The sequence below is a fragment of the Miscanthus floridulus genome, chromosome 8 (assembly GCF_019320115.1).
Source record: "Miscanthus floridulus cultivar M001 chromosome 8, ASM1932011v1, whole genome shotgun sequence".
Classification (NCBI taxonomy): domain Eukaryota; kingdom Viridiplantae; phylum Streptophyta; class Magnoliopsida; order Poales; family Poaceae; genus Miscanthus; species Miscanthus floridulus.
The window spans coordinates 3804719-3862849 of record NC_089587.1 but is presented as its reverse complement, the minus strand read 5'-3'; the positions used below and the strand labels follow the sequence as shown (position 1 = coordinate 3862849).

At 46.1% G+C, this 58131-nt stretch overlaps 5 protein-coding genes and 1 pseudogene across 10 annotated transcripts; 5 read left to right on the top strand and 1 right to left on the bottom strand.

Annotated features, from left to right (window-relative positions):
- The first annotated feature begins 1468 nt into the window (after positions 1 to 1468).
- LOC136470913 (glycerol-3-phosphate 2-O-acyltransferase 6-like) lies at positions 1469 to 4065 on the top strand. Its single transcript, XM_066468642.1, has 2 exons — positions 1469 to 2244; positions 2935 to 4065. Exons 1-2 carry the CDS (start codon positions 1603 to 1605, stop codon positions 3886 to 3888), a joined length of 1596 nt encoding a protein of 531 aa, XP_066324739.1. The 5' UTR covers positions 1469 to 1602; the 3' UTR covers positions 3889 to 4065.
- A 3817-nt stretch (positions 4066 to 7882) lies between these two features.
- On the bottom strand, positions 7883 to 10929 carry LOC136470912 (uncharacterized; annotated as a pseudogene).
- A 2135-nt stretch (positions 10930 to 13064) lies between these two features.
- Positions 13065 to 14015, top strand: LOC136468437 (uncharacterized). Its single transcript, XM_066467016.1, has one exon. It carries the CDS (start codon positions 13065 to 13067, stop codon positions 14013 to 14015), a length of 951 nt encoding a protein of 316 aa, XP_066323113.1.
- A 28880-nt stretch (positions 14016 to 42895) lies between these two features.
- Positions 42896 to 46572, top strand: LOC136470911 (uncharacterized). Of its 3 annotated transcripts, XR_010761881.1 has the most exons (4): positions 42896 to 43104; positions 43934 to 44776; positions 44958 to 45044; positions 46261 to 46572. XR_010761881.1 is itself a non-coding variant. In XM_066468641.1 (3 exons), the coding sequence occupies exon 2, from the start codon at positions 43947 to 43949 to the stop codon at positions 44742 to 44744; it is 798 nt and encodes a 265-aa protein (XP_066324738.1). In that variant the 5' UTR covers positions 42896 to 43104; positions 43939 to 43946; the 3' UTR covers positions 44745 to 44776; positions 46261 to 46570. The 3 variants fall into 3 exon arrangements, 2 of the variants coding, with proteins under 2 accessions (XP_066324738.1, XP_066324737.1); XM_066468641.1 differs by lacking the exon at positions 44958 to 45044 and having other exon boundaries at positions 43939 to 44776; positions 46261 to 46570; XM_066468640.1 differs by lacking the exon at positions 44958 to 45044 and having other exon boundaries at positions 46261 to 46568.
- A 408-nt stretch (positions 46573 to 46980) lies between these two features.
- On the top strand, positions 46981 to 52267 carry LOC136468435 (probable cysteine protease RD19D). The gene is made up of 4 exons (XM_066467015.1): positions 46981 to 46984; positions 47469 to 48199; positions 48303 to 48767; positions 52211 to 52267. Exons 1-4 carry the CDS (start codon positions 46981 to 46983, stop codon positions 52265 to 52267), a joined length of 1257 nt encoding a protein of 418 aa, XP_066323112.1.
- A 211-nt stretch (positions 52268 to 52478) lies between these two features.
- On the top strand, positions 52479 to 57452 carry LOC136475534 (uncharacterized). Of its 4 annotated transcripts, none has more exons than XR_010763206.1 (12): positions 52479 to 52712; positions 52822 to 52893; positions 52953 to 53009; positions 53762 to 53863; positions 54025 to 54111; positions 54211 to 54786; positions 54878 to 55342; positions 55876 to 55937; positions 56035 to 56125; positions 56474 to 56553; positions 56660 to 57160; positions 57414 to 57452. XR_010763206.1 is itself a non-coding variant. In XM_066473020.1 (12 exons), exons 1-12 carry the CDS (start codon positions 52620 to 52622, stop codon positions 57448 to 57450), a joined length of 2013 nt encoding a protein of 670 aa, XP_066329117.1. In that variant the 5' UTR covers positions 52479 to 52619; the 3' UTR covers positions 57451 to 57452. The 4 variants fall into 4 exon arrangements, 3 of the variants coding, with proteins under 3 accessions (XP_066329117.1, XP_066329118.1, XP_066329119.1); XM_066473020.1 differs by having other exon boundaries at positions 56660 to 56950; XM_066473021.1 differs by having other exon boundaries at positions 56660 to 56950; positions 57273 to 57452.
- Positions 57453 to 58131: the final 679 nt, after the last annotated feature.

Below are 58131 nucleotides of genomic sequence, written 5' to 3'. Positions count from 1 at the left end.
CCAAGGACGCAGTGGAGGGGCCCTTTGAGAGAGCGGAGTCGCCGAGGCCGAGATTGGCGGGGGCTCCTTCCCGTGCGAGCCCACGGAGGAGCGTAGCCGGCGAATGGAGTCCGGCGCAGGCGGAGGCGGACGGCGGAGCGGCAGGGACACGAAAGTGACGGAGTTAGGGTTTGGCTGGCTGCAAGAGCGGGGTCCACAGCGGCAAGGCAGGGCCCCCCGCCGTGGCAGGGTGGGCCGTACTGAGCCGGATCCTCCGTGCGGGATACGCCGCCGGGCAGGCGCAGGCCAGTGGTGGCGGCGGGCGCGGCCGTCAGCGCGATTGGGATGGAGAGGGAGAACGGGAGGGAGCGGCAAAGAGAGAGGAAGAAAGGGGGAGAAGCCAGGAAGGGGAATCGGAAGCCGCTGTATATATTCGGTGGGCTGGCTCCGAAGTAGAAGCCGGACAATAGCAAAGGGAAGCACGGAAAAGAGAAGAAGCAGGCCAGAATCCGCTCCCGTCAAAATCCGTTTCAAGCAACGGTGGCCATCTGATGGAAGATCCGACGGACGAGGGAATTGCGGGCGACGTGGCCACCGTGAGAGGTGGCCAAAGCAAACTGGCATAATGATTAAATTCCTCATTCAACTCTGTACATGTAACAGATTGTTCTTTTGCTATCTACTAGTATCTACTAATAAATGAAAAGGCAGAGCACTTGCCCAATTTGCTAAAAAAAATAAATAATCCTTTATACGCGGGGTACATGAGATGAGATGATATCCACTGTATCGACTTATTATTACGGTGGAAAAGAGGGAAAGGCCGAAAGCTGAAAGCAGGCAGGGGTTAGAGGATTGTTGGTCATCGGCCGCCTGCTGCTCTTGGGAAAGGCTCTGACGTCTAGAGATGATCCATCGCCATCGATCCAAGTCGGATGGTTGCTGGTTCGTGAAGAAGTACTGCCGGTTGATTTCGTGCGAGAGAAAAATACTATTTCGGATGAAAATTTACGAGCAAGCCCAGCCAAGCGAACAGGCAAGTCGGCGGGCAGCTTACCTGTGCACATCACCCACTGGCCACTTCATTCCATTGAGGGTAATCTACAGTAATCCCCAGTAATGAAGCGCTAACCTAACCAACCCGGATTGACCCTGCACACTGCCAAGTCTGACGACACAGATACGACGCCTAATTTGTTGTTCTCCGTCCATCTGTTTCTCTTCTTCTTCTTCTTCTTCATGTTCACGTTCTGTATGTCACTGTCTCTTGTTCACGTTCGAGGCCACCCCAATCCGGGCACCAACGCCTGATTCATGTGCGCGAGCTCGACTCGGAATCCGATCCCCCAGCCCCACCCAACTCCACGCCTGCTCGGATTCCTCCTCCCTTCTCTGCTCCGACTCCGATCACCGCCTCTGCTGCCTGCCCCGTCCTACATATAAATCCCTCCGTCCACCGCAGCGTTGGGCCGCGCAACAAACGCAGCCACCGCCGCCGCCGCTGCCGCGACACCAACCATATAGTCGCCTGCCAAGTCCCAACCTTTTCCGGCCCACACCACACCACACGCCATCGTCTTCCTCCTCAACCTCGCCACGGGGCGCCACGAACCGGACCGCGCCATGGCCCCCGCGCGCCCCGTCACGAGCGCGAGGTTCCCTCCGGTGTCGTCCTACGACGCGTCGGCGCGGGTCCGCCGTACCGCCGCCGCGGACCTGGACGGCACGCTGCTAGCATCCTCCTCCGCGTTCCCCTACTACTTCCTCGTAGCACTCGAGGCCGGCTCCTGCGTCCGCGCGCTGGCGCTCCTCCTCGTCGCGCCGCTCCTGCTGGCGCTCTACACGCTGGTCTCCGAGGCGGCGGCCATCGCGCTGCTGGCGTTCGTCACGTTCGCGGGGCTCCGCGTGCGCGACGTCGAGGCCGTCGCCCGGGGCGTCCTGCCGCGGCACTACGCTGCCGGCGTGCGCGCCGACACCTGGGCCGTGTTCCGCGGCTGCGGCGAGGGGCGGAGGGTCGTCGTCACCGCGTCCCCCGCCGTCATGGTGGGGGACTTCGTCCGCGAGTTCCTCGGCGCCGAGGTCGCCGGGACCGAGCTCGAGGCCTTCTGCGCGTTGGGGAGCACCAGGTTCACGGGGAGGATCAAGGCCGTGCTCGTCGGGGAGAGGAAGGCGGAGGTCGTGCGGAGGCTCTTCGCCGGTGCGGAGATGCCCGACGTCGGGCTCGGGGACCGCGAGAGCGACCACGACTTCATGGCCATCTGCAAGGCACGGGAGTAATGAATTGCCTTCAACTATCCAGGCTTTTTGGTTGCTTATTATTACAAAAATTTGAGAAGCTTTTCGATGCAATCAGGTGGATTAAAATTAAATTTTGTTGCTTGATGATTAAATTATGACTTTGGGCTTAGTAAGCAAGCAAGCACTAGGATTTGTTCTTCTTTGCCTTATCAAGCCAAACAAATGCCATACTTGTTCTTGTAGCACCATCTGTCACATCTTTGGCACCCTGTTTGTTTGTGTGGCTGCAAACCTTTCTACTAATAAAGTTTCTACAGCAGTCTAGGAAAAAAAAGATATGAAGAAGATGATTTTGAGATATAGGCCCCGTTCGTTGGTCTGAAACTTGGCTAAAATTGGCTGAAAAACACTGTTCTGGCTGAATTGTTGTGAGAGAGAAACACTGTTCCGGCTGAAAAAAAGAAGTCAAACAAGCCGAATATAGGATAAGACGAACAGGGCCATAGTACACCTCCGGTCAAAAAAGATACAATTCTAATTTGAGAATAAGCTAACCTTATTTGACTAAATGTATAGTAGTAAATGATATTAATTTATGGCACATGATTAGTCTGGTAATTTTAGACCTTATTTGACTGCTTCCTAAAAAAACAAACAAAAAAAGATACTAATTGACTGATTGCTGTAAATAATCCGCCCTGTACATATGGTGTGCAGGAAGCTTACATGGTGCCTCCGGACAAGCGCGCGCCGCGTGCGGCCGCCGACACTCTGCTGTCCCGCGCCGTCTTCCACGACGGCCGCCTCGTCCAGCGCCCGGACCCGGCGCAGGCGCTGTTCGCGCTGGCCTACCTCCCGGTGGGCTTCCTGCTGGCGCTGTTCCGCGTCTTCTTCGACCTCTTGATGCCGCTACGCCTGGTCCGCCACACGTACCGCCTGACGGGGATCCGGCTCCGCGTACGCGGGACGCCGCCGCCACCCCCGGCGTCGGGCGCGCCGGGGTCGCTGCTGGTGTGCAACCACCGCACGGCACTGGACCCGATCATCCTGTCCGTGGCGCTGGGTCGGCCCGTGGCGTGCGTTACGTACAGCGCGAGCCGCCTCTCGACGGCGATCTCGCCGATCCGGGCCGTGGCGCTGTCGCGGGACAGGGCCACCGATGCGGCGCGCATGGCGGCGCTGCTGGCGGAGGGCGACGTCGTGGTGTGCCCCGAGGGGACCACGTGCCGGGAGCCCTGCCTGCTGCGGTTCTCGGCGCTGTTCGCGGAGCTCACGGACCGGATCGTGCCCGTGGCGATGGAGGCGCGGCTGGGGACCTACTACGGATCGACGGCGAGGGGGTGGAAGTGGCTGGACCGGTACTTCTTCTACATGAACCCGCGGCCCGGGTACGACGTCACGTTCCTGCCGCCGCTGCGGCCGGAGGAGACGTGCGGCGCCGGCGGGAGGAGCGCCGTGGACGTGGCAAACCACGTACAGAGGGTCATCGCCAAGGAGCTCGGGTTCCAGTGCACCACGCTCACCAGGAAGGACAAGTACATGAAGCTCGCCGGCAACGATGGCACGGTCGCCGTCAGGGCTAAAAAGGACGCCGCCGATGATAATGCTGCCACGGCCACCCACCAAGAAGTTTGTATGAAGAGATTGTATATTTATAATGGCACAAGCTAGCTGGACTGAATCGGAGCAGCATTATATGGTACGTATACTACTGACGTAAAAGGAAAAAAAAACATTCATGCACAAAAGGTATAGTTAGGCTTATAGTACCATGTATATTGGAGTATTCTGTATTTGTGTTGTTTTAATGTTTTATAGAAAGAATGAATGAGTGAATGAAGTCCAATTTTAAAGGCACAATTTACGGTAATGCTACATGATTTACGTCCGACGCGAGCACAAATCGTCGGACGCTTCCGCAAGTCCACCGCCTCGTTGCATGCACTTTTACCCCGCCGCTCGCTCTGCCCGCAAGTTTATTAAAAAAATCACCCATCCTTATCCTTTCCGCTTCCTCCTCCCTTGTCGTAGCACCTTGTGGTTGCCCCGTCCTGGACGCAGACGCGCACTCCCCTCACTGCTGTCGAGCACCCCATCCGTCACCGCTCGTCCGCGCCCCGTCACGTGCGCCTCTCGCCCCCTCCCGCCACGCGCGTCGCTCGCCCGGCCAATCCAAGCCCGGTGCTAGTGGCGGTGGTGGTGGTGGTGCTCGTGTGCGGCGCTGGTGCTGGATGCTAGTGGTGCTCGTGCACCGCCACTCACCGCCGGCTCCCACCCCGATGGGTGGAATTGACCGGCACAGGCGCTCCCCTCCCCTATGTTTGCAAATATGTTTCAAGTGTTTTAGATGTTTTCAGATGTATGCTGCAGTTGTTCAATATGGGTATTGCAAAAGTAGATCGAGGATGTTGCACGTATTGCATATGTTGCAAGTGTTTTAGAGACATGTTGCAAGAGTTTGTTCAAAATGTTTTATCCTGTTCCAGATGTATGTTGCAAGCATTTTGATCTGAATGTTGCATATGTTTCACACATATGTTGTAATATGTTCCAAAGGTTTCATATGTTCCCGTCTTCCGTTGCAGCAAGTGTTTTTATGTTGCAAGTTGCAAGTGTTCTATCTGGATGTTGCATATGTTTTCAAACATATGTTGGAAGTGTATGTTCCAGATATTTCATATGTTTCAAAAGTATGTTGCATTCAAATGTTTCATGTTGTTCGGAGAGTCAGGGGGCGCGGGGGAGTGATGGTGGCACGGCACGGGCGCCGGGGAATGGGGAATGGGGCGCGGCGAGTCGGTGGCCGGTGGATGTGGCACGCTGCGTGCTAGGGGCCGGCGGTCGAGGGCACTACGGGGCAGGGCGACCGGATGGGGCGGGTCTAATCGAGATGGACAGGGCGGATTACGAGCGAGTCGTACGGACGCGACGACGGCGTGATGCGCATGCAGGCATGGCGGATTAGCGAATGAGGGGAGGGGGGGAAGCTATGAAGGCGCGCACGAGAAGCGGCCATCCGACGGAATCCTATCCTGACGTACGTCCGGCGGCAGCACGTGCCCTCAATTTAACATTGCATGGTTTCCCAAGTTGTATTTTTTTGATAATTCATTTGTTTTATACTACTACTTATTTGATTATAAATGCATGATTTTTTTAAACGAAATAAATGCATGATTATTAGTGGATAATGTATTTGGTTATTTGCTTACAAATCTAACCACACTAAATTGCTTACAACAGTTTAATTTTTTTGACCAAATTATTGGTTAATTAAAGATTGTATAAAATTTGACCAAATTTTTCTCGAACGAATTCGTGTATGATTAGGATACGATCGATGTGTTTGTCCTGCCGCCTGTCATACGATTCCAATTCCGATAATATAACAAAAACTTTATATATATGTACTGTTGGCAAGCCGCCGGCAGCAGCAATTCATCGACGAGAGACAATCACGATCTTGGACAGGCATGCGTGCATGGGCAAACCCAAACCCAAAACCCAGGCTTTTTGGCTGCTCCGTTCATGTCTCTTCTTCTCCGGGTACAAGCGCAACAAGGAAGAAGCCGAAGCCATGAACGACGTGAAGCTAGGACTAGGAGGCGGCGATCATCCCGACGTCGACGGCGAAGGTGGTGTCTCGGCGGCGGTCTCGAGCTCCCCCCACCAGCAGCTGCCGGAGGACATCATCTTCGACGTGCTAGCCAGGCTGCCGGTGAAGACCCTATGCCGGTTGCGGTGCGTGTCCAAGTCGTGGCGCGCCCTCATCTCGTCCCCGGCCTTCACCTCCGCGCAGGCATCCCGCGCCGCCGCTCCCCTCGTCGTCGGCGTGTTCGGGACGCCGCGCCCGCTCGACACGAGTTCCGCCCCGCCCGTGCGCCGCGGTTTCTTCCCGAGCCGTCGCTCGAGCTGCGGGTGTTGGACCCGGCCGACGGCGGCAGCGTCGTCAGGGTGGTCAAGGACGTAAAGAGCACGAAGCTGATGTGCGGCGCGCGCCTCGGCCGCCTCGTCTTGGTGGACCAAGGGTCATCGATCCGGCGACTGGCCGGGTGATGGTGCTTGATGGAGGGTCGTCGACTACTGCAACTACAGCGTTATATAACGATGGAAATTGGAAGAACAGCAGTGGCCCGCCGGTCAACAAGGATGTGGGATGGGAGATGGCTCGAGCAGCCCTCAAGTGCTCCCTATGCCTAATTCAAACTGATGTCCACAATAACAACCTGGGCAGGTGCAAAAAAACATATGGTTTCTTGCCGATTCCGAGAGGAGCATATGGGTCAAGGAATACGCAATACAGATGACCGAGGGTTGGTGTCTTTTTAAACCATTGGAGATATTGGTTGACGGATCGACGAATATTGATGCTAAACGCCTTCAAGAAAAAAGAGGGAAACCTGCGTGATGTTCAATGCGTCCTGCAACTCTACCATCTTAGCATAGGTTCTCTCACAGACCTAATGGAAATGGGCAACGACTTTAGGGGGCCACTGACGCTTTATACCGGGAGCTTTTCTCCTAATATATTATTATATATGAATATTTCGCCAATTAAAAGACTATGGCATTCAATTCCTATTTGGGGAGTTTGCATGCGTTATCTGTTAAATCAATGTAGCTAGCTAGCTTATACATTTTATTTCAGTGATGATTCAAATGTTCATCATTCATTTTTAAATCAACTGTGTATCACGTATGCAAATTTATTAGTTTGTTTATTTGTTTTTCCTTGGGTCGAGATAAATAACATACTATTATATTTATATTACATATATGTATACCATGCAGTCACTGAAAAGCGTCTTTAGAATTCACCGAAATGATTCTTTATTTTCTGCGATGCAGGAAACTTATGCTCCCAAAACTATTTGCTAGAGTATATAAATTTTGCGGTCCAATAAACTACTATTCATACAAGTTTCTATACAAGTTCCTTTATTTTCTGCAAATTTATTTGTCTGTTTGTTTCCTAGAGTCGAGATAAATACTAACTTATAACATACTATACTATTACATTTATGTTACAATTGTATACCATATAGCCGCCACTGGAAAGGGTCTTTAGAGTTCATTAAAATGCTCGTCAATGAAGCGGATCTATGTCCGACCACAGCAGGCCCATTGTCGGATTGTTTTGCTTCGGCAATATCCAGCAACGTGATCGCGTAGACGGAATAAGATGGTAGCACACGAGACACAGAGATTTATAATCCCTACTCCAGTGGTGCGGCTGCTCTTGTATTTGTATGCTCAATTACAAGGGTTGTTGCTCCTAGCTACATGTAGATGGAATAGGTGGAAGATGGATCCCGTGCCCGAGGTCCTTACCCTCCTTTATATAGGCAGGAGAGGTAGGGTTACAGAGATGATGGTCGGACTAACAAATTGTGTTCCTAGTTTGTTACAACAGATTGATCCTAGCTATCGTCTAGATACGTCCGTCTTGGTTTGCCTTGATCTCCACGTTGGTTGATCGCATCAGCCCTTGCGGGCCTCCTCCTTGACGGTTGTTGGGCCGATAGCTTGGTGATGGTCATATATACGGGCGGTGCAAGCAGTGGCGGAGCCAGAAATTATATATAGCGGGAGCCGGACAATCAAATATATATAATATAGCATAAATTTCAAAATATCTATATAGAGTTCAATCATATATTGGAAAAACACCAAAATCTCTATTAAATAATGAATTATGCATTGACAATTTTGCGATGAAAAATATAACGATAAGCATAAATGGTTAAAGGAACTAACATGTTTCATTTAAATTTTGCTGAACGCGTCTGAATCACATTGAAGTCATCAATAAGTTCATCGGTTGTGAACTCCATTGCAATCGCCTTTTCAATGTAAATTATTAAGCAATCTCTTAGGAACCCATCTTCCATCTTATTCCTAAGCCTGGTTTTAACAAGTTTCATTGCCGAAAAAGCACGCTCTGTCGTTGCTGTGGAAACTGGTAGAGTTAGCACAAGCTGAATCAACCTACCAAGGAAAAACATTATCAGCAAATCAGCATTACTATGATTATTTAAAGACAAAATAATCAACTAAATATTGTATAATGCACACCTGTCGATCAAATAGTAGTCATCTGATTTCCCTGTTTCAGCTAATCGACGACAAAGCTCGGCAATGGTTGTCAAATTCTGAATCTAGGATTTGTAGGTACATCAAGTTCATAATGTTGTAACTGTTGTCTTAATGTAACTCTTTCTTGCTCTGAAAAATCAGCAGGGTAGAACTTTGAAGCTAGAGAGCACACATCATCAATTTTTAGTGAGCTGAATGAATCTCTGGGATCCAAAGAAGTACATAAAGTGAGAAGCTCTGTAGCTTGTTCACTGAATCTAGAATTCAACTCTTGTACTTGTTGATCAACTGCAACCATGAAAATATCATAGTGGTGGTGATGCTCGACTGTGATCTAATTATCTACACGAGATCGAATGTAATCTGCATAAGAGTTGGTCATATTTGGAACTCTGATTCCCTGTTTGCTGCAAAATTGTGTCACATCACTAATAAGGCTATTCCAACCATGGTCTCTTAGGTTTTGAATCAACCTTTTGGTAGTGGCAACATCATCCATAGCATTCACAATGTCCTGAGATTTTTGTTGTAACTTCTTGCAAAGTAGGTTTGTGATTCCCATTAATTCTTTCATAACATGCATAATAAACACAAACTCAAATGTCATCATCAATTTAACAGCACCAGCAGCCTTTCCACAACTTGCTTGTGTGGTTCCTGGACCTTTAGCAGTGGCGATATCTTTCAGTACTAGGAATGTAGGCTTGTAAAGCTTTATAAGGCTACAAATCGAATCATAATGAGAGCTCCACCTAGTTTCACCAGGACGTTGTAAAGTTCCAATTTGATTAGCACCTCTTCCAGTTTCAAGCTTACTAAGCTCTATGAGCTGCTCTAATTCAGCAACTTGATGAGCACGCAGATCATCATTCCTCTTACTAGAAGACACAACATTGTTGACAATGAGAGCTAGATGATCAAAAAAATTATGAACCTCAGTTACCTCTTTTGATGCAGCAACAAGAGCTAGCTGTAACTGATGAGCAAAGCAATGAACATAATACGCATATGGGCACTCATCTAAGAACTTTGCCTGTAGTCCATTCCACTCTCCACGCATATTGCTAGCACCGTCATATCCTTGTCCACGAATATTTTGAACATCTAAATTAAGTGCTGATAGAACAGAGCATATTTCTTGTTTAAGTGTGGCAGAGTATGTGTCATGAACATGAACAATGTCAATAAAACGCTCTCTAATGAAACCACCTTTATCAACAAACCGAATGACAAGTGCCATTTGTTCTCTTCTTGACTCATCTCTTGATTCATCAACAATTATGCAAAATTTAGCATCACCAATCTCACTGCGAATTGCTTTTTGAACATTACAAGCTATAACATTTAATATTTCTTTCTGAATTTGAGGTGAGGTATATTTTGCATTCTGTGGAGCATTACTTAATACAACAGCCTTAACCTCCTCATCATATGAAGGTAGTAGCTTTACCATTTCAAGAAAATTACCTTGGTTCTTTGAATTGTCAGATTCATCATGTCCACGAAAGGGGCAAGCCAGGAATGCTAACCATCGGACAACATCAATAGATGTTCTAAGCCGCAGTCTATTTGCCTTGATTTCTTTGCTTGTTTGTTTCTTGATCACCGGTTCAATATGACATAATCGGTTCTTCAAATTGTCATAGCATTTAACAGAATACTGATGAGCTGACCCACTCTCTCCCATGTGAGTTCTGAAGCAACAATTATTCCCGCCAACCTTCTTCCAGTTATTAAAACCTTTCGCTGTAAACACATCTGATCCTGATTTCCCTACTGGCTTTTTAGAAAATAAAAAGCAAGGGAGGCAAAAGGCTGCATCTTTTATCGGTGAGTACTCTAACCAAGGAAATGATTTGAACCATTGTGACTGAAACCTCCTTGGGTGCTTCTCTGAACCTGAAGGAGGGTATACATCCTTAATAAATTGGTATGGACCATGTTTCATGTATGCTCTGATAACTTGTTCTTGTTTGTCTGGAGGATAAGTCCGAATTTGGTCACACAAACCCGGATCTCGCTCTACATTCAACACACTATTGTCTGGATCATTTACTTGTTGAACCTTAGATGCCGGCTGCACAATTTCCTCTTCTTCTTCATCGTTTTCTTGTTCTGCAGCAAGCCAATTAGCTATTTCATCTTCCAGAGACTCAGGGTCATCTTGCTCTTGATCTATCGAAACATTAGCAGCAGCAGTGTCTGCCTTATAAAAAGAGTCAATTGTTGTCCTTTTAAGTTTCATGATGATTACCCTTCAATATAAAAAATAATAGTTTAATTAGCCAATTAGGCATTAGCTCTAAACTGATGGACATAGAAAATTAGAATAGAACAAGAACATACCTGGCTACCTGCTACCGTGCTGCGTGCTGCCTGGCCTGGATGTTCACGTGCTGCAGACTGAATCGAAGACGGAGAGCCTGGAGCCCTTGGACGGCTGGACCTGGAAGCCGGATGGAGGTGCGGACTGCATGTGCCTTTACGGCCGGGCGGCGGCCGGCGGGGCTGAGTGTGGCGGCGGCGGCGGCACTGCGGTCTGCGGCAGGATCGTGAGTTGCGAATCGCGATCGGCGCGGATTGCCCTAGGCGGCTCAGCCGTCGCTCCTGGGACGATCAGACTACGGACGGGACGGTTTGGCTCTCTGCTCAGTATACGTACGTACATGATACGTAGATGGGCTTGGACGCTTGGGCCATAGAAATATTAGTTTTTTTCACCATACATTGGGTGGGGCCATGGGCTCCGCTGGCCTCCCCTTGCCTCCGCCACTGGGTGCAGATAGCCCTGGCCCATATCTCAAAGAGTAGCTTTCGTAGGACTTAATGATAAGCTAGCACATAGCTTCTAGCCTTCTGGACGTCGCAGTCTCCCCTGTAAATTTTGCATACTGTGAGTACATACATCTTCGGGTGCCGAAGTTTCAAACAGTGCAGCTAGATATTCCCAAGTATTGAGGAGCTAGTATATTGCCGTTCGAGTACCAAGAGCATTTCTCGGGTAGCGAGAATCTTCTTCAAGCATCGAGTGAGGCGGTGGTACACCGTACATCAAGGAACATTGTTCCCTGGAGGTTGTAAGTGCCTGGCTCGGGTGGTGCACCCCATATCGGGAAACGTAGTTTCCTGGGCGTGGCCCTCGGGACATTGTTAACGTCACGTTCGGGTGGTGTACCCGATAACCGAAAGCGTAGCCTCCAGGACATCGTAGATGCCAAGCTAGGATAAAAATACCATTGTACTCGAGAAGTTTGTTCCCGACGTATTCCGACGTGTAAATAGTGGTTGTGCATCATTAAGTCTAGCCGTAAAACAATAATGAGGATGGGGTAGATGCACCTCCATCGCCCGCGCGTCACTAACAGTTGATTTTTAGGGTGGCCTATTGTAGATCGTTTGTTAACGAGCACTAAGAGCATCACATTTTTCTTCAAGATCTATCAAGTAACGTGATTCAAATTTTCATGAACCTCATTAGTGGAAGAGTGAGGACGTTGTCTCGGAGCCCTGAGGCCAATATAACAGTGTCCCGGGCCAGGCACCACTATGGGCGACTAACGAACGCGTGAGCGGCTATGGGCAGTTGCACTTATCACTCTTTGAGCTGGTAACGGGTAGAACGAGTGAACGTCCGCTATCACTGAAAGGAAGCGGCAGGACAAAACCTGACCAACGGGGGCACGTCATAAACTCTTTTTTCCAGATTCCAAGAGCTCGTACTTTTGTTACAGCCATGGGCCAATCAGTTTTTTGGTTTCCCACAAAAGGGCACACATCCACTGAAATAAGGTACTTCGAGCTCGTCCGGGTATTGAGGGATTTACGTGACACCGAGTGTTAGAGGTTTTAGGATCGTACTGGCGAACCCCCTAGATACCCCCTGACTCTAGTAGGGGCAGGGTCGATACTGAACGAGTCACTACCGCTTACACCTACGGTAAGGGTGAGCCGGGCCGAGTACCCGATCTGAGTGTCAAATCACTCGCCTGAGTCGGCTCGGGTGACGATGCATAGGATTTCGGACCATTTGGTCCCACAGCCTCCACGGTTACGCGGATGGGTTCCTTCTCTTCGAAGTTGAGGCGTCAGTTTCGGTGGCTCGTCTCCCCACGCGTTTATCTCGGAAGCTGTGCCTCTCAGAGATCGTGGGTGCATAGCCAGGCCTTAACTCCTGCTTTTCACCCATGGAGACTGCTGGATTCCATAGACCGTGCACATCCCCTGCCTATAAAACATAGGAATAGAGGAGGGGAGTTAGTACATCTGCGTAGTAGCTTTTGCACGCTCACCTTCCTTTGCTCGTTGCATCTCCTGTTGTCGTTAGATCTTGCCTTCCATCCATGGCCGGAGAGAAGCGTCAGCGGGAGGAGCCTAAGGAGGGATCTACCGAGAGGGGCGTGCCTCCCTCCGCTCGGGCCTTCTGCTTGGGCTTGATTGTGTCAGCAGACTGGCTTCACCAACGGCTAGAGTCCGAGTCTTCAGCGTCGCCAACGTCCAGCGCTAATCGCGCCCACGTCGCGCACTCGCCGCGCACCAGCGTGTTCGCCTGCGCGCCCGGTCTTCACGACGCCCACGCTCCCGCATAGTGCGTGCTGCCGCTCGCCTGTATAGCAGTGGTCGAAGGCCACCATTGTAACCTATATATGTACACCACTGTTGATCAATACAATTATCCAGTTGGTCATTTCCTTTCTACATGGTATCAGCTTCTTCGATCCTACAGAAAACCTTCCGCTCCTCTCCTTGCACCAATGTCGCCCTCTTCCCACCACTCCGAATCTTCCTCCTCCGACGATGAGCTCGTCCCGGCGGCTGCCTCTACCATCCAAGGCCTCTCCATTCGTCATCATGTCCCGGTCGTCCTCGATCTGGAAGAGGGCAACTATGGACAGTGGCGCTGCTTCTTCAAATCCACGCTCAGCAAGTTCGGCTTGACCAGCCATGTCCGTTCTCTAACCCCGTCTGCCGATCGCGATGGCGAGTGGCGCATGGTGGATTCCTGCGTCGCCAACTGGATCCTCACCACGGTGTCCAAAGGCGTCTTCGACATCATTCGTCGCGACCACGCCGACGCCTTCTCCCTATGGAACGCCATCGCCAACCTCTTCCAAGACAATGAGCTCCAGCGCACGGTGTATCTCGAGGCCGAGCTACGTTCTCTGCAGCAAGGTGACTCGTCGATCAATGACTACTACACCAAGCTGAAACGGCTCGCCGATCAACTCGACGACATCGGCCACCCCGTCTCTGAGCCTAGTCAAGTCCTCAATCTTCTTCGAGGGCTTAATCTGAAGTATCGCTACGTCAAGTCGGTGATTACATCTAAATTCCCACCACATACCTTCCAGAGCGCTCGATCGTTCCTTCTGCTTGAGGAAGTTAGCGCTCAACATGACGCCACCGTCGAAGCCACTCAGGCCTTGGTCGCGGCGCATGGTGACCACTCCGGCAGTGGCACATCCTCGGCGTCCACTGGCACTAAAGACGGCTCCTCTTCCTCTGGCGCGCCTCGTCGTGACAACCGCTCCAACAACGGCGGCAACTACTCCCGCAACAACAACCGCGATCGCCGCCGCAGACGCGGGAACGGCAACAACGCCGGCGGCGATGGCGGCGGATCCCGATCCAACAACTACAGCGTCTCCAACACTCAGTCTGGGCAATGGGCAGCTGGCTACAACCCTTGGCAGGGCATGGTGTAGGCCTGGCCAATGCCCTTTCGAGCCCCCGGCGCTGGTGTTTTGGGCCCCCGTCCACCGTTCTAGCACAACCAGGCGATGATGGCGCATCACCAGCACACATCTGCACCTGTTGGCGTCTTCGACAACAGTGCGCTATATGCCGCACTGCAATCCTCTGGTGTTCCCCATCACCCGACGAGCAACTCCGACTGGTATTTTGACACTGGCGCGACGTCACACATGTCATCCTCCCCTGGTAATTTTCCCAACACTTCAATCTTCCTCTTCTTCCATCACAGTGGGCAATGGTGCTCGGCTGCCTATCACCCACCGAGCACAGACATTCATTCCCACTGCCACTTCCCCTCTCCGATTGAATGACGTTCTTGTTTCTCCATCTCTTATTAAAAATTTGATTTTAGTTCGTCGCCTTACTCGTGATAATAACGTTTCAGTCGAATTTGACCCTTCTAGTTTTTCCATCAAGGCTCTTCCTTCTAGGGTGGAGATGCTCCGATATGAGAGCCATGGCGACCTCTATCCTCTCCGATCTTCACCACATCAAGCATTCAGTGCTTCATCGGAGACACTCTTGTGGCATCAGCGACTGGGGCACCCGGGGCACCCAGCCACTTCTCAGATTTTACAGTCTTTTTCCTTCCAATGTAATAAAGCTAATGCACACTCATGTTCTTCATGCCGTTTAGGCAAGCATACATTATTACCATTTACTGCATCTGCATCGCAAACATACTTTCCCTTTCAACTTGTTCACTCGGATGTTTGGACGTCTCCTGTTTTCAGTCATTCTGGTTATAAGTATTATGTCGTTTTTCTTGATGACTATACTCACTACCTTTGGACTATCCCTCTACGTAATAAATCTAATGTTTTTCATACCATCCGAGCTTTCATCGCTTACGTGCATACTCAATTCAACCTCCCCATACTTGCTTTCCAAACCGACAATGGCCGGGAGTATGACTCTACTGCCATGCGTCTCCTCCTCTCCTCTCTTGGCACTCAGCTCCGTCTATCTTGCCCATATACCTCCCAGCAGAACGGGAAAGCCGAGAGGATTCTTCGCACTGTTAACGATTGTTTGCGTACCATGCTAATCCACAGTGCAGCTCCATTAGCGTTCTGGGCTAAAGCTCTTGCGATGGCCACGTACCTGATCAACCGACAGCCGTGCCACGCCACTGCCTCCACAACGCCATATGCTATGCTGTTTGGAGTGGCGCCCAACTACGACGAGCTTCGTGTCTTTGGCTGCCGGTGCTTCCCCAACCTGATCGCTACCTCCCCGCACAAACTCGACGCCGTGCGTGTTCATTGGTTACCCTACAGATCACCGCGGTTACTGATGCTACAACATCGCCACCGGCCACGTCATCACGTTGCGGCATGTTGTGTTCGATGAGAGCATCTTCCCCTTCCGCAATGACACAACTAACACCATCGACCTGTCGCCTGACGCGCGCCCACCGTCGCCCGACATCGACGACGACTCGACGCGCCCAACGCCACCAGCACCGTCTGCCCCGCACCTAGTGCATGAGCTACAACATCACCCCACTCGTGCACGATCAGCACGACTAGGGCGTGCACCTGCCGTAACAGCTGATGCAGGACCATCCACGCCACCAGGCTCTACCGGCTCCGTAGCTACGTCACATACTTCCTCACCAACGATGACATCGTCCAGCGCTGCGTCGCCCGTCGCCGCATCGCCAAGGCATCCAATGATCACTCGAGCACAGGCTGGGATCTCCAAACCTAACCCGAAGTATGCATTGGCAACCACGGAGACCATCTCACCGATACCGCGGAGTGTGCGCACTGCTGTCAAGGACCCTTGCTGGTACGCTGCGATGAAACATGAGTTTGATGCATTGCAGGCCAACAGAACCTGGACCCTCGTGCCTCGTCCTCCGGGAGCACGCGTCATCTCCGGCAAGTGGGTGTTCAAGCACAAATTGAACCCCGACGGCACCCTTGAGCGCTACAAGGCTCGATGGGTCGTACGTGGGTTCAATCAACGTCCCGGCATCGACTTCGGGGAGACCTTCTCGCCCGTGATCAAACCTGCAACCATACGCACCGTGCTCACCATCGTTGCCACCAACAATTGGCCGGCTCATCAGCTCGATGTCTCCAACACCTTCCTCCACGTCAACCTTCAGGAACGCGTCTACAGCCAACAACCGACTGGCTTCGTCAACCCTGCACGGCCCGACAATGTCTGCTTGCTGTCTCGTTCACTCTACGGCCTACGGCAAGCTCCGCGTGCATGGTTCAACCGCTTCGTCGAGCACGTCACCTCCCTGGGCTTTGTACAGTCGAGGGCCGACACGTCCCTCTTCGTGTACAACCGGAACAGCGCCACTGCATATCTGCTACTCTATGTCGACGACATGATCCTATCCGCTTCATCGACATCCCTGCTTCGACAGATCATCAAGCGGCTCCACGACGCCTTCGCTGTCAAGGACATGGGTCCGGTACATCACTTCCTCGGCATCGGCGTTCGACGGACATGCACCGGCTTCTTCCTCTCCCAAACCCAGTACGTAGAGGATCTCCTTGAGCGCGCTGGGATGGCAACCTGCAAGCCAGTCTCCACTCTGGCGGACACGAAGGGCAAGGCATCTACACAAGACGGCAAGCTCCTCGACGACGTCACCTCCTACCGGAGCCTTGCTGGGGCACTGCAATACCTGACAATCACACGTCCGGATATTGCGTATGCCGTACAACAGGTGTGTCTACACATGCATGCGCCGCGCGATGTGCACCTAACCATGCTACATGCCATATCTTCACCGACGATCAGCGCCTATTCAGACGCTGACTGGGTCGGATGCCCGGACACCAGACGCTCTACGTCGGGCTTCTGCGTCTTCCTCGGATCCTCTCTCATCTCGTGGTCGTCCAAGCGTCAAACCATGGTTTCGAGATCGAGCGCCGAGGCGGAGTATCGAGCCATCGCCAATGCCGTTTCGGAGTGCTCTTGGCTCCGACAACTCCTCGGCGAGCTGTTGTACACCGTTCCCTCGGCAACGGTGGCTTTCTGTGACAACATATCATCGGTATACATGTCTCGAAATCCCGTACATCACCGGCGTACCAAACACATCGAGCTCGACATACATTTTGTACAAGAGAAGGTGGCCATTGGCGAGCTTCGCGTCACTCATGTCCCCAGCGCACGGTAGCTGGCGGACATCTTCACAAAGGGACTGCCTTCGGTGCTCTTCTTTGACTTTAGGAACGGTCTCTCCATCACGAATGGCGATGTCCAGACTGAGGGGGGTGTCAGCGGACTGGCTTCACCAATGGCTAGAGTCCGAGTCTTCAGCGTCACCAACGTCCAGCGCTAATCGCGCCCACGTCACGCACTCGACGCGCACCAGCGTGTTCGCCTGCGCGCCCGGTCTTCACGGCGCCCACGCTCCCGCGTAGTACGCGCTATCGCTCGCCTGTATAGCAGTGGCCGAAGGCCACCATTGTAACCTATATATGTACACCACTGTTGATCAATATAATTATCCAGTTGGTCATTTCCTTTCTACAGATTGGGTTTGGGTAAGGATAGATCTGTTGTTGACTTCGTTGGAAGGGACCTGATGCATTTCTTGAGACAGTGGTTTCTCATCGGCGCGCTCGATGCCATGGCTGGCAGCCATCCGGGAGGCCTTGTCGCCATCATGTCCCCCGGCAACACAGGCTACGCTGCCACTAGGCTTGCCTTCCTCCTTCGACAATGAGGAGGGTGAAGAAGGTGAGCACGATATCCGTACCGTGAGGGAGGAGCTGGTCGTGGCCAGACAATCCCTCTAGGACGGGTGTCGGGAGGTGGAACGGCTGAAGGAGTGCTTTGCAGCGGCCGAGACCGCGCTCGGTGCCGCGAACAAAGAGGCAGCCGACACCAGGTCTGCCATCGTGGCGACCCACGCTGAGCTTGCCGGTGAGTTGAACTTCTTTGTTTCCTTTGTGGAATTTTTCTCGCCTTGACTTTGAATCTCCGTGTTTTTCAGCGACGCAGGAGCAGTTAAGCACTGTCCAGGCTGAAGCGGCAGATCTTCGCCGGGCCAACGAGGAAATAACGTTTCCTGTGATATGCATACCAAATGAATGAGATACAAGAAATACATTTTTAATTGTTTTTTATTAGTTTGATTTCTAGGTTCTTCTTTCTACCAGTAAGGCGAGATAGGTCGTTCACTTGCTGGGCAGTTTCATGCGCACATGACAACAGCAATATAATGCCGACGTAGTTTGGCAGCATCATGGGGAGGTTCAGGCGTTCAGCCCCAATAGCCAAAATGGAGCAGTTTGAGGAGAGCGGAGCAAGATTTGGGATGTGGGAATCGTCAGCGCCACGAGGAGAGCGAAGCGGAGAGGCTTACCGGAGGTGAGGGAGCGGATCTGTGCGGGTCAGGGATGGCTTCCCTCTCGGCGAGGACGACGGCCGCGGTGGCAGCGAGGACAGCAGCTGCGATGGGAACGGCGGCCGTGGCAGGGAGGATGGCAGCCACGACGACGACGGCGCTCCCGACGACACAATGGTGGTGGAGATTGGGAGAGAGAGTCCGTGAGTATTTTCTTGTAGAAACTCGATCCTAGCGGTGGCTGCTGGGGTTGACCGATGGATGTGCTCAAGATAGGGTTTTGGTTGTTATGTATGACAGGTGGGCTAGAAAAATTACTTTGTGCTTGAGTGGGCTGGGCCGAGGGCATCAAAATAAAACCAAGCTATAGCGACCGATCGTTGGACCCTGATATGTATTTTTACCAACCGATACTATGAGGCTACAACAAAATATATGTACCAACCAATAATCGGTTGGTATAGAGAAAAATAGCAACCGATGACTGTTACAAATTTATACCGATCGATAGTTAGACGTTAATATTATATTTTAACGACCGTTGTCCGACGCTAATTGTTGGTTGCAGTATAGTATTTCTTTAGGGGTGAGTACCTTTATGTAAATACTATATAACAAATTTATTATATTCTCATGCTTACAATCGATGTGCATACTGTCGACATAGAATTTTGTCCCGTGCCGAGGGCATACAAGCAAGCCGGAAGGGTCCGCTCGATGGAGCTGGAGATCCGCCTAGCTTTAACGTAGGGGTGGTCGATCCTACGCACTTCTCTCAAGACGTGCCAGTCAATTTGACCATGTAATTGATAAGGAGAGAAAATTTATCAGTAATTAAGGGCAAAACATGCCGGTGTTGCCAGACAGTGCCGAATGTGCGGCTTTGAGAGCCGATATGAAAGGAGATCGACTAAATAGTCGATTCCAGCATATTCATAAGAATAAATCGGTTAAAGCTCATGGGGTTGTGTAAGAAGAATCGGTTATCGTTCAGGATGAATATTATTCTTTAAATAAATATTGGTCAATGGCAATAAGATATTAACTATAATTAGTTCATGCTAAGCCAATGACTGCAAGTAACCGAACTCCTTTATAAAAGAAACAGTTCATCATCATTCAACCATTTAATAGAGATAAGTCTAATGAACATATTAGATCTCATCTATCGCTATAACCAGTGGGGCATGAGACAGAATCATGCAGTCCATAGAAACAACAATAGGCTCAACGACCCTAACTTATTACTAATATCAGTATGGCATGAGGCAGAATCATGTAGGTTGTCATACAATAATAAGATCATGGGGCTAACATATCTTTCAACCTATCGCTACTTCAATGATCTCGTGATGCGAACCATTCGTGAAAGCGCTCGATATCGGCTAAAACAGCCAATTCAGGCATAGCGCACAGTTAAGGTCATGTCCTCTCAGGAACAGATCTACCAAATAACGATTCCCACTCCATGGTGCTAATAGTGGGGTATGAGGCAGAATCACACAGGCCATGATAACAGGCCATGGAACAGTTTTCGCTAGCCAATATATCTACTCAAGATCAAACATGTCTTAACCGCACGCTATGCACGATCAAGATTGATGTAAAACAGCCGATAAAACATAACTCATCATTTAAAGTGCATATTAGATCAGTTTAGATTAACAAACGATGAGTTAAAAAAGATATAAGGCCGATCTAGATCAATCTCAATCGGGCGAAGTGATATTGCTGTAATTAAATAAATAATAGAAGCAATAAGCAATATCAGTAACTTAATGAATCTATCCGAAGAACACCATCCTTAGATAGAGTCGATAACTTAACCTTAATTTAGTTCGAGCAGTGGAGGTCGATCGGATCGATACAGCCGTACTTGAACTAGACAATAGTCGATAACTAACTTATATCAGAGTCGTAGTGGAGGTCGACCGGATCGATGCAGCCGTACGAACAGAGGTATAAGCCATGACGGTACTTACAGACAAGCAGTGAAGGTTGACCGGATCGATGCAGCCGTACTTAATGAAGAACTCGTCGAGATCTACTCTACTCCTACTCATAAGGGGTGACCGGAGCCAAAAGAGGAAGTAACTTATATTTGATTAATTGTGTGTCTTTTACAATAGCTGGGCTTTGATATTTATACCCTGAACCTGTGCATGACTCCTATCTAAGCACGACTCATCGCAATCTTTGACTCTAGAGAAAACTTTCCTAATTTAAAATAACTTGGACTCTAATCTTTCTGTTTTTGTAGAGTCCAACATGCTTTGTCCTGGCATCGATTGTAGCCTTTGTCATTATCTGTTGGCGCTTCCTGAAGAAAGATGATTTTAGTGTTGCATCCAAATCAGCTGGTTTCAATCTACACACAATTGATTTCTTGATGACATGATCTTGGGAGCTTTCGAGTCCGTGTGACTCTTCTTCCAAATTTTAGTGTAAACACATGCCCTCCAATTTTAGGATAAAAGTAATTTTATTCTAAAATTATCACATCTGTATTCCCGATAGGTCCGCAGTCACGGGTAGAGAATCTTGATCTAGGGTCTACTGTTTGTCGCCGTCTATGTCAAGTCACGAGCCCATGCTTCAAAACTTTTACAAGAGCACCATTGCTTCTTGGGCACTTGGATTTATCCTTCCAGACCGGCTATAAAATGTTTATCCAATTCTGGCGAGAGCAACTCAACAATTTAGCCATATTTCTCCTCTATCTGTCTCCGCGAGTGCTCCCGACTCCGCTGGACCCTCCATGGTCTATCCTTTTGCTATGAAGATGTTGAGCGATTAGAAGAATTCTTATGCATAGGGTGATTGTGTCTCCCATCTTAGCACCTTGTCGAGCAAGAGAATCAGCTACTGTGGTTAGAAGAATCCTTGTGATATCGCTTGGGTCTTCTCTCTATGCTTGTAGAGCTGTTCTAGTGTTTGCAAGGGCTAAAATACGTGGACATTTTTCCCTTATTTGCTCAATCAAATGCCTATCGAAAAAGCCACAAACTTCTTTCTAGCGGCTTCCCAGTCACCGAGAAATCAGCTGGACATCTGTTAGACAGGCGGTTTTTTTCCTTCTCTGTCGCAATTTTATTAACGGACCGATGTGTCTCGGTTATGATGACTTTCGGTCCTGTGGGGATTCGAACTCCCTTCAATTCAAAGAAGTTTAGTATTATATAGTAGCAACTCCTTTCATAAATCTCATAGCACATATTTACACATAAATTGCTACTGAAATTAAATTCTTCGAAACATAGGCAAATATGGTCTAGTTTTGTTCGCCTCGTTACGCAAAACACACCGGTGCATACGAAATTAAAAACGGATACAACATCAAAAATTATAACCGTTCAAAAAAAATATTGTGCTTTTTTTGTGTCAGCTGACGTTATGGCAGTTGGGGGGCTGGGGTCGTGCGCTCGACGTGTGGGGGGCTGGGGTCGCGCGCTCGCCGTTTTGCGCGGCCTGTCGTGCTTTAACCCGGTTCGAGTCTGAGTGCCCACCTGCACGGCTGATAAGCCGGTTGAAGCTGTTTTCTTATGAGAGAAAATTATTGTTCCATGGCTGATAAGTTCAAACGAATAGGATGGGACCCCACTATTGTCTACATATTTCTTACTTTCTCTGTTTCAAATTATAAGTCGCTTTGATTTTTTTTGGTACATCTATTTTGCTATACATCTAGATATAATATTATATGTAAATACATAGCAAAATAAATGAATAAAAAATCAAAACAACTTATAATTTGAAACGGACTGTGTATTATTCTTCCGTAGGACAACCCGCAACACTACTCTTCTTGTTCCCCATCTTCACCGTGTTTGAGGTTTCGACATCGTCCTCGTCCGCATTGCAATTAGCACTACTTGTGTATGTATGGGCCAGCATGGTAGCTCCACAATTTGTGCATTTGTCTAAAGATCTATACTCGTCACCGTTGTACAGTATATTGTTCAGACACGTGTACTTTTTGCACTGCCAACATTAGTTTCCTACCCGATCGGCTTACCTTAAAAACGGCACTATTCAACTTGTTTTTCAGTCGGAACAGTGTTTTTTCTCATAACAATTCAGCTAGAACAGTGTTTTTCAGCCAAGTTTCAGCAAGCCGAAGGTAGGGGAGACACAAGATTAAAAAGTTGTTGATGGACCATATATCGAGCCTTTACCATCAGCAACTCAATAGTGTTATTGGTCTTGGTCATTTACAGAGGCAGGCTTTTCCAGGCGCCAGCGCAACCTTTGTTTCTATATTTATAGAGGCGGATCTCTTAAATTGCCACCTCTGTAAACAACCATTAAGAGAGCAAAAATGTTTAAGAGGCCTGCTCCTATAAATGTAGCAATTTACATTTTGGCTACCAGGCTTCAAGCTGTCATCCAAAACCTGATCCAAAAAAATCAATACGGCTTTATTAAAAAGAGGACAATACAAGATTGACTCGCTTGGGCTCCGGAGTACTTTCATATCAGCCTCCAAAAAGGAGCTAATTATTCTTAAACTTGACTTTGAGAAGACATTTGACAAGATAGAGCATAGTGTTATTATCCAAATCTTAACAAGTTTGGGTTTTGGTCAGAGATGCATCTCATGGATAAGTGACATTTTAAACTCAGGAACATCATCACTGCTTTTGAATGGAGTTGCAGGAAAATCCATTCACAGTACAAGAGGGGGGGTGTTGGGTAAGACTATCTCTAACAACCGCACCCAGAATACAAGACCTATTTGACGTTTAGGTAATAGCACTGCATGCAAAGGGTTTAATACACATTTTTTGTCTTCTTTAACAACATGACCTAAAAGAGAACCCTTTCTACAGTTGTTTCTTTTTCTCGAGCACCACGTGGCAAAATTCCTCCTTTTCTCTCGCCACCTTATGCAGCGCCAACTATTTGGGTTGAGGAGAGAGGATGCTCATATTTAGGTTGTGCCTCTCCTGCCACCCAAAATGGGTCTCCCATATAGATGCTATGTTGAAGACTTTTTTAACCAATACAGTACCATCGAAGACCCATTTTGAGTTTGGGTGCCTCAATAGGTATTCTGTTGGAGATAGTCTAAGACAAGGGGGTCCCCTTTCTCGCCCACTGCACTTTGTTCTAGTAGCAGACTTACTCGAAACTATTGTTAATAGTGCAAGAGATAGAGGCATCCCCAAACTACCTATAAATCTTCAACAGACTTCCTAATCATACAATATATGTAGATGACAATTTTGTTATCTAGGAAGCTAATTGTGGCAGAACCACCCAACTTATATGGCGTATATGCACCTGTCATTGTCCTAAAGACCTCTGACTACTGCACATGAGAGCTAGATAATCCCGGTAGTCTATCGGGTGTCCTCGGGGAACCCCAAATCATCCATATTTTACAACTCATACAGGATCAACATAGAGTTACCACAATATTACAACAGTTGGTACAAAAATAACTTACATCGGAGTGCGAAGGACTTATAACATTAGTTTACAAAACATGTGCAAGTGGAAACTTAACTTGAATTCAAAAGGTGAGTAGGACTACGGAAGCAACTTAGGGAAACATCTGTGGTAGAAGAGGCAGCCAGATCATGTCGAGCCCACCGACATAACCTCGATTAGCAGCACAAGTCAGATCCTGCAACAGGGGTTAACAAACCCTAAGTACTTAAGGGTACTCAACAAGTCTTACCCGACTAAAGAAAAGACTCCAAGGTTATGAAGGCTTAAAGGAAAGTTTGAAGCAAGAATAACTTTTGCAAAAAAGCTTACTACAAGTGGATCCTTACTTTCAATGTTTTAGCTGCGTATTAAGTTCATTAGTAGTATCTAGTTTGCACCTGTTCTATATTAATCACTTCATTAAGCATCTCATCTCATCTTATACCAACTCGTATCCAATAGTATCATTGTTTCATAGATTATTCTATGATGATTGAGTCTCCACAACCGAGTAGCACGACGATTCGAATCGATTAGGCCTAGCTAGGATTTCCTTACCACACGACATACGCAGGTCCCAAACCTACGTATATCAACCCTCACTCGGATCCTCCAGAACGTGAACCGGTCTACGCTACCCGAGAATACAGTACTCCACCTCCCTATGCCGTCCTGGATGGATTCATAGGATAGGTACATGCTACTCTCGCCATCTCCCACTCCCAGTGCGTAGTTATCTTTTCACATAATGGACTAGCCAAGGTATCAGGCTTACCAGAGTATGTGGCCAGTACTGCAAAGTCTCGAACACATAACAAGCCTATAATGAATGGTCCTTAATTGACACAGGCGGGGCACTACGTCCAGACTCAAACTTGACACAAGCAAAGACTCCACCCGATCTCAATTTAACATTATCATTATCAGGGTATTCACATGAGCCTTCAATAGAGCTGAGAAGAACATGGTAAAACCTATTTCTCGTGAACGATGAGACCATCATTCGACTTTTACCGAAGTCTAAGCATTACTAAGTATAAGAGATATCGACCTATCCATACTAGTAGGGAATAACTAAGGATACCTGATTATCAAGGTAATCATGCAGCAATGGTATTCGATCAACTCCTACTTAATGCACATCTTACAAGACTTAAAGTGTAATAAAGATTTATAAATACTAGAGAAGGGTTTATGCTCCGGGGCTTGCCTGCGTTGCAGAGGAGGTTAGTTTCCACAGACGAACCACTGAAGTTAGACTTGGCACCAACACCACTAGTGGACGAATCTCCTTTGAAACTTGATCGACACGCATCTTGTCACTCTCGTATGCACTACACGTAATAGATGATGCTTTGTTCAACATGATGAACTACATGCCATGATGCATGATGAGAGGCATAACAAGTGCATAACAGAACTTTAAACGAGGTTAAGAAAGTTGAGTACAACTTGCCTTCACCAAAGAATCTAGGGTTATAATTATAAAATCATTTTCATTATTAACTAACAAATAAATTAGTTGTTTATCATAAAAGAATTACACTAGCATGCACAAGCAAGTGATTAACATGAAAAGCATTCACATGGCTTAATCACTTACTCAGGATATTGCTTACAAGTACTCAAGACTTGCATACATGCATCTATTGGTTAGATATTTAATTAAGCCATTTTAATTATTTAAACAAGTTGATTACAAGCATATCAAAAAAGGGATTTAATTGCTAAGGAACAATAGGGGTTTGGGTGTTCCAAGGTCCACAATCAAAGTGTAAAACACACCAAAGTCAGTTAAGCATTTTCCTAATTTATTTTAGTATTTATTAATTAAAGGAAAATGCATTTAAACATATTTAAATTAATTAACCAATTTAGGATTATCAAAAATAGTACCAAAATTTTTGTGAAGGTAGATATTAGAATGTAAAGCATACACAAAAAGTTTCATAATTAAAGGATAAGCAGTTTAGCCTATAAAAATCATGGAAGGTCCATTTTATAATTAAAAGAGGTAATTTTTAAGCATAACAAAATTACTTATCATGACCAACTAATATTTTTATATGGTAGATAATATCATAAGAAGGCAACAGAGAAAATTTCATAATTTTAGCATGTCCCAAGAATTAGTTATGAAACAAACAAGAATCAATATATAGTAGCATTTTCTGAAAAAAGATTAACAGGAAAAGGAAAAACACATTTGCATCAGGGACCCTGCATTTTTAACTAATCAACCAAGCCTCGATCTGAAAAATCTTCTCTCTGGCTATTAAGCATATGGAACCAAGAAAGAGTTTCTATTTCCTTCCCGTCTCTTCTTCACGAGCAGAGCACGCAGGGACAGAGCAGAGCAACCGGCGATGGCCAGAATCCGGCCGGGGCACGGCCGGTGGCGGTGAGGGCGAGCTGACCGCATTGTCGGAGTGACTGGCGTCGCCTGCATGGAGACCGGCCATGGCTGACAGCGACCCGTGGCTGCCTGGCCACGTACGACGGCCGGTGGCCGCACTCGCACGGGCGTCCGCTACGGTGGATCATCTCTAGCTAGGCTCCTCCGGGCGAGCGCGCGCAAGAGGCATGGGATGGCGAGGTGATGCCCGACTGGATTGGAGGCAAACGGGAGCTGGGACGACAGGCACTGCTGTGCCGGCGGCCATGTGAAAGGTCCTTGTTTGGTTTTGGTAATTGAGTGACAACCTAGGTGGACTAATTGTGTTTATATGAGATACACAGATAATTAGTCCATAGGTACATGTGTGTGAGCAACATATGCCATGAAGGTGAAAATGGCTTGGAAATGTTGCAAAGCTCACACATGTGATGATGAAGGAGTTTAAATGCACATGAGACATGACATTGAGTCATGTGATCAAGGTGGAGAAGATCAAGACAAGACTTGGCTTGATGGACCGGTTGCAAGCGTGAAGGGCAAGTCGAAGGCTTTGGAGTGATGGACCGCATGGCGGTGAAGCTTGAGCAAGACTTGGCGCTAATGGACGATGGCAACGGTGAAGAGCAAGTAAAGTCAAGATCGATGAACCAATATGATCACATGATGATATGAAGTGGATCATATCATTGCTGATCATGTTGGTGCATGTGTTGCATCAACATTAGAGGAGATGGAATGGAATGCGCAAGGCAAAGGTATAACCTAGGGCATTTCATTTCACCGGTCATAGGTGTGTAGAGAAGTTTATGACCAGGTTTAGGATAGATGGTCATACTATCAAGAGGAGCAAACTTGTTTGCATATCGGTCATCGAGTGCCACTCGAGTGATCTAACTTTGCATCGTCGCTAGGATCAAATGGCGTGGCAAGTTGAGTGGCTAACGTCCTTTGGGAAATGATTGTGAAAAGCTAACACACATACACATAGTGGTGTTTGCAGGGTTGAGATGGGTTTGGGTCCCTCTCACCCTTGCTCCAATATGCCAACCACAAGAATTTGCATCCGGCGCAATAGAAAATAGGCATTCCATTTTCCCGAAAGCGCTGAATGCCGCCGGGATTCAGCGCTTTCGAGAAAATGGAATGCCTATTTTCTATTGCGCTGGATGCAAATTCTTGTGGTTGGCATATTGGAGCAAGGGTGAAGAAGTTAGAAGTGAAAACGAGTTGATCGCGAAGACGCTGGCGTCGGTCAACTGACCGGACGTTGGGTCTGAAAGCACCAGACCCTGGCAGCGTACGTCTGGTCAAACTGATGGGTCTACACAGTACCGAGGGTATTACACCGAACGCTGGTCTGTGTCCGGTCAAGGTGGACCGGACGCGTCCGGTCGAAGAAATACGCCTCGGGAAGCTTACTGGAAACGACCGGACGCTGAGGCTTCTGCGTCCGGTCAGTTTTGCCGGAGTGTCCGGTCAGAAGATGACCATTGAGATTGGAAGAATGCCGTTGAACGCAGGTGACACGTGGCTATCATCAGGCGACCGGACGCTGAGGTCCAGTGTCCGGTCAACACGACCGGAGCGTCCGGTCGACCCAACTTTTGTCCAGTGATGGGGTAACGGCTAGTTTAGCCCTTGGGGCTATAAATAGAAGTGGCCTTCAGCCATGGCTGGTGCTGAGCACCTTGGGGGACTTTGTGTCCATGCTTGAGAGTGCTTAGGAGCCCTCCATCTCACACATACTTGATAGTGATCATCTGATTGTGTGAGTGAGCGATTCTAGTACGATTGCATCGTGAGGTTGCATCGAGTGGCACTAGGTGATCGAGTTGCAAGCTGGTGGTGCTTGTTACTCTTGGAGGTTGCCACCTCCTAGACGGCTTGGTGGTGGTCTTCGTGGAAGCCCGCAAGAAGCTTGTGCGGTGCTCCAAAAAAGTGCTTGTGAGGGGCATTGTGCTCGCCTCGTGGGAGCCACGAAGAGCAACTCTAGTAAAGCATGTCATTGAGCTACCCTCACTCAAGGGGTAGGTTCTTGCGGCGCCCGACGTGCGGGCTTAGCGGATGATGCTAATTAGCCGTCAAACCACCAAGTGAGCGGTCGACACAACAAGGACTAGCGTGTTGGCAAACATGTGAACCTCGAGAGAAAAATCATCGTATCAACCTTGTTTTTCCCGTTGGTTTGCATCCCCATTACATAAGCTTGCAATTACTTTTATACATATTAAGCTTGTGTAGTTGCTCTTGTAATTAGTTAGCTTGTGTAGCTTACTAGTTACCCTCTTGCTTGTGTAGCATAGAAGTAGCTCCCTTGCGAGGCTAATTTGGTTTGCGTAACATTGTTAGTCACATTGCTTAGTTTGTGTAGGTAAGTAATTGCGCTCTCTAATTTAGCATTGGTTGCCTTGTTATTGAGCATTGCTAGTGAGCTTAGTTGGCTTTGTGCTTTTGCTTACTAGCATGTGTAGGAGCTCCCTTGTTGCTTAAAGTACTAGTGGCATAGGTTTGTGTGACCTTGCTTCTAGAATTAGTTAGGAGAGCTCTAGCTAGCCTGGCACCTTTGTTGATTAATTAGTATCTTTGCAAGGTGCTAGTGAACATATATAGAGGGGTGTAGTCTTGGCTAGACCGATAGTTTTAATTCCGCACTTGTTTCGGTTAGCCAACGTGATTAAGTTTTCAAAAAGGACTATTCACCCCCCCTCTAGTCGCCATCTCGACCCTTTCACCATGGTTGCCGCGGCCACGCGCAGCAGCAGCACAGAGCGAGGGGAAGCTAGGGCGAGGAAAGGAGAGGCATGGCATGGCAGGGTGGAGGTGGCTGTGGGCTCGAGGAAAAGGCCAGAAGCGAGACATAGGCAGTTGTAAAGGGAGAGAAAGAGAGACCGAGCGAAGGGAGGTTGCTCGGCTCAGCGTCTATAATAGAACCGACCAATTATATGAAATTAAGTAAGAAAATCACCCGCCAGAGCAGACGATTTAGCAAACTTAAGCCCGTATAATCCGGTAGTCCGTGAAATCACGAAGGATTTCAAACCAACTCACATACCAGCCAAGATCGTAATAAGTTTAGCGGTCACCATCATATATTACATAAAAGTTTACATCATAGGTACATTAGAGTTTAAATATAGTTATTACAAAACAAGTTCAAATAGAAGTAGCGGAAGCCATTTGTTCGAAACCACACACTCACACGGAGTTCAAATACAGTGCCAACTAATGATCATCTCCAACAAAAGCATTAGACGAGACATAAGGAATGACCCTACCCATGGTCCTAAGCATCACCCATCGCATGATAAAGGCAGTTGATACAGTAGCCGTAATGCATATGCCCATCTGCAACAAGTGGGAATAAAACCCTGAGTACGAGAAGGTACTCAGCTAGACTTACCCGACATAACCGAAAATAAAGTGACACCAAGGATTATAAAGGGCTTTATAGTAGGGTAGCTGACTCATTTGCAAAAAGAGGCATTTTTAGTATTTCAAGAACCTTTCCAAAAGCATTGTTGTCAAGTTAATTATTATTAACCTGTCGACTACATTTGCACCTATACTAGAGCAAGCATGTGATTAAGCAAATAATGATAACCACTGATCATTAACAACTTCCATAATGTCATATTCATTATAACTATCCAAGTGTTCCATCAATATTACTATGATGAAGTAACTCAAGTCAAGTGTTCACTATTCAGTGAACGATGGCGATTCGAATCGATTATTAACCAGCTGGTAATTTATTTCTTACACAAACCTCACTCACCCGCTAAAGTGAGGTATCGGTCACCGAGTCAACTATCTAGGAAAAATCTCGAGTTTGCTAGGAACCACATGTACCCGGGGGCCGACCGACTGCCTTTCGGTCTTATCATCGTGCCCCCGTGTCCTACCACACCTGCTCCGGTACAGTGCGCTGCGGGCAATCTACTCGGCCCGAATAATCTCCCAGCTTTATGGTCGAAAGGTACTTTATTCGGCCAGCTAAATGTAAGGCATGCGTTCAACATGACCTGAGGCCCAACAACGGTCGGTCCTTAATCGACACAAACGGAAAGCACTACAGTCCAGAACTCTGTAAGTCTCCGTCTGGTCTCAACTTCAAATTAACACTTAGTTATACCATGACTACATAGTTATCCAAGCAGATCCAGGTAACCACCTATAGCTCACAGGTGACAGGAAATCACCCGACTTCTACCGGTCTAAGCCAGCTAAGCATTGACTCGACTGCGGATACTAGGGTAACAAGGATATAGTATAACAAGGGTAAATAAGGTATAATACAGCAACGGTTGCAAACAACTCCTGAACGTAATGCATCAATTAAAGTAAAGCATTAATTAATAATCGCAAACTGGGGAGAAAATGCTCCGGGACTTGCCTCTCTCGAAGGAGCTCGGGCGATGATCGGGGCACTCCGGAAGTTCCTCAACGTCCTCCTCGTCTGCTTCGGTCACTTCTTGCGGCTGCACCTCGAGCTGCTCCTCGGGCTCCTCATGTATGATGACCGGACTCTTGGTTTGCGATCCTGTATGATGCAGGTGCGTAAGCACTTATGCAAAAGGTGCATCGAATGAAATGAACACAATGAATATGCTTGCATGCAAGGTAGTCAACATCATCCAAGAACATGTACTACAAGCACATGTTATCTACTGCATTCTCTTCTACTACTAATATGCTACGTCAACACATCTCATTAAATGCTTCAAAGATACACCAAAGCTTTACTAATTTCTTAATCATGCATAAAGCATCATTTGATTAAACCCTAATTAATAACAGGTTTGAATAGCAACATCTATTTTTATAGCATAGAAAAATCTTAGAAAATTACCATAGCACAGTACTACCCTAAGTAGTCTACCATCCAATTTTTATGGCATTTGAATAAGTGAAATAGCCTACACAAAAATGACAAGCTTGGACCTAATTATGAGCATGAAAATACTTTGTATTATGAAAAGTGTCAAACAACAAATTTAGTATTTTTCCTAGGTTCTAAATAGTAAATAATCACTGTACAAAAATTATCACATGCATGTTTTATACAAATTTTGCTCTCTAGCAAAAATAACAAAAATCAGCCATTAAAGGTACTTGAACTACACCTCATAATTTTCTACAGGACATGCATGGCATATATTTTTCCTAGAAAGTACATTACACAAGAAGAGTAACAAACTTGGAATCATATTTTTCTGATACATATAGGATTTACTAAACATTTTACAAGATATTAGCAATATCAAGAATTAAATAAAGCTCTACATTAAAGTATCTCAAAAATGACATGCAATATTTTTATCATGTAGATCTGGTGACAAGGAACACAACAAAATTTGTTTCAACAAATTTGGAGCCATTTTGAGCAAGTTATAAATTCCCAAAGCATTTAAATAGAAATCTAAAAATTATTTCTTAAATACTTTCAAAAATCAGCCGATGAAAATGCTGGGTGCACCCGGTGCTGTGCACCCAGACCCGAGTCAGGGCACTGACGAGTGGGCCCCCATGGTCAACGGCCCCCACCTATCGATCAGACCGAGACAGGGGCGGAGCTGACCGGTCGGCTCTCACCGACGGTGAGCTAGCCGGCGGTGCAGTCACCACCAGCAGCTCACCCGCGACGAGGCGACGCGGTGCACCAAGAGAAGGCACGGGAGGAGCTCGAAATGGAGCTCGACGGCGCGCATGGTGGAGCAGAGGCGTGGCTCGTCGGCGGTACGCCGACTCCGGCCACGGCAGGGCACGGGGAGGCGCGCAAGAGTTTCGCGACGGTAAGGCGATGCTCATGCGCTCGAAAGGAAGGAGAGAGGTGGAGTGGAGAGGGGCTATCCACGCGGAGCCAAGCTCCAGCGAGGAAGAGCTTACTTCGGTGAGGAATTACCGGCCGGAGAAGACTTACCACAGCGAACTGACGCGAGCACCGGTTGCGAGAGGTGGAGGCGGTGCTGCTGGCGATATGGAGCGGCCTAGGGCGAGCTGGGGCGGCCGGGCGAGCTAGTTTCGGCGAGGCGCGCAGTGACGGAGGCGAGCGTGTGCACGTGAGTTGCTGCTGCTGCTGCGCTGCTGCTAGCGGAGTGAAGAGGGAAGTGGGGGAGTGAGGAGGAGCATAGCGCGGTCGGGCAGATGAAGGCGCGATAGGAGGGGCGCGGGGCAGGCCGGCGGTGCCGCGCAGCGTGCTCACCGGCGCATGGCGGCCACGCGGTGTGCGTGCCCTGGCGCGGTAGGGTGAGTGCGCGGCGACGGGCGCGGCGCGTGGGAGCAGGGGCGCGGTGCTGAGCAGGCCGGGCTGCCTTGCGCAGCTGGGCCGAAGGCGAGGCGCAAGGCCCATTTAAGGAAAAATGTTCTTTTTCCAATTATTTTCAATTCCTTTTTCATTCAAATGAATTTTTGAACCATTTCAAAGTAGTTTCAAAAGTTGGTGTTAAAATAAAAGTTGTTCCATTTTTCAAGATCTATAACTTTGCTTTTATGACCAAAGTCCAATTCCAAATAGATTTTGAATTACAAAATAAAATCAATTTTAATTCAAAACCCTAATTTTGAAGAATTATTTTTAAAGGCAAAATTTGGTAAAAATTTAAATATGAACTTTGCTCCAATTTGTATCCTAAATATTTATGAGCTATCTTAGTGATCAAAACAAGGATCTATGGCATCCAAACATGAGCATGGCATTTCACATTGTTTTAAACATAATGAATTTCAATCAACTTAAGCACCACATGAAATGATACTTCATTTCTTTCAAAATGAAATGCATGAATGATGCTTATGCAATGAGGTGATGATGATCATGCTCATGGGATGAAATGGTAATGCATGCTTAACACCGAGGTGTTACAGCGTCCATGTCTAGCAAATGAGCGGCGGCTAGGACACGCGTCGAGTGGAGGGCGCGGAGGACGCTTCTGGGCTTCTCCAACTCCCACTCGAGCGATGACGTAGATGGAGATGTGGCCACGTGTGGAGAAATGTCGTGAAGGCGCCATGGACAGCGCACAAAGGTGAAGCAGGCAGACAGCTCTTCCTGGTGTTACTGTTCATAACTGACAGCTCAACTTTTCCCCCCTTTTTTCTCTTGATTTCGTGCAAAAACTTGATCATCTCCAAAAATCAAAGTTGTTCATCTTAATGAGATCTCCAACTTTTCTTTAATGACCAACATGAAAGCATCTAGGCCCCTAGTTGGGTTTCGGTGATTAATGACAATACGTGATTACTGTGACTAACGTGTGTTTTGCAGAAACAATTGAGTTAGGTTACAGTAATGGAGATCGATTGGGCAATCATGGTTGTCATGCCCCTATGATGGAAATCGTTTCAGTTTTCAAAGGATGGACGACAAGGTTAAGGATAGACTAGTTCTAAGTGTCGATTGGAGTTGGAGAGACACTTAGAGTAGTATAGGACTTGGTTTTTCCTTTGGCCGTACTATTAAGGGGGGTATGAATGGGTAGCTTGACCTAGGTGAGTCTAGTGAGTTAGGTGTGGTGCACACTTGTTAAAACTAGCACTAGGTAGCTCCACAATAGCCCTTTGATCCATTAGAGCAAACTTCATTCACAAATGATTGAGAGTTGAAAGTGAATGGAGGGTCAAATACTGACCGGACGCTGGCTCTGGTGTGACCGGACGCTAGCTCAGAGTCCGGTCAGTTCATTTGACCAAGGTGAAATCATCTAGAAATGACCGGACGCTGTGAGGTCATGGCATCGGACGCTGAAGGCCAGCGTCCGATCGACTCCAGTAAGGTCCCAGAGAGGGAGAATCCTGATCGGACACGTCCGGTCAATGCTGACCGGATGCTGATCAGGTTCCAGTTACTAACCGGACGCTGCTCAGCAAGTGACCAGACTCTAGGGGTCTAATGTCCGATCGACATCAGTAAGGTTCCAGTGAGGGGAAAACATGACCGGACGCGTCTGGTCAGTGTTGATCGGATGCTGCCAGCTTCCGGTCAACTCATAACCACTAGAGCTCAGGGTATACTGACCGGTGCGTTCGGTCAACATGACCGGAGTGTCCGATCACCCCGCAGAGGCACATAACGGTTCATTTTTCAGTCGGTGTTATAAATAGAACCTCCGCTCGTGTGTGGGGGTACTTTTGCTCATTTCAACAGCTGAGAAACACGTTTGTGAGTGCCACTAAGAGCAAGGTCCTAGTGAGGTGATTGAGATTTGAGAATCTCAAAGAGAGACATCATTAGTGAAGATCAAGAGTAGCAAAGTGTGTATCCACCTTCTCATTAGGCTTGTCGTGGTCAAGTGAGAGTTCGTGCTTGTTACTCTTGGTGATCACCATCACCTAGACGGCTTAGTGGTGATTGGGAGTTCGGTGATCACCCGGTGAGCTTGTGGGTGACCCAACTCAAGTTGTGAGCGGTTGTGGGTGATTCACCACGATGGAGTGTCGAAGAATCAACCCATAGAGAGCACTTGATCCTTGCGTGGATCAAGGGGGAGCTACACCCTTGCGCGGGTGCTCCAACGAGGACTAGTGGGGAGTGGTGACTCTCTGATACCTCGGCAAAACATCACCGCGTTCCTTCATCTCTATTTACTTTGAGCATTTACTTTGAGCAATTCAATTCATGTCTTTACATTCTTAAAATTGCCATGCTAGAGTAGGATTGGAACTTAGGTTGCAAGTCTTTTGTACGGTAGAACAATTAGGAACACTTTCTAGGCATAATGGGTTAATTAGGCTAACCATATGATTTAATTATTGCAAAAAAATTAGAATTAGCCCAATTCATCCCTCTCTTGGGCATCTTGATCCTTTCACGTCAATAGATCGAGAGAGAGAGAGATCAAGAGAATAGAACACAAGCTCATTCAAACTAAAAACTGGAATTCAGTTTGGGTTTTGTAAAACTAATTTTTCATTAGTAAGTTTAACTAATTAATTGGTGTTTAAACAGTGATCAAATAAATCAACCAATTGCTCATTATCAAAGCTCAAATATTACACCAAACAATGAAACAAAAGTTGTACAAATTTTATTCATGAAAAATTATTTAATAATTCACCAAAGTTGGAACTTTAACACTATTTTTCAGGGACTTAAACCACAAATGGTTAAGTTTGGAAAACTTGTTTAGAATTCAAACTTTGAGCTCAAATTTAAACATTTTTTATTTGGAAATTCAAAAAAATCTTTGTTCTATATTTAAGAGCATACTATCAACTACAAAATTTATATTAACAAAATTTTAATTGTTTAAGCAAATTCATATATATATAAATTGTCAAAGAACTTTAATTGATATTAATAACAACCTTTCATGCAACACATTTAAGCAACATATGAATTTGCCCATTTAATTATGAAAAATGATTTAAAGTAACACATATTGTTACTCCAAATTCACCCATTTAAAACAATTTAAAGAACATATCTATACAATTATGCAAAATAATAAAAAAGTAAACTCCTAAAATTTAGTTTAATTACCAAACTCCATTATTATTTAAATAATTTCTAAATCTGCATCTACATATATTATTATACAAGAAATATTATTGCATGAGATAATTAATAAACTAGTTTATATCAAGGAAAATATATCCATTAGGTAAATGCAAGAAGTTAATATTAATGAGAGAAACAAATACGTAATAATACTAGATATAGCTTACCAGGGCATGGAGGAGGTTTGGAGAAGCACGTGGAGGTGGCTTGCCGGCGTGTCAAGGAGATGTGGGGGAGGACGGTGGGGTAGGGGGTGGGTTGGGGGGGAGGAACGGTGGGAGTAGCGAATGGGGTGGGGGAGAGGAATGGTGGGGGTAGGCCTAGGTGGTCGATCGGGGAGATTTGGAGCACCGGGCGACGACAATGGTGACTGACGACGAGCGTGAAGGCCAACAGGGATGGCAAGTCCTTATCCACTAGCAAACGGGGGCTAATTCGTCCAAAGGGTGCTAAAGTTTTCGAAACAGAGCATAGGACTGTCCAGCCGAGTAAAACATCAATAGGCTGGACAAGGAGAGCAGCGGTATTTTTAGTGTAACTTGGTAGGACGGTTCGGCCATCGAAACTTTGAACGTGACGGACAGAAGTCCTCGGTCGCCCCTGCTATGTATTTTCAAGGGTGGTTCCTTACGTCAGCCGCCCTAAAAATGATCTTCAGTGGCGGTTGCTTATGTCAACCATCTTCGAAGATCATCTTCAGCGGTGGCTTACTTAAGAAAACCGCCACTGAAGATGCTTGCCCTTTATAATGCAACGCCAAAAAAATTCTAAGTCACCGGGCGGGCCAGAATTCAATAATGTAGCAAAGCGCTGCCAAAATTTTTCACGTGCACCTTTTCGCGTACTCCGTCCAACACCACCGCCGTCGGAGTTCCCTAGCCGTCCGGCGCTCCCCCGACTCTCCCCCATTCAGTGCTCCCCTAGCGCTACCCCCAGTGCTCCCCCAGCAGAGGTCCCTGGCACCGAAGGTCCCCAGCGCTTCCCCAGCACTGTCGGCTCCTGCCTCATCGGCGAACCTATCGTTGGAGGCCCCTAGCGGCCCCTCGGTGGTCCCCCAGTGGTTCCTCGGTGCTCCCCAGGCGCTCCTCCCGCTTCTTCTATGCGTGTGCACTCCCTCGGCCCGTCGTTTGCCCGGCGCTGCCCATCTTCTACTCCAGCCACCTGTTCATCTACCAAAAGTTGATTCTTTTTAATCTTCTCTGTATTAGACAAGAAGTGCTACATAACATTTGATGTTTAGATACTAGTGTTATATGCATGAGTAGCAGATATATATATGAAGCAAAGGAATGTACTAAGTTTTTAAATTTTACTATTTTTATTGCATGTGTATTAGCCATGTGTTGATTTTGCTATATGTAATCATATCATATGAGAATGATAATCTTGTTTCTAAATATTTATAATAATAATACGCCCTTCCGTCATGACTTAGATAAATTCATCCACATTGGTTAGCGATGGATAAAGAAACGACAACAAACGAAGCAGATAAGTTGGAGTGGTTGTCGGACGATGACGGCAACGACACGTCGTCGACCTCATTAGAAGAAGCTTGAGATCCTAGTCCTAGGCCTGATCGTAGGGCTTTGAGGGCCGAACTTGAGGACCCAGAATACGATCTGACTGAGGATGTAAGCCTATACTTGCTATCAGTTGACCACATTTATTTTTCACATAAGTGTGTGAGCATTTTCCTTATTTTTTTTATATCTATAGGTGCATGTGTCTACCCGTATGCCTAGGCAAACATAGAGCAATCACAGACACAAACAGAGATTATAGTTACATCATCCGCTCCTCAGAGAGAGAAATGGAAGCGTGGGCAAAGAATGCGGAACAAGTTCCCTAAAGGATAGACTATTGTTGTAGAAGTGGTTAGCCCTATCGGCGAGCCCATACAACTTGATGGCATACACTCTAGGACATTTTGGAAGCGCAATAGGAGCGGTGGTCCAGGACATTTTGGATTGGTCAATACAGCAATGGAACGATGTGCCCAATAGAGACAAGACCAAGATATGGAAGAAGGTGATGGGGGCATTTAGTTTCCCTCCTGATTTGGAAGAGCTTGTCAAGAAGTTGGCAATAAAATAGGTGGCAAAAAGTTTTTGAGGTTGGAGGTCCCAACTAAATACTAGTTTTCGACTAAACGGTCGTACGCCGTTCAAGGAGTTTGGGAAGATCAAACCTGATCAATGGCAAAGGTTTTGTGAATAGAAGTCCACACCTGAGGCCTTAGCCTTGAGTGTCTTGAATAGTGAGCTCACAAAGAAGAACATTCACCCTCACCGTCTTGGCTCGACTGGATATGGCCCGAAGGTTGAAAAGTGGAGAGCAGAGGCTAAGGCTGCTAGGCAAGTTGGTGTGCCATATAAATATGAGAACTTTGATGAACATGCAGAGCACTGGGTTAGAGCTAGGGAAGTTAAGGACAAAGAAAGTGGGCAACTAGTAATCCCTGATGCATGTACTGAAGCAGCCGCAGAGGCCATAAAGGCACTTGCTCAGAAGAAAATGCAAGGCGAATTTAAACCCAGACAGGAGGTGGATAAGCTTAGTGTCGCCCTAGGCAACAAAGAACACCCTGGCCATGTGTGGGGCGTCTCCTCCAAGCTGGGACTTAAGCATGGTTTTCCACAGGAGGCGAGTAGCTATAGAACAAGACAACACTACAAGGACGACCTTTTTGACACCCTTTGCAAGAAGGCCGACACATATATTGATGAAAAGATTAATTAGTTGAAAGCTTCACAAGGTTTGTCTACTGTGGAGCCAACATCTTCTCTAGTGCCAGTGCCAAGTAGTGTTGCATCAATCACACTTGACACTTTTCCTGTGGACACCATTGATAGGCCTACACCGTGTGCTTTGCACATTCCATACAACAGGAAGGGGAAGACGGTAAAGGTTGCCAGCGGAACTGCTTATCCAAGACGCACTATGCATAGCAATGTACTTTCGGATGATTATGCCAAGGTTGAAGTGCTCTCGATTTCTCTGAATCATCTTAATTATGAAGTTGTGATCCCTTCTCCTGATGGTGAGATGGTCTTGGGCAACCTTGTAGGCTATTTTATTGCTTGGCAATGATGAAACATTGTGTTGTTAACCACCCTATCGGGTGCACCTTCTGCTTCGCGTCAGCTGCAATTGCCTCAGGTAGAGGAACAAGCAGAAATAGGCCCCACGGGCGAAGCTTGTGCGCAGTTGTCACCGACATATGAGCAGCAGATGATGGATCTGTTCATGGATGTTTTAGTAGTCCAGGCAAACCCCAATCTTAGCTTCTCCTATGAAGAATTCATGGAAGATATCATCGTAGGAAGGAGAGTACCTGAGTTTAAGGAAACATGCAATGAAGAGACACATCAGGACCAGACTCAACAAGGAACACAACAAGTGTTAGGGGGCAGCGCTCCACCATCTCTGCCACTGCCACCCCCAACCCTATCGGAACCACTTCCACAGGGAGGAACTGCTATGGTAGCACCGCCACCACCCTTGCCATTGCCACCACCATCGCCAGCCCAACCGGCACTGCTTCTGTAGGTACAAACTGCCGTGCCAGCACCACCACCGCCACCGCCATCTAGCTCCTAACCTCCTTCATAGTCACAAACGGTTGCACCCCCACCACCACCGCATCCACAAACAGTGACGCCACCACCGTAGCTACAAATGTTTCCTAAGATGGTGAGAGAATTTGAGAAGGGTAGCAACACGTTCGATGCTAGCATAGCTGCAATGTGGAGGTCTCTTGGCAAAAAGAACCCCTAGGATGCTTCTGCAATCAAGGGCAAGGCAGTGCCTTCGTCAGCTAGAAATGCCAAGGCCAGCATGGCTAAGGAAGGATCTAGAACAATCTTTGGTGGCCAACACCGTTTGAGCCAAACCCTAGCGAGCATTGAATTTGTTAAAGACATGATGGAACAAAACAATCCCGAGTGCCCCTATGAATATGTGCCAAGCAAGGAATTCCTACCTAATTTTGCCCTAGAATGCATCAAGAGGTTATTACATACGAGGGTCTTTCAGATGTGGTATTTGGAAGCAGTAGAACTTGGCTTAGAGTCAGTGCCGGTGAATTACCCTGCTAACAATATATTCGCTACCGGTGTAGAATTTTCAAAACTGAACATATCTTTTGAGGACATTCAATTTTTATATCGACAGAAGAGACTCGATGTAAGTCAGATTACCCTGTGGTGTATGTAAGTAGTGTTTTCTTAAATCCATCCTCAATTTTGGTTTTATGTGCTTGTGCTATCCTTTTCACCACACATTTGCCTTACTTTCATGTAGGAAAGAGTGGATGGATTCGACCAAGTTGAACTTGAGGAACGCATACCTTGACCCAAATCTCATTTGTGAGGCTCGTCATGCTGGACCTCTATTGTGGCAAAATGATCATCCTACATTTAAGGGTGTCAAGGGCAAGACGAGAGAGGCAATTAGGAAGGCTTCATACAGGGAAGCAAGGAATGAAGCTGCATTATATATCAGGAAGGCGTTCATAGCTCATCAGAGATTCCAATATATAGAAGCCTCGTACAATTTCAGGTAAGATCGACTACTATCTTTTTTTCATGCTATTAGTATTTGGTAGATGGTTTACATTAACACTATTATCTTTTTTGTACTGATGCAACGATCACTTCATCTTAGCAAGCATCAATTTGAGAGTTGACAGGATTTCCATCTTTGACTCTATGAGAAAAGATAGAAAAATGTACCAAAATTTCATCAACGTATTACAAACGTAAGTAATTGTAGTTCATTACTTGTGACACTATTTTTCATCTGATTATCGTTATAGTGAAAGTGATTATTTTGTTCCTTAAATAGCATGTATAGATGGTACATTAAAGAAGGTGGGGAGCATGACCCAGCGAAGAAGGAGAAGATGGATGTTTGTGTAAATCAATGGGTACGACTATTTTCTAACTCAAATAGCTTCTCATATTCCTTATATAGAACAATGTGTTTCACTAGATTATTTTTTTGCATGTCACCGACCTACAGTGCTCGAGGCAGCCTACCGGAAGCGTGCTTTGTGGCTACTATGTATATCAATGGATAAGAGCCAACGAGACTTACCACAATAACCCTGAAGACGTAAGCTGCTCTATCGAACCATATCATATGCATATGTTCATTAGCATGAATCTAGCTAATTTGTTCCCTTTTTTTTGTGTAACATGAAGTAACGAGGCCAAACGAAGTAATTAGCCAAAGCGATGTTCAACTTGTTCAAGAAGATTTCTGCAAGTTCATGGTGAGGGAGGTTCTTAATCTGAAGGGCTTATTCTATGATCATGACTCGGAGTATGCAACACATCCCAAGTTTGAGTCCCTTCGCTTAAAATGCATGTATACCTTCTTTTCATTCTTTGGGCAGGAGCACAAATAATGTTGACTTGTAATTTGTAATGTACAAATATTTTATTGATCATGTGTGTATAACTAGTGCACTACTATGTATTTATGAAGTTAATTTGAATCATTTGCAATCGGGTATAAAATTTGGTGGGAAAACACGATTTCAAATTTGACGAGAAATTTCAAATTCAAAAATTTAAAATTGATTTTCAGAGGCGGTTGATAACACCATCCCTGAAAATATATTTTTAGAGGCGGTTACATTGGTACAACCGTCCTTGAAAAAACATTTTTAGGGACGATTGCATTGCAGCATCCGCCCCTGGTAATGTATTTTTAGGGGCGGTTCATGTATTAGAACCGTCGTTGAAAAAAAATTTTAGAGACGGTTTGCCTACTGCAACCGTCCCTGAAAATGCATTTTCAGAGACGATTCTCTTAATTGAACCGCCCCTGAAAATACCATTTTCAAAGGCGAAGATCTTAACAGAACTGCCCCTAGAAATGCATTTTCAGGGGCGGTTGAAACCCGTCGTTAGAGACGCCCCATCTTCACTGACGGTGGCATTGCAACGGTTGGGCTGACCGCCCTTGAAAGCCTGTTTTACCTGTCTCTAAAGATGTTTTATGTAGTAAGGTCCTTTTTGCAAAACTATCAGGCTACGCCTGGTTAGGCCGTGCTAGGCCGAGCTGGGCCATTTTAAGCTCGAGGCTCTTTTCCTTTTTTCTGTATTTTGTTAATTTTCATAAATGTTCTCAATCTTATAAAATACATAAGTAAATGTAGAAAATGATAAAAATGTGAAACTAGTTTTGTTATCTTTGTCATGATGTGTTCTACCTAGGAAAATTATGAAATGATGAAAATCAATAATTTTTTTGCAAGTTTTAAAATTACCTATTTTAATTAATAAATGTATCTTCCATGATTTTTATAGGCTAAAATAATAATCCTTTAATCATGAAACTTTTTGTGTAAATGTCATGTGCTAATATCTACATCCACAAAAAAAGGTTTGGTGCTATTTTGATAATTTTTAATTATTCACTTCATTTCCATGCTTTAATTAATTAATTAGTACCAAAATGCTTAGGATAAATCATGAAATAGCTTGGGTATGTTTTGGAATTGATTATAGACCTTGGGACACTGTCACCTCTGTTGTTCCTTGGCAATTTAATTGCTAATTGGTTGCGCTCATAATCAACTCGGTGATAATAATAATTAAAAGTGCTTTACATTGGTCCTGAAGAAACCTTTTTTTTTTGTAGTTTGCACTACAGATTGTGTGGTGATTCACGTTGTGGTATGCAAGGATTTGTCTTGGTCTGCATCCTTCGTTTAATATTTAGCTCAGTTTCAAATTTTAGGAGACCAGATAAGATTTTATAAAAGACATAAAACTGGTTTCACATTTTCTTGAGTTAGAACAAATTTTCTTTTTTTTTGAAACTTAGAACAAATTTTCTAATAACAAATCAGATTTTAATATTTCTAACTACATATTTATTTTAGAAAAATATTTGAATAACTTTTTGAAAAATTATTTTTATATTTTGTCAAGTCTACTAGTGATCTACCTCCCTCGTTCCTAACGTGGAACCATGTAAAATAGTTAAATTAGAAGGTTTCGAAAGTTGAAATTCCGATTTTCTAATCGAGGAGAGTCACGCAAACAATTTGAAAGAGGTCTGATGCACTTTTTTTAAAAGTATTTTTTAGTACTTCGCGTTTAAAGGCCCAGATAAACGAAAAGGCCAGCACAGGCCCGTTTAACCATGGACCGCACGCCTGGTGCCCTCCCGTCTCCCGACTCGCTTCTGACCTTCGCGGCATCCGTGGCGGCGGCTCGCCTGCGCAGGCGCAGGTGCGCTCACGTCCGTCCTCCTGCGCGGGCTGCCGGGCTGCTCCTCCGGGCGCCCGGGCTGCTGGCGGCCGGCACCCCTTCGGCCTGCGCAGTGCCTGCTCTTCCTCCTCCTCGCCTGCTCTGCAAGACTGCATCTCTAGTGAGTAAAATGTCTACTGAGGATCAGTAGTTAGTAGACGATAGACACTAGAGGCGAAAGTTTCCGTATGCTTAAAACTGGTGATTGACAGATTGTGAAATGTGATTTTTGTGATTCAGCATATCTACGTATGATTGGGGCCTTAATACTGGTTTCACGGAACTTGAACTCCATCTTGGTACTATATTGATGATACCTTATACCGTATTGCATAAGGGATTTATGGATTCAGATCCTGGGTTCGTCACTGGGAGGATGGAATGTATTTGTTGATTCGTTACATGCTTTTTCGTTCTCTTGTGTGGCACATGCGTTGGTGATCTTTACCCATGCCACCATGCTCGATTGTGATCCTTACCTGCAACCCAAGCCCCAAGGTGACTGTTGCATTTTTGTTTCCTTAGCTTCTTTTTGCGTCTGAAGCTGTTACTAGAGTTTGATTGGTCAGGGATGTTTGGATCTAGAGGTGCTGGTGACAATGCAGTGTCAGTTGATTTCTTGTGCCCTTCCCTGAACACATTGTAATTTATCAACTATATCATGCCTGTCAGAGATGCCGCTTGATATTTCCTATGAGTTTACTCACATTTTTGTTCTCCATTGGACATAACCAGTACTTGTTTTTTTAATTACACATGTTCAATTGATGTGGTTCAAGCTTCAAACACATCTGATTTTGTATTTCGCATTCACTTATGCTGCTTCATTGTTTTATTGGACCATGCCTGCTCATTTTGATAAACTGCCTTCATGAAAACTCTATCTTTGTATGTCCACAAAAGAAAAGAAAGGAAAAGTCAGGTTAATCGCATATTTCTCATTGGTGCAGCAAAGGTAGTTGAATGGCTTCAAGTGCACGGGGCATCATGTTTCGGCGTCTCAAAGCACTAACTATAAGCCCTGCACTGGCATCTGGTGTGACCAGTCAGCATCACCAGCTTCAACAGCGTGCGCCAGTGAGTGGCACAGCCAAAGGAAAGGCTAAGCTCAAAGCAGGTCAGCCTTTGAAGCGTTCCACCATCGGAGCGAAGAAAGGGGCACCTTCGACTGGTGGAGGTGGCGGTGGCCGTGGTCGTCGTGAGGCCATTGAGCGCATTACTAATATTTCAGAGTCTTGTCTCAATGCCTCTACTCCGCTGCGGCACTTGTCCCCCAAGGAGCGTCTTCGCGATGCTAAACGTGAGGAACTGGGACTTGTCTCCAAGGAGAGGCAACGCGAGCTTGATGTAGCCAAGGCCAAAGCTAAAGCCAAATCCAAAGGTACTGGTGGAGGTGAAGGAGACCGTGTGCTTATGGGTCCACCAGGCCTTGACTATATCAGTCTTGGGCTAGTTGATGAGGAGGCAATCCCCAAGTATGAGCTCACAGTCGAGGATGGTCGGCGACTTGCCAAAGAGTACAGTCGTGTGCTAATGCGGCGGCACCGTGCAAGGCAAACAGCAGAGACAACGCTTCTGACCCTCAAAAAGGAGGCCATTGCTGCTCTCCCTGAGAAGCTGCGAGCTGCTGCTATGGTACCTGACATGACACCATTCCCTGCAAACCGGTACATGGCGACACTCACACCACCAATTGAAGGATATATTGAAAAGGTGCGGGAAGCGGCCAAGAAGCACTCTGTGAAGGAGAAACTTCGCTGAGAATTCAAGGGAGGAAACTGTCTCCACATAAGGTGAGGACAGTTTAGTCAAATTTCTTCATTGATTTGCATTCTATTTGGGTTAGAGTTTTCATTCATAAAAAGGAACCTGCAATGATCAGATGTTTTCTAATAAATTATCACATTTTTGTGTCAAATGCTTCACAAGGCAAACAGAATTTCTTACTGAATATGTTTGTGTTACTAAGAGCAGAAAAAAATTGTTGGCTCCCTGTGATCCTCAGTGGTGATGGTATTGTAGCAAGATAATGTGGAAATGTCTTGTTCAGGCTTTCCCCACGTAAGTCATGCTTGCAGTTGCTTATGTAGCTTTTGAAGGAATTTATGTATTAAGTGCTTTGTGTGCAAATTTAGAATCTCATTTTTGCATGCAAATTTAGAATCTCATTTTTGCATGCAAATTTAGAATCTGATTTCTTACTGCTAGTGATGTGTTGTGGAAGAGAAGATAGACTAAACATGACCTCTACTCAAGTAATTGAGTTCCATGTTACTGGTCACTAAGTGTATGTTTAGTATTATCAAGAATTCAGAATACATGTTTAGAGTTTTGGACAGTGCCTTCGTGTGAAAAAAGAATATGGGTCGGTACTCTTATTTGTTGTGAGACAGCTGAGCTAGGGAATTTCAGTTACTGCAATCTGTTCCAAAATGTAAGTTGTTTTTGTTGTCTTAAGTTAAACTTCTCTAACGTTGACCAAGCTTATAAGAAAATGCAACAACATGTGCAACATCAAATTAGTTTCATTAAATCCACCATGAATATGTATTAATACTGATAGTGTGTTTATATTATGGATGTTAATACATTTTTCTATCAACTTGGTCAAAGTTAGAGAAGTTTGATTTATGACAAAACTAAAACAACCTAAATTTTGGAAAGGAGGGTGTACAGTTTAGTGCTGAAGATACTCAAATGATCTCAGCTAGTAAGGTTGAACAAGATATTGTTTGAGAAAAAAAAAGGTTGAACAAGATGTCCGACACATAACTAATTCCAAGGAAAACTGTGTTTCTATTTTGTACTAGACTCTCTTGCATTCAGTAAATCTCCTGCACTTAACATCATTACCTTCACATCTGCTATCCCCAACTTTGTTAAGGCCTTGTTTAGTTGGCGAAATTTTTTGGGAAATGGTACTGTAGCACTTTCGTTGTTATTTGGCAATTAGTGTCCAATCATAGTCTAATTAGGCTTAAAAGATTCGTCTCGTGAATTTCGTCTAAACTGTGTAATTAGTTTTATTTTTTATTTATATTTAATGCTTCATGCATGCGTCCAAAGATTTGATGTGACGGGGAATCTTGAAAAATTTTGCAAAATTTTGGGAACTAAACACCACCAAAGTGTAAATTGCCTTGTTTAGTTTGCATATTTTGTCAGTATTGAATAGTGGTCCAGTTTCTGGTAATTCATTTCTGTACTTTTCACCAACCAATTCTCGTTATGTAATTCTCCTAGTTGTCTAGTGACTTGCTTCTATTTTGCTTTGTAGGTGAATGAATATTCCACCTAATGTACAAGAACAGCTTTGGCACAAACTACAATTACCAAATTTGGTGATCTAGTCAGATATCCCAATTTGCAGAGCAGCCATGATCTAGTGAAATCATTTTTGCCATTTTTTATGCAACTCTACAGGATTGGCGTTGTCACCAGACTGTTATTTCACTTTTTTTCTCTCTCCTGATTTAGGATGTTTGTTGTTGACAGCGACTTATGTAATAATAAAGGGTTAGCAGTGAGACCGTGAAACCGATGAATCTCTGAGATTTGACTTCTCACACATGCCCCCGTAGTACTTTATGCTATAATTATCATTCAGACCTCGTTTCCATGTTCTTGCCTGCTAGATTGCTGACAAACCTGGGGTTATGATGCAGCATTTGTGCGTTTGTGCCTTCAGTTTTAAACCGCACTGCATCTTTCCTCGAGGGAATGACATTCTGTACCTCAAGTTTACACGCCGTCATCTTTGAAATAATCACCAGCTGAACCGTTTGTACATTGGCTAAGAGCAACTTTACATCCCAAATCAAGGCTCTTACTTTTGATTTAGGTCTCCTACTTCTGAGTGCTTTTTTTCTATGCTCAACTCAACATTAGCACCCAAATTAGGGCCCATACTTTCTGTTTTTCCTTGTATTTGCTCTCTTTGGTCAAATGGTTATCCAACTTAGACTTCAAACATAACAATTCAAATTCATAAGATGTCATGGGCAATGGATTTGAGCTCAGGAACACTAGTTGTCAATAGCAAATTGAAAATAGTGGCCCTGTTTTCGTTGAAATTTGGCTTATGCTGATTTGCTGTGAGAGTTCGATTGCTGAAATAGTGCAGCAGAACATATGCTGATGCTTATGCTGATTTAGTTTGAAAAGAAAATACTGTTTGTTCGCTAAAATCAAATGCCTCGTTCAAAATCATTGCACGTTCGCACAAAAAAAAAGAGGGTGTCTTCGGCGGCTACCAGTCTACCACACCTGCGCGCTGGACCTGCCAACGTCGGCGTGGCCGCACGTCCGTCCTACTGGATTTCCCCACCACTGCCGTTGGATATCACACCCAACCGCATGAGAAAATTATAATTATAGGACATCAAATAATACGCTTTGTAATTATAGGACTTCAATCGTTGACTTCGTTAAAATAACCCTTGGTTTCTTGTTGTAGATGACATTTAGGGTCTGTTTGGAACGCAGGAATTTCACAGGAATCACACGGGAATTTCACAGGAATCAGTTCAATTTCACAGGAAAAACGCAGGAATAAGAAAAAAATCCCGCATTCCAAACAGACCCTTAGCGTATTTCTTCACATTGTTAATCAAAATACATGTATTTTGGCTTCCCAGCTTGCCGTCGTCCTCATCCTGCTCCTACCACTCTCTAGCGCGTCCGCCGACGATGGCGGATTCATCCGGCAGGTGACGGATGGTCGTTCCCGCGCCGGCACGGGGCCAGGGCTGCTCCCGGAGGCGCAGTTCGCGGTGTTCGTGAGGCGGCACAGGCGGCGGTACTCCAAGCCCAAGGAGTACGCGCGTCGGCTGCGCGTGTTCGCAGCCAACCTGGCCCGCGCGGCGGCGCACCAGGCGCTGGACCCGATCGCGCGCCACGGGGTCACGCCCTTCTCTGACCTCACGCAGGAGGAGTTCGAGGCGCGCCTCACGGGCGTGCGCGCCGGCGGGGACGTCCAGCGGCTCGTGATGAGTGGCGCGCCGGCCGCCCCGCCGGCCTCGCAGGAGGAGGTGGCGCGGCTGCCCGCCAGCTTCGACTGGCGCGACAAGGGCGTCGTCACCGGCCTCAAGATGCAGGGCGCGTGTGGGTCGTGCTGGGCGTTCACCACGACGGGCGCGGTGGAAGGCACCAACTTCCTCGCCACAGGGAAGCTCCTCGACCTCAGCGAGCAGCAGCTGGTCGACTGCGACCACACCGTACGTGCATCACTGCGCTCTCTCCATGTCTTCCCACTTGGAATGAATTCGTCAGTTCGATGAAGGATTATTAGAGCATGCTGGTTTGGTTTGTATGTTCCAGTGCAGTGCGGTGGCGCAGAACGAGTGCAACAACGGCTGTACCAGCGGGCTGATGACCAACGCGTATGCGTACCTGATGAAGTCCGGCGGGCTGATGGAGCAGCGCGCGTACCCGTACACGGGCGCGCCGGGCCCCTGCCGCTTCGACCCGGCCCAGGCCGCCGTCCGCGTGGCCAACTTCACTGCCGTGCCGGTCGGCGACGAGGCCCAGATCCGCACGGCGCTGGTCCGGCGCGGGCCCCTCACGGTGGGGCTCAACGTGGCATTCATGCAGACGTACGTGGGCGGGGTGTCGTGCCCGCTCCTCTACCCGCGCGCGTGGGTCAACCACGGCGTGCTCCTCGTCGGCTACGGCGCGTGCGGCTTCGCGACGCTACGGCTCGGCTACCGCACCTACTGCATCATCAAGAACTCATGGGGGAAGCAATGGGGGGAGCAAGGGTACTACCGCCTCTGCCGCGGCAGCAACGTCTGTATAGATGGCCAACGGGCCGTGCCGGCCCAGCGCGGCGTCGTGCCTCACCGGGCCACCGGGCCTGCCGTGCCGTGCCTATGGCGTGCTCGTGCCTGGCCGTCGGTCTTCGAGTATCCTGGATGTATAGCTGAAACAAGACTCGGAAGAGACAGTAGATACAGGGACAGATATGATATATCGAGCCATAATAGATAGGATTAGATAGGTTAGCTTGTGGTCATGCCACCAGAGGAGTATGTCAAAGGATTCCTCATAACATGTGACAGGGTCACTGTCCAAGTAAGCTTTGAGCTCACTGACAGCAGATAGAGTAGATGAAGATGAGGGGGAACCGACAGGGGATTCACCAGGACCTCCAAAGATCCTTCCCCATGCCTGTTTTGTCTTACTAGTATGAGCTGAAGGCACTGAAACCCTCTGAGACCTCACTGCACCAATTTTCTGTTCATACTTGGCAAATAATCTATACAATTCATCTTTCACATCACCATAGTATACACTATAAATGCATCTAGTTGCCTTACCAAGCAATTCAAGCACATTAAAGAACCCTTTCATCTTAGCTCTAGGATCAAGAATGAATGCATATGAATAAATCAGTGGAATTTTCTCTCAATATTTAAGGAATTTAAGCTTCATAGGAGTAGCAATCATTCTAAAATTAGCATCTCTTTTAGCATTTTGCAAATGTTCAGCCATGTCAAGCATATGGTGCAAAACAAGTGGAGCTGTAGGATAATAAACACCAGACAGGATAACAGTGGAATTATAGAGGAGTTCCAGGAATATCATTATTTGTTCAGCAACATACCAATGCTGTGCAGTCAACAAAGTAGAACCATAATTAGAGGTAATGAACACATGAAAGACTTCCTTGTATGGCAGCAAGTGTTTGAGCATCAAATAAGTAGAATTCCATCTAACATCCATATCCAAGCCAAACTTCCTAGGTCTAAGACCCTGAGCAGTGCAGTAGTTCTTAAACAATGCAATTCTTTGATTAGAGAAATTTAAAAAACTTATTGCAGTTCTGAAATCTTCAGTATAAGGTTGAAACCTCTTCATGCCAGATTTAACAATCAGATTAATGATATGGCATGCACATCGTTGATGCACAAGCAAATACTGCACCTTGTTAGGATCATCTCTAGTAGGTGCAGGATAAGAACCCAAATAACCAAAGAACATAGGTTGCAAAATCTTATAAGCCCTAGAATTAGCAGAAGCATTATCTAGAGACACAGAAAAACCTTGTCAACCAAACCAAACTCCTCAACCACACTAGAAATCCTATCAGTAATGTTTTCACCAGAATGTGAAACATCAATCAGCCTAAGACCAACAACTTTTTTCTGTAACTCTCAATCTGCACTAACATAATGAGCAACAACAGAAATATAATCCGCCTTATCATTACCAGACCAAATATCAGATGTCAAAGAAACAGAAGATGCAGCAGGCAACACAGATTTCATAAGCATAGCACTTTGTTCATCAAAAAGTTTACACATATCTCTAGTGGTGGTCTGCCTAGAAACCTTCTCGAACAGAGGATTATGAGCACGCTTAATGTAATCCTCCCAAATCTGTGTCTCACCTATCCCTAAAGGAAGGTCTAGCCTAGCAATCAAACGGCACAACTCAGTGCGAGCAAGCATAGGATCATACACCCAATTTTTCAAACCATCAGAATTCAGAGCAAGCTTAGACTGGACCATACTAGCATGATTACTTTTTCTCATACAGGAATACATGTGCCGTCTCAAATGGCTAATGCCAGCAGACGATCTAGCAGTGTATCACGCCCGACAATGTTTACAGATGGCAGCAACTCGAATTTTATTCTCCTTAATCTCATGGAAGTAATCCCAAACAATAGAAACTTTCTTACCAGAGGTGGTTGAGGTACCATGAGTGTCAGTGGAGACCTCAACTCCACCATCACCGTCGTCGCCATCGAGATCGATGGGCTGTTTGCCGTCACCGAGGTCGATGCCGAACAGACCGTCTGCATCATCACGTAGGTCGTCGTCGTCCTCGACTTCCAGCTCGTCGTCCGGGTGCGGCGCCTGGTCCTCGCCGTCGCCGAGGGGATGCTGATCCTCCCCCTGCATTGCGAGGCCGAAACCGCAATCGCCCGCGGACGAGCCGGATAGCCGTCCACGACCTCGACCTCCAGCAGCTCCAGCACCGTCCCTCAACGGGCGCTTTGGTGGCCTGGCCATGTCTACTCCAGAGGAGGAAGACGCGGCGTCAGGCACCAACCTGCACGCAAAGAAGAAGAAGAGTGAGAGATGACACTTGAGAGACAAAGATCAGAGAGAGACGGAGCAGAGGAGCAGATCTAGGGTTAGGGAAAGTGACGAACCTACTTTCCCGGAGCCCGGTGCCAAAGATGAAGAAGCCAGCAAGCCAGCCAGAGGATGAGACAGACACACGCAAAGAAGAAGAAGAGTGAGAGATGACACTTGAGAGTTGAGAGACAGAGATCAGAGAGAGAGACAGAGCAGAGAAGAGCAGATCTAGGGTTAGGGAAAGTGACGAACCTGCTTTCCCGGAGCCTGGTGCCGGAGATGAAGAAGCCAGCAACCCAGCCAGAGGATGAGACAGACACCGATTAGAATCGACGGCGAGGTGGGGGAGGAGGGAGTGACATAAACACGAACTCATATGGTTCACCGATTCCGAGCGAGAGCGAGAGAAAACAGGAGAGGAAAAGGAGGGAGGAGATGGGGTTAGCGAACTCAGTGCGAGGTGGAGGAGCGCCGCATAAGGTCACCGGTGCCAGAGAGGACGGACGACGATGGTCGATGGAGAGCAGCGGGGGCGGTGGATCTCGAATGCGAGAGCGAGACCGAGGCAGCGAGCGAGAGCAGACGGCGCGGCGGGGGAGGAATGGGGATTAGGGACTTAGGGTTAGGGTTACGGATGTCGGATGGAGAGGGAAAAGGAGGGAGGAGACGGGGTTAGCGAACTCAGTGCGAGGTGGAGCCGTGGAGGAGCGCCGACGGCCGGCGAGGTCACCGGTGCCAGAGAGGACGGACGACGATGGTCGATGGAGAGCAGCGGCGGCGGTGGATCGCGAATGCGAGAGCGAGAGCGAGGCAGCGAGCGAGAGCAGACGGCGCGGCGGGGGAGGAATGGGGAATCAGGATTAGGGTTACGGATGGAGCGGGCAGCAGCTACGGCTTATATATGCGGATGCGGCGGCCAGCGGCGTGGGCTGGCTTCGTGGGCTGCGGGCTGCCTTGCTGGGCCAAATGAAGCCGTTGGCCACCGGGCCGCCTCTTTGCAACGTGCCGTGCCCGTGCCGTGCCACGGGCCGGGGTGGCGGCCCAGGCCCGCTGGCCACCGAGCCGTGCCGTGCCCGTGCCGGGCCAAAACGCCGGGCCACGAGCCGGGCCGGTGGGCCGCGGGCTGCATGGCCAACTATAAACGTCTGCAGCGTCGACAGCATGGTCTCCGCCGTCGCCGTGGCGCCGGCGCCGTGAACCAACCCAATCCACCGCGGCCGGCCGCCATGGGTGTACTCGTGACACGAAGGTTGCGGACGTGGCATAGTATTGTCTGCAGGTGGTAGTGCGTGGCTCATACACCGTATACATGTATTTTTTTATTAACAAAGTGACAAATTACGTCAAATATATTATCTAAAATAAGAAGTCAACATTTCAATAGTCATTTCGACGAAGTCAGCTATTGGAATCTTATAATTAGGAAGCGCATTGCAATTTTCTCAACCGCAACTGGATTTCCCATGTCCGCAAAGTTGCGATCAATTCCAAAAACTCGATTGGTAATACTCTCAAATCCACCGCGAGAAGCAAGCGCAGCAGCCAGCAGATGCCGCCGCCGCCGCCGGTGCCGCCGGAGAAGCAGAAGCGGAAGCTCGCCCGCCTCTGCGATCTCGTCTCCTCCTCCCTGCTTGTCCACCTCGTAAGCGAGCAACTCCACCCCACCCCGCACGTCCCGCATTGGTTTCCTCCTGTAACCCCGCGCCGCTCTGAGCCTACATCTAACCCCACTCGCTCCTCTCGCACCGCAGGAACCCGCGCCGTCGCCGCCGCGGCAGCTGACGCGGGAAGACGAGCGGCAGCTCCTCCTCGCGCTCTCCATGGTAACTTCAGTCATCTTCCTCCAGTTTATAATCGTGGTTGTTTGACTGGGACTTTGTAGGTGAACAAGACGATACGACGATGGGACCAGGAGGAGGCAGCTTGTGAATTGGTTCAGGTATTGCTTCGAGTTTCAGTAGGGTTTTTTTTTTCACTGTTAATCCACCTATGAAGTATTGGTAAATTCTCTCTGGCTAGTCCTACCACAATCTTATCTGTCGCAGGTAGGACTGTAACTGTGTTTAGTGTAGCACGTCCTATGGAGCAGCTGGGGACTGATATTAATTCACTCTGTGGTTGGTTTTGGGTTGTCACAGAATTTGTTTTTGCCCCATTTCTGTGAGAGCATTTATTTAGCCCATGGCTGACCTTGGAGCAATTAACAGTCAATCTCCAAAATTTGTGTTTGATGCTTCTGTAAACCTTCGAATCTCAGACCACAATCGATGTAATCAATAAATTTTATGTTTGATTACTTACATAACCCTTCCAATCTCAATCCACATTGGATGATAGCTTCCATTTCTAAAGCAGCAGTATTCAGTGACATCTAATTTGTCAATACTTGGTAGCTGACTAAAACCAGAAAAAAAAAAAACCTAATGGTTGATATCAATATACTGGCATAGGATATCTAATAACTTTTTGCTCTACTCAAGTGTGATTTTTATGAGCCGCTGTAATGTTAGTGAGATATCATTTTTTCGTGGTGGAAGTATCTCTGTTGGCTTATCTATGTGTAAACTTGTGAATAATTCTGGAGAAGTGAATCTGTCAACTATGCTTTAAGTCTTCACATCCATTTGCTGTGTTATGTGTACAACTGTCACAGGAGATAATAACACATTCATATTTTCCCTTTTCATTTAGGAAACTCTTTCTGATTCCAGAGAAGTTCATAGTTGCTGCTTACTACTTAAAGAGCATCCATATGGTGGATTTGGTTGCATGGCGAATATGGTCTCTGTATTGGTAAAAACCTTTTTGTTTGGCAAACTATGTCAATGTTTCACTCTATTCACTTCAATTTTATGTTTAGCTAGTATTGTCTTATTTATGTTGCCTGTGCATTTCTGGCGGACCAGTATGACTAGTAGGTTACCAAAACTTACATCTTTTGTCATCCTTTTCAGGTTGGTTTCCTTTATTTCTGCAGTGATTATGTCAAACACTCAGCTGGCAATATCCTAATTTCCATATCTAGTACCCTAATTAAGTTTGTATGCTTCTCATATGTTTCCCTTTTCTTCTTTTGGTGCATTCAGTCTCGTTTTTTTGCCGACTAACTGTTTACTCCATGGCTGTTTCTCTATTCCTAGGAATCCATTTGGATTCAGTTCATTGAGCTTGTCTGGGTGGCTATACATGCAGCATCGAAATGTGTTCATAACACTTCACATTTTACAACTGACTCCAACAGTAATGACATCACTAGTTCAAGCTCAAGAATCACAAGCTTCATGACAGTACTTAATGAGCGTTGTCTCAATATCAGTGGGCAAACCATGTCCAGTCTCTTTCGAGTATTACATGCTATCTTGAAGTTCCTTAAACACAGTGACAGTGATTTGACAGATGACTTCATTTGTCTATCCATTCATCATATTCATAAGATGCCTTGGGATTCTTTCCGTCAATTACATGCCGGAGGACTTGCCAACTGTGCTAAGGATAACAGATTTAGCTTCTGTAATGATTTAGCACAGTCTGGAATTCTGACTGGCAGTCTTCTCCAGCTACTTAGCTCTTTACTTGACCACAGTTACCTGGAAGGTACAGATGCACAAGATATGTTTGTGAAACTTGTTGATATAGTTCCCAAGATAGCATTTTCCTTACATGGGCAGCATGATGGACCCAAAAGTCTTTACCAGTACTTAAAGCATAAAATTCTGGTAAGCTCTGACATTCAGAGCTCTTTTGTGTCATTTGTTGCTAGTTAATTTGGCTTCCTAAACATTTTAACGTTTCATTTTTTTAATGCAGATGGTAATGATGCGGCTTAAGCCTTACATACAGCAAGATTGTTCACGTATTGTTAGTTGGCTGAAATTGCTTCGGCATTACTTTGAAGACCTTCTTCATGAGCCTATCTCACAACATATTGCTAAACCAGGAAATTGTTTTGAAGGTTCTCCGTTTTTATTGGACATGGTAGATTTAGTTGAGAGTCAGGATAAGTCAACTCGGCACTTGCAAAGGCAAGCTATCTATTTGTTCCTTAGTTGTTCCATATGCTTGTCTTACAACAGAAATGATGGTGCACTTCAATGTTCATGCAAGAGGGATGAGTGTTTGTTGGGTCACAAAGTACAAGGCTGTAGTAATCACTGCAACTGTTTTGGCTTATCAGAAATTTCAGACTGGTTTCAGAAGTGTTACCTAAACTGGAGTCTTGACTCAAATTCATCAAGTTTTGCCTTATCCTTTCTGGAACTGTATATGGAGGAGGTATGCATCTATGCGACTATGCCCAAATGATGGTAGCTAAAAAATAACATATTCGTTGTTCTGGGAAACACATCTTACCTTTTAAGTCGTTTGATTTTATTTACATTTGTTAGATAATGTAGATTGAAATCAGTTTTATGATTCTAGTTCGGTTTGTCTTCGCAAGTGGTTTGTTGTTGCCCCACTGTAGGTAGTTTCTTTCTTTTTTTCCTGAACAGGGTAGTTTCTTTCTATACAGTTGGACATTTGGATTCTAATATTGCACATGGCTAGTGAGTTACTTTATATGCTGGGCATTTCAGTGAAAAGGCAAGACCAAATGCCCAACCCCCCTTACTGCTAATTGCTAACTAAGATAATCTGTATACTCTATTCTCCGTATCTGTCTGATAATAGTTATCTGCTGTTTTTTGCTCAATTACTCAATATTAACAAGTTCATGCTTCATTCTGTAATCGAAAAGAAGGCTTACCACTGGCTTTATGAACTCTAAACATTCTTGGTAATATGTTCAATGTTCATTCATATTTCAGGATGACATGCTATTCAGCATTCTCTTACAACTTTTAGATGCACCACTCATTTTTCTAAAAATGTAAGTAGGAAAATATAGTTTGTTTACTGAAGCAAGGAAAAAGTTATCCAGACAATAGATGCTTCTAAAGTTGTGACCTTTTTGTCCAAACTTGCAGAGCTAACTTGGAAACTACTGAACTTGTTGATGTAAAACTGTTCTCAAGCATTTTCGACCCAGTTCACCTTTTTCATCTGCTGCTTTTTCTGGTGAGTCGATCAAAATGTTCTCATCTCATTGGTTTTTTAGGTCTGCTGGAGGCACAATGATTTCTGTAAGATAGCATCTTGACATTCAGTTCTTATTTATTTTGTGGTTCAAGTGAGTGACTTTATTGTATGGGTTAATTATTCAGTGCTGTAACCATGATTGAGGACCTGGACAACCTTACCATCTGTAATTGGACATACTAAACAAAATTCAGTACTTTAGGAATCATAGCTTTGCTCACCCATAGTACTTTCTTCTATTTGATCTTTCAATTTTTTCTCCTGTTTCACTCCATAATGCCTATTTTTAGTATAATATTTTTTTTGTTCATTGAAATTATTCTGCAGCTGCACTATGATTACATGGTACTTGTTGATTACCTCATATCTAAGGATGTTGGTGTGCATTGTGCTCAGTATCTATTAAGGTTGGTACCTATCTTACAATTTTTTAATTATTTTTGCCGACGTCTTCAGACGGAACGAAGCGTCTTCTGAATTGTGACCTTTGACTTCTCTTACACACTTGCACAGGTGCTTATGCTTAGTTTCCCAGTCTTGGCATGCTTTTGTTGATGATTCTGTTTACTCAACAAAAATAGATAAGCTTGACTGTAAAAGGCAGAGGACTTCTGGGGATAAAGATAGTGACAGAGCCAGTACAAGTGAACAGTATAAGAATGGTTCTGGTTGTGATAAAGAGGCTAAGAATTCACAGAAGCTTTTTCTTGATGCTAAAGAATGCCTTTATTCATTGAAGAGAACAGTGGAAGATCTGCAAAAGAAGGATTTGTTCCCTTACAATCCGAAGCCTCTTCTTAGAAGGTCTGTTATATGACCATGGTTTTTGTATGTTGTCTGTACTTCAGTGAAATCCTTTTCTTGTTCCTGCATTTGCCTCTTCAATTTCTTTTGGCATATCATCAGCTCAATGGCGTTGTCAACCTAATGATTGAATTTGATATTTTGGCATATCAACTCGATGGCATTGTCAACCTATTGATTGAATTGGAACTTTGGCACATCAACTCAATGGTATTGTCAACCTATGATTCAATTGGAACTTTTGGCATATCAACACAATGGCATTGTCAACCTAATGATTGAATTGGAAATTTTGTCATATCAACTCAATGGCATTTGCCAGGCAGACATGTTAGCTAACAAAATTGTGGTAGATGATAACTCTTATTTGCTTGAAACTGAATCTTAATTTCTTGCTTGGACAGACAGACATGTTATTTTATCATCTGTTCATATGAATCATGCATATAGTTTGTTCTTGTAGCTTGGCCCGGTTTCAGGAGCTGTGTGAGCAGGGGTGAAATTTGAGTTACACCTGGTGAGAAAGCTACTGCTTGTAGAGTTGAAGAATGACCCTTTGGCAGATAGTTGTATTTCCATTATCGGTTACTCATGGCTTAGTTTGGTTCAATTGATATAGTTAGTAAAAGGGAACTGTGAATATATCTTCCAATTCATGATCTGGTCTCGAACTTGAGTCGTCTGCATCATACAGAGAAATTTCAGATGCTGCTACTTTTTTGCAAGTTGCCTGCTACTATGATGCTTTGGGCCATGCGAGGAACCTATCATGTAAGGCACCATTGTTCACTATACATTAAGTAGCATCATATCATGGTGGTGCTTGCTTTCAATTATGCATCAATCATTTTGTCCTTACCCAGGTCAATGTATGTGAACATGCTAGGTCTTCAATCTCTGAAATCCTAAATACGCGGAATGGTGCATGGTTGCATGAGGTGGACTTCGATCCATGCCCTCAGAAAGATGAAGGGAAATGATCATCTGTATACTTTGGCAGTCTGTGCTGGGTTTGTAAATTGGAATGAGAATCAGACGTTTACTGAAACAGCCATTAGAATTTAGACTTACGGTTTTTAAATGTGCCTTGTCTCGCTATTATTTTTATTTGTACTAGGGAGACTAGAGAAGACAGCTGAAGCTGATCATGGGCACAGTTCACCAAGAAGAGTGTTGGCAGC

Coding starts and splice junctions, on each gene's coding strand:
- LOC136470913 (XM_066468642.1), top strand. CDS start 1,603: ATGGCCCCCGCGCGCCCCGTCACGAGCGCGAGGTTCCCTCCGGTGTCG. Junction 2,245..2,934: donor ACTTCATGGCCATCTGCAAG/GCACGGGAGTAA, acceptor TATGGTGTGCAG/GAAGCTTACATGGTGCCTCC.
- LOC136468437 (XM_066467016.1), top strand. CDS start 13,065: ATGTCGCCCTCTTCCCACCACTCCGAATCTTCCTCCTCCGACGATGAG.
- LOC136470911 (XM_066468641.1), top strand. CDS start 43,947: ATGGCTTCAAGTGCACGGGGCATCATGTTTCGGCGTCTCAAAGCACTA.
- LOC136468435 (XM_066467015.1), top strand. Junction 48,200..48,302: donor TGGTCGACTGCGACCACACC/GTACGTGCATCA, acceptor TGTATGTTCCAG/TGCAGTGCGGTGGCGCAGAA. Junction 48,768..52,210: donor ACCGCCTCTGCCGCGGCAGC/AACGTCTGTATA, acceptor TGGCCAACTATA/AACGTCTGCAGCGTCGACAG.
- LOC136475534 (XM_066473020.1), top strand. CDS start 52,620: ATGCCGCCGCCGCCGCCGGTGCCGCCGGAGAAGCAGAAGCGGAAGCTC. Junction 55,343..55,875: donor TGGAACTGTATATGGAGGAG/GTATGCATCTAT, acceptor TTCATATTTCAG/GATGACATGCTATTCAGCAT. Junction 56,126..56,473: donor TTCATCTGCTGCTTTTTCTG/GTGAGTCGATCA, acceptor ATTATTCTGCAG/CTGCACTATGATTACATGGT.